Raw genomic sequence first — 72,089 nt, forward strand, 5'->3', positions numbered from 1 at the left:
TTAAAAGTCACAAGCTATCAAGCAAAGTGCGTGATAACCGTTATATCTATCCTATAATAGTCATAACTATTATACCTAACCAATCATGACGATACTGGCAATACTGTCTATATGCGATGCGTTCAGTAATATCATGTGAATTATTCTTATGATTTATTCTTAACTAACACAAGCAAGTTAACTAAGACGACTAAATGACCTTATTGTACTTATCAAAAGCTCCATCCAAAGAAAAAAATAGAAAGAACTTTACAAAGATTCAGTTTCAAGGTTTTCATGAAAGGATCATACATTTGTATGAATATCAGGGTTGTAATACGTATATTCTTGTACATATTGTTAAATGTAATTTATCTTTATCAAAAATGTAAAAGCATGCTTCGCAACTGAACTATGCAAACTATTTCTTCCATTAATCGCATGTTTACTACTTAAGTGAATGACATGTAACTAGTCATAAATCAAAATGAATTAATGACTGGTAATATGGGAAATTGTATAAGATAGTATTCCTTTTATTCAAAAGGATCTGATTGAAATAATCTAGATTGGAATATAAATTTGAACAGAAATACAGTTTTTCTACAACGTCTTGTAATTTATCAATGATTGTTTCAATGTTTTTAATTGCTTAAAGAAAAAAATATGCTTATACAATATATATATCATTGATCACTATGTTTTGATATTACATACATGTATTATAGCATGCTAAATGATCGTTACATCTAAAATGGTTTTGCTTGATCATGTCAACAGTATAAATTAGACATTCCTAGTATTGTTTCCCTTGTGGTGTACACATTTCAATCACAATTAACTGTGCATAGTTTCTCAAATAGATTGTATTTGATAATTATTTTGCACTAGAATCACGAATGAAATCAAAAGTTTTAGTAAAACCTTAAAAGGATTATTAAGAATCTGTAAAGAATTGTTTTTTTAGTCATTATTCAATGTTTGTTGACTCGATGCAGAATATCAACACAGATACATGGATGTTTCACTACTAAGTTTATAAAGATTAAAATCCAGTCCAAAAAAATATTGCTTCCAAATATAGAATATTTACGGCGTATCAATTTTTCATTGAACATTATATTTTGCTCTAAAAATCCGTGTATTTAACTTATTTATTTGTTTGTGCAATTATATGGACAACATAAGTTCTAAATTGACATAAAAATGTATTTCAAAGTGGAAAAAATATATATAAAAAACCCATGTATTGGCGTTCACCAACACCTATGCTGCAGGATAATAATATCAATTCATTTTTCATATGATGCATGTGTATGACTGTGATGTGTTAAATGTATGTGATCAATAGTTTTTGTCTGCTATGTGAGAAACAGATGGTTTTAGTGTATGTGATGCTTTTGTTGTTTTTGTGGTATCTGTGTGGTGTTCGGGCGAGTAGATAGTGTATCTGATAAGTGTTTGAAGAGCAATGTTGGTGATTGGAATGATGTATTTCCTGCTCTGTATATATATATATAATCCTAATCTTTCATACAATATAGATTTCAATCAGAATTCTAAGAATCTAGTGAGTCTCACGTTTCTTGCTAACTGTAGATGAATATACTTTATATCGGAAAACAGCGTTAGATATTGAGTAATCACATTTTCCATATAATTGACATTTTAAAAAAAAACGTATAATCTAGATTATCTTCAAAGTTTATTAAAATGTTACGGTTAAATGAAATTAACAAATTGTTCGAGGTTTCATTCAAAAACAAACAACATGTATAATTGTAGGTGGTCCTTCATTCTATAAAGCAAAATAAATAAATGAATAAAATGAAAAAGTAGTTGGAATTATAATGACCAAGAGCACCATTATGTGTTTATGTAGCGGTTTTCAAACTTTAGATGTACATAAATTCTATTGCATTAGATGTACAACCACAAACACATTCTTCTAGTTTATGAGCATAACTATTTCTATTGTTTTGAAAATCGGTTTAAAATCATAACCAAATTTATTCTTGATTTATTTAGAAATTGGTCTTATTATACGTTTATTCTAAATGACTGTAAAAATTAAAGGCTTAACTTGTTTTGTAATCATGGCATGAGCTTCTTAACAATGAAATATATTTAAAGGATTATGTAAAATAAAATACAATAGGAGAGCAAATCTCTCTAATATATAAATTTAATCACTGTAAGATTCAAATTCAGTTAAAACAGTTATTGCATTGTTAAATGTATAATTATGCACAATGAAGTACAGCGTGTTACAATTAAAAACAATCATATATTGCTTTACACGTATTAAGCATAATATTTACTTGTTCATTGCTATTATATATCATGTTTCCAGTTGCTTTATTGATACTATAAATCTGCCTGTGGTATTAAAGAAAAGTATTAAATCAGCAAAAAAAAAAAAAAAAAAAAAAAAAAGCAACAAAAAAACAAACAACACAAACAAACAACAATGTGAAAATTGATATATTTAAACTCACATCATCTAAATTATGCTAAGCATTCAGATAACATTTATTTGTTTTATAAACATCAATTTATTACAGAAATCAAGATGTTACCAAGCCCTCATAAATTGTAAAATAGAAGTGGTTAAGACGGTGAGATATGCTTTTTTCAACGAGTTTCTGAGATCATGGGCCTTTCCCATTCTTCATATTGACTTATCTAAAAGAGGTAAAAACTACGGTAAATGACATATTAATTGTAGCGTTTAAAGGCATACAAACCATCTCATGGAAAAGGTAGCTCACCACCGAAAGTGGTTTACGAGGTATGTCCTTATATATGGGATACTTTCCTGTATGTTAATTCACAAAGTTTAGTTCTTGCAAATTGTAATCGTCTTTATTAGTATTATGACGTTCTACCAATGTCGTTACAAAATTATTACTACAAATGTTACTAATACTCTTCAAGGGTATTTTAGAGCTTTTAAAATACAAGTCAATTGGTTTACGAAAATGAAACCGTAAAAAAAATAAGTAGATCACAAAAACTAATGAAAAAATGTGATAGCTAAGTAGCCTGTTTGTTCTTCCTGTAAATTAACGTCAGTCAGAGTCAACAGAAATATAGATATAAACCAGTTTTTGCAGAAGAAAACAACGGATGTGCAGAATATTACACGGATCTTAGGTTAATAAAAGTTGATGCCGAAACCCTATTTATATAGTTTGGTATTACATTAATATTTACCATTCTAAGAAAATTGCATGCTCAAGCAAAAGTACATACAGTATGTAAGTGAATTAGATCAATTAAAAATGTGTAATAATGTTGATAATGACTTCACTGCCTCGTTTTACTAACTTTGTTAGCTTGACCGACAGAGATGAGAATCGGCCATTTTGTTAGACAAGCAGACAGAAAACAAGTGATTTTGGCCGACGCAACTTGCTAATGAACATGACAGATGTTGCACAATACACAGACCCAGTTAAATGGAGTCTGCAATTATCAACCATTCGCTTTGTTGTATGTGCTTTCGGAAGATTTACATTTTTCCAGACTTAGAATAGTGAGTACCAAGAACAGTGTGGTGATCGTACAAGTTGCCAGTACATCATCTCAGTGTTGTCCTATTCTAATACTTTTAGTGTGGAAAATTGAATACCATTAACCGGTTTATTTCTCACAAACAAATTGGATTAAATCGAGTCTGCAATCATCTACCAATTACATTGCTCTTGAGGGACTTTCTTTTTTCCAGATTTTTTTTTAACTTGGATCATTCTATAATTACTTGCATATTATTCAACACAACGATTATTCACCTCAGTAAATTTTAACCAGTTTTATATATAACATTATATCAAAATTGTTTTTATATCATAATATTAATTCATTATCCTTCTAGGTATTTTGGTAACTTCGTTTGTGTTCTTTCAGAAGCATTAGCATGGTAAATGATTAAACGTAAACAACTGAAAACGGCAATTTACCTACTGTAGCATTGAATCGTGATAAAATTTCAGATGGCAACATTTAAGCCTTTAATAAAACAGTTTATTTTTAACCTTTTAAGGAAGATTCCTCTTTGAGGTTATAAATCATTTTTCAAAATAAATAACAAAAGAAAATAATGCTTTTAGAACAGATTGATTGATTGATGTGCAAAAAAATGTGGAAACACTAAGGTTAAACTAGTACAATGTACATAATGTCATAATGTGAGCTTAACCAGATTTTGATCGTTTTCTACAATTTCATATTGAATGCAACAGTAAAGGAATTCACTCCATTTCCGAGTTTATTGATAGTTAGTTAGCAGAACATAACATACGTTTCATAGTTCTTGGACATCACTCAATATTGATTATGATCTAAAAAAAAAGATACAGGTCCATATTAATAAATTTTGTAACTAATAATAAGAAATCAAAGGTATTACACTCATCAAGCATGTTGTTAGGATTATTAGGTACATTTAACGTGATTGAAACAAAACTAAATAATGTGATGCTATTATAACTGACAAAAACGTTATAATGAATTAACAATTCTCGGGTGATAAAACGTAAGATAAATGTTTCCTCAGTATGTTTACGTAAATGAGTTAAAGTCTATATTTTCACATCACAAATATACAAAACACATACATAATAGGTTAGTACATTTTAAATGTTGAGTAAGAGTAATTAATTGTCGACACATGCTTGTCTAATTAGGTCATGACGTCACATTTTGTTCATTGTGCATTTATCATATATACTTAAGCACTAGAGGGATTGGTCTACAAAATCATTTTAAAGATTTAAAAACGGCATATCTATCGATATGACAGGATGTATTGAATGGAAAAGCTTCTTTGATGTATCATCATATTATTTATTAACGAGATATGATTCTTTTCTTCTGGTAGATCTGATTCACATTGCAATGAATGTTGATATAAATGATAATTTACAGTTATTACATGTATATGATGATCAGGTCAAAATCCAAGTTAATTGACCTTCTGTAAGGCAGACGTGAAGATGACATTAAACTTTCACTAAAATATTCATACAATTAATGTTTTATGACCAACATAAAAGTTCTCGCTTTGTACATTTTTAAAGTTGTCATTTTGTTCGAGGAAAAGGGGCCTTAAGAAACGAAAAACACAGGGATTTTATTCCTGTTTTCTGGATTTGTATTCCTTTCAAAAGCGTGTGCATGTTTGCGAATTTCGCAGCCAATCGCGTTGTATTTTTGACAGAAATAACGATACACAAGATGTTATTTTACGTAACGTTGTGTATGATTGGTCGGCTAGTTAGTTAACAAGGATATCACCTAGCAGTGTTAGGTAAATGTCACTTTCTATTTACTGTCATGTGCCCGCGTCTCGACGGGAAACAGTAAGTCATTTACCAATGTACAGCAATAAAAATTGTAAAATGTGTTATGTCGCACCCTAAAGAGATCCTTTCGAATAGAGCACCAAGAGGTGCACGATTCGTAGTTGTGATTAAGAGCTCCTCAATGGTCTCCTTTCGAACTTATTCTTATGTTTGACTATGATACAAAAGAGAAAGAACATCAAAACACTCGGGAATCTGATTCGTACTCGGGGGCTACGCCCCCTCGTACACATCTAATAGCCTCGTATTTCGATGCTCTTTCTATTACTTAATTATCAAGTATCGTAATTAACCTTGTTACCCTATTAAGTAATGCATCAATGTTATTGCAGCGATATTGCATAAAGATAATGTTTTAGTTATTTACCTGTAAATTAGTGTTAATTAGTTATAATTAAACAAATAGATCACTAACTAGGCCTCAGAATTTAATTGTTAGGATATAACGTGAGGACGTTCGTTTGGTAACACCAGCTGGTATACCATAAGTATTCATTTCGTACATTTGTAAATCTTCTTCATGGAAATAACGTTGACTCATACTGTCTGTTAACAATGATCAATTATAGTTTTTACAATGAATCATATACATCTGCTACCAATTCATAATCATCCTAAAATGAATTTTAGATTAACATAATTATATATGTCACAAATGTATAATACACAATGTATAGTAAACTGTTATTACGCGACCAATGCTGGCAGTGTTAAACATAAAAAGGTGGTTTCTCCGACGTTGTAACAAATCACTTATCATAGATAGGATAAATTTAAAATGCAAACGCAGATGACTTCAAATGCCCTGACTAATTTTTGCATTTAAAAAAGCAACTGTACTCATAAGTAATATTCAACGATACAAACTACTGGTAATTTTGTACAGACGTTATATTCGTTCAGATATACAAAAATGTACAGTTTTTTTACGAGTTCCATCTAATCTAATATTTTGCACTCATATTGGCTTAAGCGACTAAATTTAAGATAATGTCCTAACACTCATTTATGTATTCTCTGTTGCAAATTAGACATATTCAGTAAAGCTTTCCTACATTTCAACAAATTTCTTCAATAAAAATATTGTACCTAAAGATGAGCATAGAAGATACGGGATATGAAAATGATATCTAGTGATAAAGGTTAACATTCATCATGGTCATCCACCAGCGTATATCTTCAACACATGTACAGGCACTACTTATATAGGTAATATCACGGGGGTAAATCAGTAGGTTTCACACTAATTCAATGAAATATAACTTGTGAAGATACAGATGAATAGAGTGGCAAACTTATAAAGATATATATGAATAGTGTCGCAAGCTTGTCAACCTTTTAAGTACCGGTGTATCACCAATTTTGCTTTCTTTTGTGTCTATATTCATCGCTAAAGGATCAATGTGTGAAGTTAAAAGTTCAACTGCCACGTAATACATCAGTTAGTTGTTAAAAAAACAACATGTATTTGTATCTTACACGTTATTTTTTCTTCTTTTTTTTGTACTATGCTCTAAAGTAATACAGGTGTACACATTAAAGGATATTAATCAATTGCTATGGCATGCCTGTCGACCAAATAATCCAATATGGTGCAATCACAGAAACAATAAATATAATTTAACGAGACAGTCTATCTAAAATAAGTTTATCTTTGTTTGTTTGATGTCCATTAAAAAAAACAATTTTGAATGCGTTGTCGTAATTCAATTGTTATGTATGCTATAATGAAATCGATTTCTTTAACTAGATCATGATAAAAATATATCACAAACGCATGTTATCTGGATAATTAATCACTACGAAGTGTTTCGAGGGGCTTGTCCTGCAGGTTGTAGTTGTAGTAGTCTTCTTTGAATAAAGTGCGTCATTTCTGTTAAAAGTGCATTATGCCCTTTTGATAACTTTCACTTAATTCAAAGTGTTATCATGTATTGGAATGTTTATACATTTTTTGTATTAGTTTCAAAGAAACATAGTTTGCTATTAAGAACACTTGCTTATATCCATGCTTTTATATCCGTGTTTGCTTCGTGTCAGTATTTCATAGACGCTTCCTTTCCATTTATTCTTAATAATTTTGTTAGAGACATGATATTCTTAATCATATAAATTTACTATCGGTAAAACAAACGGGCTATTAATTGAGTTCGATAATGAAGACATTATATCATGTGTCTTGTACGTTACGTCATAACGAGCGTTTGTTCAAATACTAAAAATAAACTACTCTTTTGTATCGGTTGTAACATATCGGCACGTAGTAACAGTAGACGGCGTTCTTTGTTCTTTATGCCTCATTTAATTGATTCATACTTTAACTTGCATATAACTATACGCTTGATCTTTGGTTTTATCTGTTAAGAGTGTAATTTAGCTACTTATCAATGAAAATGTACTCAATTTGAAAAAAGGAGATATACTTTACTGATATAAAAATATTAAAAGCAACTTTGAACATATAACTGAACGGACGAAAATTTGAGAAATCACATAATTGAGCATTTCAGTCGGAGAAAGTATGAACAGAAACATGCACATATTCCTCTAAGTATTCATTTTTATGTTATTTTGATAAAAATAAAATAAAAAAACAACGGCCATATCTAAACAAAACTAAAAATTACGTAACTACTCGTATATTGTATGCTCACTGTATCGCGTCAACTTATACAACTAACCCACGCGAAAATATATACTCTTAAGATATGTATTTCTAAAATATCAGTTGTCAGCAATGTTACAACAAGGAAATATAATTGTTTTGTAACTATATTTGTCACTTGTTATGTGCTAGCTTGAAAGGAACAAATGTTTGCTTTGTTGTTTTGAGATCTATTCATAAGTTATCGTATTACAGTGTAATACCGAGAAGTAACTGTTATCAATGGGATAGGCTTTATAAACAGTCCTTTTGTATCTTTTGTCTTTAATTTTTAAGGCCCATTATGACTCAGAAATGATAGCAATTTTATTTCTCAAAAATTTGAATGTTTTGTATCTCATTACAGATTTTTTTCCAAAGTAATACATATTTGCTATATACACGTACAATCTTTTGCAACAATAGCTTTGTTGGCAATTAGTATTAGGTATAAAAGTCAAAATATTACGTCGTTAATATATTGCTACCTTTACAACACATTATTGCATGTTCAGCGCCAAATTCTTCAGTTGTTTAAAATTCTAACATGCTCTAAATTCATTATTCAAACGCTATAACACACATGTTTGACATTTCTAAAGAATTAAAATATTGATTTAAGAGACATAATGTGCCTTTAACATTACTTCTAGTATAATATTTTCTTTACATTGATAAACACAGATGATTTTAAAAGTTGCTAACTTGATACAATGTATACTATCCTTGAAAATATTTTCACTTTAATATCTAGATGTTATATCACTTGTTTAAACTAATAAACAGTACACTCTATAAACAGAACAATACAAATTTTATTACACGTAAACTGTACAGTTTCTAGTTTTTAACAAAGAATAATAAATCTATATAGTATAATATTGAACGATACATATAGGATGAAAATAAATGAAATTTTATGTATGTATAACACAATAATGATGTAGGCGTAGACCAACAACTTTTATGTGCAATGATTTCAGATCATTCACTTAATCTGCCTTTTTCCAGAACAACTATTTTATTATAACTATTTATTTTAACTGTGAAAAAAAATACTGAAAATTGAAAAGCAAAATTCAAGTTACATATTTTAGGGTTTTGGACCTCAGTGGATTTCTTTATGGGACAATCATAGTTTCACTACATGATTTTTCTAATACAATTTCTATGCATGACACATTTTCCTTTCTTTTATGTTAGATTTGTACGTCATATGGCGATTTCCAGCTTTACTGATGGAGGAAGACTTAATTTTAAAGGTGCCTCCCTGTGAAATATTTCAGGCACGAACGGGCACCCAAGGAGAACCACCGACGTTCCGAAAGCAAGCTGAATAGAAGAATCCAAAGTCCTTGGTGAGATTCGAACCCGTATTCTGATATAACTATCTTGATACCCTGAATAGTATCTGATAAAATGTATCGATATTAGTGAAATTTACTTACTTGATGCTCAATTATGCACTCGTTATATATACAAATATATATGAAAGTCACAATGTTCCATAATGTCAGGGAAATAATGTACTTTCCTCAAATATTGAAACTAGTCCTAAAGGTTCATGAGGATGTTTGCATTGAAAAAGGTTACATGGCCTCAATAAAGCATGCATTAACTAGTACATTTTATATAGACAAACTAAATGAAAATCTGGTAACAAAGTGATCCCTAGGAAGCATTAATCACAACAGAATTACAAGAGAATTGCAGACTCGGTTTGATTGAGTCTGTACATGAGGGATAATGAATACGTGCAACATCCCTCACGCCCCTTAGCACCGGCTTGAGTGGTACTCAATTTTCAACACTAAATAGTGCTGGCATCAATGATCCCGATGGACCAGAAAAATATAACAACACTGAAGTGAAGTATGGGGCAACTTTTTACAGCTGCCACACAGCACTTGACACCTACTGTTGTGAAGTATAAAAATCTGGTAACAAAGTGATCCCTCGGAAGCATTAATCACAACAAAATTACAAGATAATTGCAGACTCGGTTTGATTGAGTCTGTCAATAAAGTGTATATGTAATTGTAACTATTTACGTGATAGAAAAAATAGGCAACTATCCTGCATTCTGACGGGCTTTTCGACCATTGTTATCGGTAAAGATCGAGATGCATGATAAGCGATGGACTAATAATTACCTTTTTATCAGTCCACATGTTATATTTTCGGGTGCATACCGGTGCATTCACTGAAAATCATACAATACACTATCACAAGTCCATTTGAAATAGTGTCCAATCTTGAGTGGTCTTGTTTTGATAATGCATCATGGAAATTCTATAGATTTCTTTTGTTTTTTTATGAATTGATAGTGTACATTGATATGGGTAGGAGAATGAAGGGAAAGGTTAATAAGTTTCACTCCTATTTTATTATCTAAATGAAAAATATTGTGTGACGCTCAGTTGTTATATAACACTGCTAGGGTCGCTCTGGAACACTCTATTCAAATACACTGATAACAAACTTTAGGAACGATTTCTTGGACTGGTAAAATTTGTGGTTGAGATTATTGATTTATAAATGGATGAAAAAAAAAGTTCTTCTCTACAAGCAGGGAAAAAAACAAACGGTCATCTTAGTGTACCTGTTCGGATTTCGGATATTACTGCCTTTTCTTCTCCTGAAACTTTCGCGAACATCAAGTAAACTTGCTTTTTCCATTTTCATATCTAAGTATTAACCATGAAACTCAAATAACAAACGAGATTTCGAATTTAACACTTTTGCAGACGATTTACAAACATTTAACTTACGCTTGCGCAGTATGATTTCCGCTTGGTATTTCAGTGGTAAATGAGACAAACCGCAAGCGTTACATTCAAGTATTTTACATGGATTAAACGTTGCTTGCGCGACATATTTTGTGAAAATTGATTCAATATTAACTAATGTTGGATGGTTTGACAAAAAACGAGGATTTTATTTTCTGTCTGGATGTTTTTCTTTACTGGATTTATATGTAGAATTTTCATATGAATTCAGTTCTCCTTAACTTCAAGTTCTGCTATTTTGCAGGTAGGTCTTACTTTATTCTTTAATGAGATTAAAGTTAAATACAATTGGCTTTGTTTTCTGTTCAAGTGAAAAGTGAACAAAGTAAGGTATTAACTTATATATACATGTATACATATGAAAGGATTTGAAAATGATTACTCAAACACTTGGCTTGGTTTATATTTTAAGCATATCTGTTCAGAAATTTAGATCATCTAGTGTTTTTTTTTTTCGCGTGTGTGTCTTTTTTTTTACGTAAAATCACTAGTTTTTGTTATGGTTCGGTAAGTTTATCTGTGGTATATTTTATTGCAAAATGAGATAATAAAGGTATTTACATAAAAAATTATCCATATTCATTATACTAGTCAAGGTTAGCTGACATAAATGAAAAGTATTGAATGTGTTTGTTATCACATTCTCATTATACTTTAAAGGTGTGGAGCGAGTCATAAGAAATCCCCCCGAGTCTGTGTTAGATTTATTTAAGATATTTAAAATTTGAGTGGGGGCAATATTAGCGCGAAGTTTTTATAGTTACTAACTGTGCACGGTCGGGATCATGCGTTAAATACATTAACTTTAATGGGTAAATTACCGATTTTAAAGTCAGTTTGACATTGAACATGTTGAAACTGTTCATTGATAAATGATTTTCAATGAAAAGGGATATCTGAGCTCTTAAAAGTTTCCACTTTTTAGCACGTGGTTAGACTGTTTGTTAAGAATAATTCATTTAAATTTGTTTTCATACCATTAGAGTTCGCATCTTTTGTAATAGTTACTGCCTACTATATACTTATAAAATGCCACATTTATCATATTATGCAGTTATTCATATAACCAGATGTTCTAGGTTAGCCAAAATAAAACGCAATTTGATACTCTAGTTTAGAAATATAGTGTCACTAAATTAATGCAAAAACTATGAATCATAATTATAGTCTATATTAAGTCGTTCTTTTACTTTGTGTTACTTGTATATACATAGGAAGGTCGTTTAGCAATAAAAGTTGTATAGAAAGTCTTAATATTTTACATGTGAAAAACTGGAAAGTTGACTATGCATATGGATTACATGTATCAGGTACCAGTCCGTGGGATTAAATCTTATCAGCCAGTCAAGCTCGTCCGAAAAATATGATCATGTTTTTTGGCAGTAACCCCTTATTTTTCTCCATGATGCATATTATGGTCCCATTAGCCTCCCGGGCATCAAAATAGTAAACATCAGAAAACTCGACATACATTTCAAGTATCAATCATAGTATCAATGAATTCAAAATTTATAGGTTAATAACCTTTCAGGACATGAATGGTGACATATCCGGGGTCCTGGAAGGGCGAATGGACCCTCATTAAGCATTGAATATTACATACATTTATATTATAAAGATAATATTTTGTAGATATATACGGACTATACTGCTTATTTACACATGGCGTCCTTAAACAAAACGGAAACAGATTAGTTGCTGTAACTTCATTAAACAATGTTTATTTGATTCATAACACAATCCAATTCTATTCTTGATATACATACATGCAAACAGTTTATGACACATTTTCTTGACATAAGCATGGTTACATTGTCACAGTTAATGACAAATTATAACGTTTCGCTCGCATAAATGACTATATGATAAGACAGAGTTATTAACATTGATCCTAGTCAAATAATTGTATTAAATTGTCGCTCCGTATTTCCGTTAATATTTTAAAGCAGTTTGAAATCGTAGATAGCCCGCCATATTGACTCTTTCTCATATATCCATGCGTATACTCTATGTCGATGGAAACTTATTTTATATGTTGTATAACTAGTTTCAAATATGTTATATTGAAGTTTTCGTCTATCGTTATACATTGTCAAATCAAAGCAGCGATCGTCCAGATTCATGCTAATTTTTCATGACAATTTAAAAATAATAAAATATAGTAAATAATTTGCACTTTGCAAACAGCACTTACAGTTCACGTAAATTTCCAAAATAAGGTCGAAATAAACAAAATTAACCTTTACTGCGTTAGTCACGCAGTAGAAATATGGTGCAAAATACTGCAGGCCTTAACTGTATATAACATGTAAGTTATGACTTGAATCTGAACTTGTATTACTTTTGTTAGATTTTAGCACATTTTTATCAAGTTTAATTTTCTTGAAATAATTTGGCTCATCTAGAGGCATGCAGCTTCACAAGTTAACTAATAATTTGTGTTATTAAGATAATAAATCCACTCAAGTTCTTAAATGACACGGATTCCCTCTAACAGTAACATGATAATTAGATAAAAGCAGTCTTCATTTGCAAGGGTACAGTCAAGTTAGTGCTATTTTTTGCAACCCAATATTTTGTACATAAAAGAGCAATAGTCCATACGCCGTGCCTTTGATGGTCTTTATGCTCTTTTATATCTGCAGACGACTCGCTGATACTTCCGGTTTAAAGTTGAATTTAAAAATAAAATATTATATGATATTACGCGTCACGTTGCTCATCGAATTGTGCACAGATATCTGAAAGGAACGCTAACACTTGACCTTGGCATAATGATCATATAAGGGCGCCATATTGACAAACTGATGTGCTAAGACCCAAGGTAAACACATGATACTACTTAAGTATAACTCGAGTTGAAACATTTTAGAAACGTGTTAAAATAAATTACAATACTATAAAACATTGTTACAAAAAAGGTTTTCAATATAAAATGATAATATTTGATAATTGTTATTTCATAGATCCATTTTGATACACTAGCGAGGTTGGACTGGAAATTAATATTATATTTGATACAGGTCTAGACAAATAACTTGTATGCAAACTCCCTTTCAGATCATTCGCTTCAGAATTATTATAATGACCAAAGCTTGAAAAACATTGCAACACTTTCACTCAAATCGGGCTAAGAATAGCACACAAATACGATTTTCAATTTATTTGAGAATATTTCATTATTATCTTTCGCATATCTTTTTGTTTTAAGTGCAACCCCAGTTGATTTAAGTAAGCAATTAAAGCATTATGTTGCACAGGTTGTTGCTTCGTTAAAAATATTCTCATTGATGGCACATTGGCAAATACTTAAACTTTTTCATAATTCATAAAAAAGACAAAACTTGCACATAAAGTGAAATAAACTTGGCGAAAATCAAAGAATTAATATAATAGTTGGCGTACATGATAACATTGTTGTGGCGAAAATGATACGTTACATGGCACATAAGGCACCAAAGGCAACATGCAAATCTTCGACAAGCACACACTATGTGAGCCGCGTCACGACAAAACCAACATAGTGCGTTTGCGACCAGCATGGATCCAGACCAGCCTGCGCATCCGAGCAGTCTGATCAGGATCCATGCTGTTCGCTTACCAACTCTATTACAAGTAGAGAAACTGATAGCGAACAGTATGGATCCTGATCTGACTGCGCGAATAGTCATGGTCTAGACAAATGCTTTTTGCAAACCCTTATCGATCGTTTGCTTTGAACAGACATTTAATTGAAGCTTTTTGCTGAGATGAAATAATATAAATATCATCAAACAAAAAAAATGCAAAACTAAACAAAAGAAAATAAAATATGATGATCAATATATTTTGAGTTTTTATATTCGTATGAATGTTTGGTATCTTTTCTGACAATCACAACCAATTGTTTTGTTTTTTTTAAATTGATTTCACATTTTTGCCTACTAAGAGGTGAAAAAATATCTGTTCGTTTTGTGCTGTTGTTTAAAATGGAATAATATTAATTGCTTAAGAAGTATGTAAATAACTTGGTTATTCTGTCGTCGAAACACGTGCTTACACTCACCATGACAGTCAGTTAATCTTAGTTACTGTTAAACAAACTAGGATAGGTGAACGAGGCATTTTGCCAGTCGTTTATACTCTGTAATTTTAAATGTTTTGTGTTAAAATATTGTTATGAGTATATGAGTATAAAGTTGTTAGCAATGCATTACTTTCATGTTATGGTCTATCAAATTCTTCATATCATGCATATACCAACTGTACATTCGATATTGATAAAATAATATCATAAACGTAACACATCGGTACTGCATTGTATTGTTTAATCATTTGATGCTTATGACAGTCTATATTATGTATATAGATAAGTTGTGTAAATGATTTTAGAGATGTTGTGAGATCATTCATTCTTATCATATGCAACATATTTAACCCATGCGACGAACATCGGGCAGCTCATCCCTTCATCCCTGCCGTCCTATCATGATTTGTGCTGTTCGCTATTTAGTCAGTAAATTTTCTATTTGAAATTCTCTCTAAAAATTAAAAATTTCCTTAATATTGCAAAATGGACAATACAATATCAGAATTTTAGCATAAGGTTATATTGTAGCACATAGGAGACATGTGGGGTCTGATTTATTACTTCGTGAATAAAAGGAAATGTTAAATTGTGGTTTTGCGTTACTTTTTTATCATTTCATTGGTTACATATCTTTTGAACTTTTCTTTTGAATTACTTCATGACCACGAGTTAACGCTTTATGTTTTTGTTGTTGTTTTCTCTACTGTTTTATTATATTGTGACCACAAGATAAAGAAAAAAATCCAGTATGTTCGCTCTTTTATTCATAAAAAGTCTAACTATAAACAAAATATTAAAATAATAAAGCAACACAGATGAAAGCACGCAACAATGCCACCATGTAACAATTTAAACACACATTTTGACTTTCTGTTGTTTTATTGTTGTGGTCTTAATGGATATCATTGGTACCAGGAACGGATCTGCGAGTATTTCAAGAAGTTTCTAGCTTCGAACACAATTTAACTGAAATAAATTCTATGTGATCTAACTGTTAAAGATTGTATATCGCTTATGTCGGTGCTAGGGGGAGGGTTGAGAGATGTTGCACTTTTCCATTTATCCCTGATGAACAGACTCAATAAAAAATAATTATTTATGTGATTTGGTTGTTTTCACTGTTTCGGAGGAATCTCCCATTTTCCACATTTTATGACAATTCAGTTCATTGATATTTTCATGAAATGTGATTAGCTTTTCCAAAGTATCTGACCTGCATGACATTTTTCCAGATTGAAGAAATAGTTTAAAAGAAGCTGTACAAAAGCTAGTTTATAAGCATAAGTAAGAATTGACTTAAATATTTGACATGCACAATTTGTTACCATAAGTTAGTCATGATAATAGTCATAAATAACTTATCTTGATGATTTCGTGATGTATCACAATTTATTTAAGTGGCGTACCCTCTTATAATTCGGATAACCCTTTTTATAATTGTCCTTGTGATTCGTGATAACACTCTTACGAAAGTTTTTTTTCACTAACTGATAAATTATCCCCTACAGTGAATTCTAATTTAAAGTTCTTAAAAGTTACATGGTATGTAAAGATCAGTGGTAAAAAGTTATCTAATCATTTCAGGTCAAAAACAAGTTTTCAAAAAGTGATGTATGGCATACGTGCACTCATAAAAGTACGTGAGGTGCTATTTGTTCATCTTATATTGTTGAACATTATAATCTCAACTTAACTTTGACTTAAAATTCAACTAAACTACAACTTGAAAAAATCAACTAAACTGCGACTTAAAATTATAGCTTAAGTTAGATATAATCAGTAGCGTTGTTCCAAATATATATCAAATTAAGTATGATATATTAAAATTTTGTAATTTTTATTTACACACTTCATAAACAAGCTTTGCGGAAGTTAAATAGTATACGGAAATTTAAGTGGCCCCACTAAAAGTAAACACTGTGTATAAATGAAGATTTCGAGATGAAATCAAATATTTATCCCTCTCAGTGTATTTAAATTTTATTACGTGCAAAAGAATTTAAGTCATTCATCATTTCACGAACCCGATCCTGCTAATGTGGGTATTTAATATACCATAATGCATCCTTGTTAGTAATAGTTTTATGTTACAAAGTCAACAGATATTGTTGATTGAAAAATCTAGCTGCATATTGACAAATTATATCAAAGAAATTTTAGTTTCACCTTCTAACTACTGATATTAATTATCTGTCCTGTTTGAAAACAAAAAGATATTATCTCGGGAGCGAGAATTTTCCTTCTTAGGGTGTACACCTAACAAATAAAATTGTATACAACGGTTCTTGGGTTATGATAAGTTTTGAATTATATGGAACTTACTTTCCTTAAAAATACTCTTGTTCTGTTCCAAATGATAATTATTTTATAAAAAAATCGCCATATTATGTAAAGATATTATGTTTCCACCAGAAAAAAGCGAAATTTCCAATTTGAACGATCTAACTTTGTTGACAAATGCTACGGGTACTCAAATAACGAGCGACGATTGCAAAGTTTCAAGAAAGCCCATAATATGTTTCATAAAAAGAGCAAACACTTTAAAATGAGTAATATAAATGTATGAGGAAACTTCATATATGTATATAGACGTTTTTACTTTGATTTATGCACATAATTATACTGTGTGAAATATGCATATTACGTTTAAGCAGAATTCTCTCGTTATGAATTACGTGTTTACAGACGTTTTTTTTCTTATTATTTATTTAAGACAATGGTAAAGTGCTTAATGATTTATGATGAGCTACTTACGATATATGCCATAGTATCTTTGCTTCCAGAAAATGTTACCTAAGTTTTTGCAAGGTTTCCCTAACTTTTCGATTCAAAGGTCAGCTTTAATTTTTACAGCTCTTTTTTTCTTGTTTGAGTTGGAAGTTTAATTAACATAATATCTCAGCTACCGGCACCTTGTTCATGATTTTTCTTTATTATTTAATTCATTTTTTCTGTATGATTGTCGTAATTATGGATCGCCGCTTTCCTTCACATTATATAATTTTAATTGAAACGAATATGATGTCTTTGCAACCGGTATAGAGCCTGGTCAGCCTGCACATAAGTCTGTAGTACCTCAATTTTTGTGTTTTGATACTATGATCCCTCATTTCATTGGACTGTCCCAAGCACAAGGGGAGGCAAATCCATTACACAAAGTCAGCAAGTAAAAGCTGCGAGCCTCCAGGTTAGCCAAAATATTTAAACAACTTTCGAATTCAGAAAAATGTAAGATTTTATGAAAAGTGTAAAGAATCAAGATTCAAGTTATAATTTGCATGTTTTGTGCAATTAATGAATTATTTCGCAGTAATTGTCACCATGTATTATTTCTACTGTGTTTATAACACAGCAAGTGCTGTTTATGTATATTTTAATCTTTTTGGTAATTTACGTGGTTTGTTAGTGGTGCGTGCAATATATAAATAGCATTCTTTTTTCACTTCACAATATTTCACTTTTAAATAAATTTTAAAAATTTTCATGAACAATAGTATGAATCTGGGAGGTATGCTTCTTTAAGTGTTAATTCTGACACGTTGATAAATGCATTTGGTTTAGATAAATTGAACTTTAATTTGAGTTTCTAGTTATTGATTTCTCTTTCCTTATTCGTTCATATACGTTACTAACATTAACTATGTTTGTATGGAAAGGCATTTTATTTTTATACCCAAGAATCTAACACATGCATTAAAATTATCTTTCCTTCGATTGCCAGAAGGGTTAAAAAATGCACTTAATGCAAGTGCGACTTGATATTTAAGATAAGAAACAAATAAAATACCGGATATGCATCTCAAAATTGCAGGTGTCCCGGTAATCCGAAAACCCATTGAAAGTAATTTATCATATGTCCGTGTGCAGTTTGCACACTCTTGAACTCTTGAGATTTCTATCTTATCTCGATCAATGTAAAAAAAAAATCTTCAGTTTTTTTTAAGTTTTACCAAATTAAACACACCTGGTGCAATGTATTACAAAAAAAATGTAATTTGCGTAAAATTAGTTCATGTTACATGTAAAGGCCTCATTTACGATTTAAAATATAATCAACGCCAATTATAAAATTAATAATTTATTAAAGATACTGATTAACAATCTTAATTTTAACGGAGATTGCCTAAATATACAGTTATTTCAATACCTGAATTACACTTATACCCTTATTGATCACTCGCGGATAAATCCAGATAAAATTATAAAAAAATGTGTTGCATGTCAATTTGAGCTAATTGTTGATCGCTTGCTGTTATCAAGAGGTTACACAAAGTTTTATGGTGGCTCATGTCGTTTGGTAATAAATCGCTTTGTGTCCGGAAAATAAGAAAATCCGAAGAAAAAAAAGATAAGGTACAGTCCAACTTTGGAGTATATTTTCGTTTAAATATTTTCTTATTCTCTAGAGGACGATAAAATTAGGCCAAGATACCACATTTGTCCTTGGCTATTATTGTCCTTGGCTATCATTGCATTTTCACATTCGCATTTCCGCATTGATATGCTTTTTGGCTTTTTCATATTAATTTTTTTGCATGTTCGTGTTATAGCTTAAGGAACAATGGCGTTATATTCAACCAAAAGATTGGTTAATGATATGAATAATATTAACATTTTAATTAAAATTATATGTTATCACAGTTTTCTAAGCCTTCTCCGTTGCTACTGATTTGCGCGTGAGCTTTTACAACCGGAATACAAGAATGAGACAAAAAAAAGTTATCAGAAGTACTCTAGGACATCTTCAGACTTTACAGTAGAGCACCCGGAAATTTGAAAAATCGGGCATAAATGTTTAGCCGGGGCTTCTTACTTGCAACTTTCCATCAAAATAAGGTAATTAAGCTAGACAATGAAAATCACAAATTAACAGATCAATTTGTACGAATGAGCAAATTATTTGGAAATTTTACTCAAAACTACTAGATTTTAAACAAGAAGTGATGAAAAATGGACAATGAACTTGTTTTCTGACACATAATACAATATGTTAGGCATGCTTAACCATCAAAGTTTAATCTAGCACCTCAAACACTTTTTTTAAACATGAAAATAATCATTTTAGACGAGTGTTTCTTCGGTTGATACAAACGTTTCCGACAAAATCCGTAACGTTTTCCAGGAACTCCGTAACATTTTTTTTCATAAGAACTCCATCCTCTGTCTAACAGTTCCTCCTCCATGGTTTTGCAACTTACAATTTCATTGGTTACAAATGTATATTAAAAACGATTTTAAAACAGCTATGCCAAACAAAAATCATTGATATAAATGGTGAACTGCATTTAAATACAGGCATTTTTGTGTAAATATCTCTTTGAAATACCTTACATTATAAACATTTAATGATAGCAGCACTTGCAATCGTATAAGACAATTAGTAGGTAATTATCATCCATGTTTATTTAATTCGGAGGAAAATATGAGAAATCTTTTTTATATAGATTTATGTATTTCAGTAAAGATTCCAGCAAATGTAAAACCATTTTTTTTCTGGCGCCAACGCTTTCGTTTAGCTAATTTCTGCAGAAATTCTGCAGCTAATGCGAACCTCTGATGATGCAAAAACAATCATGTTAAAGTTAAAATATTTCATTCAAAAATTTCTTAAAATCTCTGAAAGTAATCAACATAGAAGGTATTTAGAGTATATTGGCTTCATATTAATTAATGCAAATAAAAGAATGTATGCATTTATTTCGAAAAAAAATCGCATCTTCAAAACATATTATGTTCACTTTATAGACAACGAAACTATCTTCTACGCAATTTAATAATGCAAACCATTTGTACAATTTACATGTATTCTATAAACTGAAATATTTATTTATACAAGGTTGGTGTTGAATAACTTCATTACAAATTTTAAAGTCTATAAACAGGTTCATTCAAACCCGGGCAATTATGATTATCAAGGTGTTTATAATTCTCGTTTTAGCAGTACAATAAATACTTGTGGTCTTTTTTTCAGCCAGTTGTCGTTTTAGTTTGACCTATTCACATTTCAAATATATCTTTTATCGTTTATATAAGGAGGAATAAATATGTTCATCATTCAAAATCTTCTATTGCTGAACGATATAGTTCATAATATAATGATGTTGTCTGTTTTTAGTTCTACTGATACTACTATGGCGGGAGACTTCCACCAGTGACGTCATATCGGCTGCTCTGCACGTGAAACTGTTTGAAAATTACAAACCTGACTTACTTCCGGTGTGCATGACAGGTCCTAGATTTGTAAACGTCAGTCTGAATATAGCCCTCAGACAAATAATCAACCTGGTAAGCCTTTTACACAATAGTTATTAAAGTCAACGAGAAAATAGGAAAAGAAATGATGATACGATCTCTGGGTATCTCAAGTGCACAAAATTACATTTGTCAGCACACGTTCAATTAGAAGTAATTATAAAAAATAGCAAGTTTTACAACTTATCACCGTTAGACTATTATGTGTATTTTCATGCAATTTGAGGCCTATTTACAATTCACTAGTGGGTAGTAAAAGCAATTATTCATATTACCATAATTGGTTTGCAGACGACATGTTTTTAATTCTATACCAGACTTGTATTTTCCTACTATGCTTCACTAGGGTCATGATATGGTGTTATACATTGGGTGCATTCTGATTATGCGTCTTTTGGTGAAAAAAATAGTTCATAACAAACATGAAAATGACTTTACAAAAGATCATGCTTTCATGAATAGAGAATTACAAATAAAACTTTAAGTAAAATAAATAAATAAACGACAAAAACTAAGTATTGCGGTTGAATAAATCATTTGACTTTTATAAAAGAATTGTAACCAAAGAATTGTTACAAATACACTTATTACATTAAGTTATAGAAAAACATGGAGAAAATATTCTTTGACCTATTGAAGCCTTATTACTTTGAAGTGTTTGTTATTTACTATACTCATAATAATCTTGATGTTTGAATTATTCATAAGAATGTTTGCTTGGTAAAACATTGTGTAAGATAGCAAACAAAATACTTGTCTTTTCATATTTATTTTACAGTTTTTCTCAAACATAAATATTTTTATACCAATCCTTTACAGGACGAAAAGGACCAAGTTCTGAAGACAAATGTGTGGGTCCGGATGGTATGTAAACTTATGTTTTCAATGAATAAAAGATATCGATCGTAGTCATTTTCGTCAACACTTCCTAGATAGAATGCTCGTCTATTGCTGTAGATAAGTACATTAAGCAAACACCTGTGCGCTTTGTTCAAACATAATGCAATGTATTTCTTTGGAAGTAGTTAAACGAATTTGATGCCAAAAACTTAAAATGCAAGCAAAATACCTAAGTTCGATTAGTGAATAGTTACGTAGTTACGCAAGGCTTCATGTTAATTGTTTAAGAGTTTATCTAAAAAGTTCAAATCAACTGTACAATGTCTTGTTTACAGATAATAAAATACAATACCGGAAGTGACATATCTTACTTAAAGTTGCCAAAGGCCATTATGTTACTCAAAGTTTCTCCACTATGTACTGAACATAAGTAAGATTGCTCGAGTAGTGGTTTAAAACCGATGTCTCTAAGGTCTAACATATTAAAATGTATACGGCGGAACACTTGAGTGTACCCTACTTATGGTGCTCTTGATATAATGGCATCATTATTAAAAAGTAGCTTAAGTGGGAGACACTGAATTACAAAACCTAGACTCTTCTTTTTTTCTTGTGCGAAATTAAGTTTATTTTGGCAATGGTCAGATACAATGATGACTATATACCTTTCAAGTTGGATATCTTTGACATCATGTCATTATTCAAAATAATGTATGTTTATCATATTAAACCAATGTAGCCTTTTACGACTATGTGAAAATGATATTAGTTAATATTGTGTCTGACATTCGCTGAAAATTGTATGTTTTACGCTGTTATGTTTTTATTTGACATCATTCTGATTTACAGCTTTTTGCCTCTATATCTATTGTGCGGATAAAGTATCAAATTGGTGTTATTTGAGAATTAGAAAAAAATGCTTATTGAATATTTGAATAAAAGAGCTATTGCATCCTCTCCCTTTACAATTTTACTCAACTCTTATTATTTTTTAATAGAAAAACATTTTTAAGATGCCCTTTATTTTTTTAAAAGTATCATAACTTTTAGGTGACAAGGCCTCTTTACGTATCAGTTTCAAACGGACTTAATGAACCTCCATATGCATTTTGGAAAAAAGTTTTTCTCCTTAAAGGGAAATCACCATACAGTAGATATCATATCTTGTGGAATTGTCAATAAAAAGTTTTTCGATATGATTTAAAGCTAAAAATATAAAAATATATGTATTGAATAATGATAGCAGTTTTAATGATGCAGGGTTGGAATGATTGTCAGTTACGGTGGAACGTCACAGATTATAATGGTGTGGACCATCTTCGTGTACCTTACAGTGCTGTATGGATACCTGATATTGCACTTTACGATAGGTAGTTAAATTTCTATCTATGATTTATAATTCTATTATTTAGCAAAAAATATTCCACAGCAAGCTGCTGTCAATGATTGATTTCAACGTACTTACGTCCATTTTGAGAGTCATAAATACATAAAAAACTAACAATATAAACCGACAGATTTTGTCAAATATTTTATGGCTAAAAGAGCAGAATAATTCAATACAGTTATTTATCGGTGCATGACAGTTTATAAAGTTATTATGTTCAGTTGTTATAACCCAGCGATTATTATTCAAGAAAATTTACACTGTGTACAAATACATGTATTGTGTATATAAATATTTATATATTTACAGTTCTAATGAAGAAGTAATGATGCCTGGTTTAACTGATTACCGGGCCCAAATTCTACACGATGGCAGCGTCCAGTATAATTTCCCTACGGTATTTAACAGTGTATGTCGTGTGACGGTCACATATTTCCCGTTTGACACGCAGTCGTGTAAACTTAAATTCGGCTCGTGGTCACACTCTCAAACAGATTTGGACTTTTACCCTGTTTCTCCATCCGGTAGGAATGGTGTGTTTACTTTTGCACTAACTTTCATTTCTAGCTTTTCTGACCATACTTCTGTCGTGGGAAACAAGCGATCTTTCTATAGATACTGTTCTGTTTTGTGAATGGTCCTTGAAATGTCATTTATTCAATATAGATTTGAGAAATGTCACTTTTAAGGGTACTTGGTCAGCAATCTTGAGGTTTAGAATATACAAATGTATTTGACATTATGCAAACAATATATTTCTTCAGTTGGTATCAGAAGTAAAGTAAACATTCATAAGAACACGTATTTTGTGTTTACATATGCTTCATGGATGTACTTAACATATTTGATAATACTTTATTCAGGTTAATGAAGTATTAAGTAAGGTTAAACCTTTAGTCAAATCTCTTCCAAATATGCTTTATATACAAACCCAGACTCATATACTAGTATGTCTTACTACTCCTGACGTTCAGAAAAAACAACAAAACAAAACACTGACTGCTATCATTGTTTCTATAAATATCCATCCATCAGAAACAAGTTTCAGGAAACGATGAATTTATAACATAAGATATTGCAACAAAATCGCTGATCAGTGAGTGACATTTCAAGCATCATTTGCACTATTTGCACTCTGTAGTTTTTGTATTTAATGTTGTTATAATTGAACATGTAGTACATTATATTCGGACTATAAACATGTATTAAAACACTGCGGTTGCGATTATACAATTTGATACTAGAATATTACCACGTACTTATTCAGCTAATATGGTGAAAGAGTTAGACGATTTTATTTTTATATAAATATATCACTTTAAATACAGAACAAAACTGAGATTTGAAGACATCTAAGTTTAAATATTGAAGGTTATGCTAGCTTACATATTCGTTTTGTGAAAGTAATACATCAAATGTTATTACAAAGATAGTTTGAGAAATAGTGCCATAGAACGTATATGTATAATATGTAATTGGAACACTTTTCAACTGATGCAGAAGAATAATGCATTTTAATCATGTAAACATGTCATGATAAATGTACGCTATCCTATAAAATAGATACCACCATGTGTAGTCAATCATTATGAGTTGTTCCTCCTTAGAGCAGATTTACGTCAAAATTGTTCCACCACCATGCAAATAATACTTTACTTTCACCCATTTTCATTTTATCTTTGTATTATAAAGTCTATTGTTTTGTAAAGTGATGAGTTAAACATCTGAAATCTTAATTTGTCTAGTGTTTTTATTCCTGCTAAGTGTTTGAAGCAACCAAAACAATCAAAGTATAATGTAATGGTACGCGATGATTCTGATCAAATGGCCTATATGTTTATAATAAATCACTAACAACAAAACAATAACCGTATATAATATAAAATAGTTCAATATAAATATAACAGTAGTGAGTTTGAAATAGTAACGCTTTATAATTAATGAAAATACACACATAACCATTTTTATATTCCGTAACAATATATCTGGGATATGTTTGCATTAGCACAATATTATAATATATATATTGTATCTATTTATATTTACCACTTTCATTAGACTAACGGATATCTATTTAATAAAACAGAACAAAGAAAATTCAAAGATTAGTTTTCTTATAACATTGTCTTCGTTTCTCTTGACATAAAACAGAGATTCAGCACAATATATCAAAATTAAATATGACGCTATAAACAGAATGGACTTTGTAGGCAATAAAACAGCATTAATAAAGTTTATAAGACTTGAAACCAGTGTGTCACATATCGAAATAATACTGTCATTGTTTTTCAATGGATTAAAAGTGGCCCCATGACATATGACCTCATCATATCATTACTATAATACAATAACACACTGTAATAGCTTCATATAAAGAAAGTATACTTCACTGTTCCTCATAACGATTTGGTATAAAGAAACCAAGAATTATTAAAACATCCCTAAGTCACATGATGATGAAGGTTTCATCATAATAAATTATGTCGAAGATTTTAAATGTTATTCAAATGTTTGTTTTCTTTACTTAATTTGATATACTTTTCCACATTTAAGCAAATCTCATCGATAAAAATAAGTACACAATTTTGTAAACAGACGCACCGCAGCTGAAAACATCTTGGGAACAATATTTTCTTTACAAAATATATTTTATCAATGCACCTGTCTGTCTCTGTATTTAAGGTAATGAGATGAATGGAAAGCATGATGTGGCACGATGTTTCAATTTTAATCATGGTACCCGGCTCACACTGTGCGATTTCTTTGGTGTTGTTTTTAAACTTAGAACAGAAATTAACAACAATATCAATTTGTAATACACTTGTGACAATTATCTTAAATTTTGTTACATATAAATCAAAATATACCATTTCATAGGATTGCAGCCTTTGTTTTATTACTTGGTTTAAGGATAAAGACATTCCTTAATATCCACAATATGTTTAGTAAACAATTCATTCGAAATTCTGCTTATCTTGTAAATATTCCCATTTTTAACTTTCCATTTTGGGGATATCATAATTAGACATCCAACAGTGTAAAGCTTGGACAGATATGCCGGCTGGTCTTGTTTGCTACTGGTGGCAAAGGCTAATTACTGTCTGTTCCAGAAGATCTAGGGTTAATATATAAGCAAAAGTGTAATATTCTTATATTATGTAGGGGATCTGGATGACTTTATCAACAACAATGAATGGGTAGTTAGTGCATTAACATCGACACGAAATGTGAAGAATTACACAGAACTGTACACGGATGTTGAGTATAGCATTATTATGTCAAGAAGGTCCTCGTTCTATGTGATGACAATGATGTTTCCATGTATACTTGTTAGTGCTATTGCAGCGATTGGTAGGTTTAATTATTTCAGCCGCGTCATGACAAAACTAACATAGTGCGTTTGCGACCAGCATGGATTCCAGACCAGCCTGCGCATCCACGCAGTCTGATCAGGATCCATGCTGTTCGCTATCAGTTTCTCTACTTGTAATAGAGTTGGTAAGCGAACAGCATGGATCCTGATCAGACTGCGCGGATGTGCAGGCTGGTCTTGATCCATGCTGGTCGCAAACGCATTACGTTGGTTTTGTCATGACGCGGCTCATTTGTTTATTTCTGAGTTTAACTATTATAAAACATGCTCTCAGCGTATCTTTACATGAGGTGCAAGACGTTTGCATGGTAATGGAATATTCATGAAGCAATTATGTATATCCTAGCGTAGGTTTGAACATACACATACATTGAAATAACACACAATCATTTTACAAATTGAACAGCTAAAAAACTCCAGTTTGCGGTTTTCAACTATATGATTTTTTTTGTTTTTATTGCTATCGATGCTCTCTAATTGTTCACAACTTTAAATTATACAATGCACTATCATGCAGACATATCAGCTAAGTGCATTCTCAAATTAATTCTTCCCACTCGTTTATCATTCAAACTTAAAATATGTATTTTAATTCATACATGTAAATAAATGATTATCATAAATAAATAATATCTGGTCACTCAGATACGAAACGTGTGTTATAAAATTGTCGGAATTTTCTGATATGAATTATGTGACTGTCATATGTGACTTTCCAAGGGACCTTCAGAAAAAGGTCACATATGACAGGGAGTCTCTTAATAGTCACATAGAATATTAAAATCTAAATACCATCTATCTGTCTATATACCATTGTGACTTAACATATATACTGTATAACCGTGTGAAGGAATAATATCTAACCAATTTCAAATAAACATAGGTACTTTAAATAGTTGATGTAAACAAAATTAGAATCCCTGTAAATTGAATATAATCGCATGTATATCATACAAAATTTAATTTTATTTTTTTGTATTAGATTTATATTGAATCATTATGGTACAAAAATAAACTTGAATGTGATGCATTCAAATCCTTAAAATAAATATCATACTTTTAAAAACATATCCATATCCAAAGGTTTTTCTAGTCTAGTATCAACATTTTTCCGTATTATTCATGCAGCCATAGAAAGGTAAATTAAAAAAGATGCCTAAAAAAATCTTCCGTTTGCACTCCATAATTTTTAAAACACAAGTCCTTTTCCAGTTTACTCAGGTCATTTTGTTCATTACACATGTGACCTCAATGTGTTAACGCACATCGATTGCATCATGCTTACCATATTTGGCAGTAGATAGTAGACGCTACGTCACTTGATACCTGTATACATGTAATCCGTGTAATTGATTGAAGAGTACTGACTACTGGATTATAATTGGACTTAATTATGTATTTCAGGATTTTTACTTCCATCTGAAAGTGGTGAGAAAGTGTCGTTAGAGGTTACAGTGCTATTGTCACAAGCTGTGTTTTTACTAGTCATTTCTGATTTTCTTCCCCCGTCCTCAGACAACTTTCCAATTCTTGGTAAGTAGTTTCTTAACTGCGCGTGTATTGTGATATGATTATATTATAGATCAAAGTAACATCGGAATGAGATAGATGCATGAAGTGCATCCAATGTCGGCATCATGCCAAATAATAAAATTAATTTGTACCAGAACAGGACTCCACATAGACAGTCTATTATGAATGTGTGTTAAATGTTAAAAAAATCAAAATACTTGAACAATTTGCTATTACTTTCGGTTTCTACAAACATAATTATAAGTATACAAATAATGTATTGTTTGCTTTTGAATCTATGAATTCACTTATTTTAGGTGGGCATTTACTTGATTCTTGTCAACAACTCCCAGCATTATATTATTATTTGTTTACATGTCTAGTTTCTTAGCGTACGTAAGACCGAAATACCGTATCCGTTCTGTGTATTCATACTATTGTGTTCGAGGTCCTTATCCGAAGACTGACGGAAAGGGCCGGGTAGTTGCGATTGGCGATCCTGGTCTCCACATTTCAGATAATTTTATTGTAACCTATTTACTTAATTATCTGAAAGTCCTCACCTTTTACAACACGTTATTATTCACAATATGATAATCTATTAATTGCATAAATATGTATTTCAGGATTTTTACTTCCATCTGAAAGTGGTGAGAAAGTGTCGTTAGAGGTTACAGTGCTATTGTCACAAGCTGTGTTTTTACTAGTCATTTCTGATTTTCTTCCCCCGTCCTCAGACAACTTTCCAATTCTTGGTAAGTAGTTTCTTCCCTGCGCGTGTATTGTGATATGATTATATTATAGATCAAAGTAACATCGGAATGAGATAGATGCATGAAGTGCATCCAATGTTGGCATCATGCCAAATAATAAAAATAATTTGTACCAGAACAGGACTCCACATAGACAGTCTATTATGAATTTGTGTTAAATGTTAAAAAAATTGCTACTGCAACATATGTTTTGTTCATGCTTAGATTTACAGTTCAGTTTACATTCAATTTTTTTTTTTTTCTTTGAAAAATATAAGTTAGATGTAATCCCAAGTTCATTTAATAGTTTCTTGTTGTTTTCTCTCCATTTCTTTCTTTTTTTTTTCTTTTTTTTTTGAATTTTTAATTGAATAGTATTTCTGCAGTTTAAACCTTCAATTACGGATTTATATTACATGTAATATAAATCCGTGCTTAAATGTATATTTAAAAAAAATCTTTTCTTCAATTGTTTTTAATTTATTTCAAAGGTACTTATTTTGCGGTATCAATGTTGCTAGTCAGTATGTCCTTGGTGATGTCAGTTCTCGTGCTGAACGTGCATCATAGAGGTGACGTCAAGGGTAAAATAGTTCCAAAATGGACGCGGAAATATCTTCTGCGGCACCCAAAAACGTGCTGCATGAGAACAGAGTATGACCTAGATAGTACGTCCTCTGTATCTGACAATAAAAATAGCAACCAGGTAATGTTTTTCAGTAAATGATACACATTTTATGATATAAGTAATCGGCTTTTTCATCAGTGTCATGCTTAATTGTATAAAACAGACTGGAAGGAAGAAGTGTTTGTTTATAGCTGTCGAGAAAAAGAAATTGTGTAAAAGCTATTTTTACCACAGTTCAGTTTACATTGGTTTTTTCTTTGCAAAATATAAGTTGGATGTAATCCCAAGTTCATTTAATAGTTTCTTGTTGTTTTCTCTCCATTTCTTTTTTTTTTTTTTTTTTGAATTTTTAATTGAATAGTATTTCTGCAGTTTAAACCTTCAATCACGGATTTATATTACATGTAATATAAATCCGTGATTCAATGTATATTTAAAAAAAATCTTTTTTCTTCAATTGTTTTTAATTTATTTCAAAGGTACTTATTTTGCGGTATCAATGTTGCTAGTCAGTATGTCCTTGGTGATGTCAGTTCTCGTGCTGAACGTGCATCATAGAGGTGACGTCAAGGGTAAAATAGTTCCAAAATGGACGCGGAAATATCTTCTGCGGCACCCAAAAACGTGCTGCATGAGAACAGAGTATGACCTAGATAGTACGTCCTCTGTATCTGACAATAAAAATAGCAACCAGGTAATGTTTTTTCAGTAAATGATACACATTTTATGATATAAGTAATCGGCTAGTTCATCAGTGTCATGCTTAATTGTATAAAACAGACTGAAGGAAGAAGTGTTTGTTTATAGCTGTCGAGAAAAAGAAATTGTGTAAAAGCTATTTTTACCATTTATCATTCTGAGAGGAATATGTATTACTTTCTTTGCGAGTGGTCTTGTGAACAGGTTTAAGGTCTCTACTAAAATGTTCCTTTGACACAGGTAGCTTTTAATCAATACATTGTATCTTATTATCAGTATATTTATGATATATTGACATTATGTGCATTCATTAACCCAATATTAACCTCATTTGCATACGCCCTTCTATATTTAATATTACGTCATCCGGTCCATAAACCGCATACAGACCGGGACGGTCCATAATTCTTATATGGACTGGATGACGTCATTTTAAATCTTAAAGTTCGGGTTTTTTGCCTGTTTAATTTGATTAACAAAAATTGAATAACAAAAGAAGAGCATGATTTTTTTCTGTATTGCTTGAAAATAATAATAATTAATCCGACTAGGGTTTGAGATATTTCATACACTGAACAAATAAATTATTATTTGAAAGCAAATTAAAGTAAAAATGTCAGCAACAAAAGGGATGAAAGGATTTAGATTCGGTATAATACATGTATAACAAATAAAACATGGCCTTTCGGGCAAAATGCAAGTTTACGGACTGGTTGGTCAGACCTCGGAAGGTATATGTCCCTCAGCTGCGCTTCGGGCCATATACCTTCCGAGGTCGGACCAATCAGTCCGTAAACTTGCATATTGCCCTCAAGGCCATGTATTATTTGTTAATTATTTCATGAGCATTTTGTGAAAAATGGCTGTTTTCATTTAAAAAGCCTCCTGTTACAAGTTCAAATTGCTATGAAACTATCAAAAAGTATTCAATACTGTTCAAACTTGGCACAAGTATTGACTGGACCATGGCCTTTTTAACTGCGTACTCAATCTTAAATATACTGTAACCATGGCAACGAGGGGACATCTCAAAATTGCCGAAAATCACTATTTTGCGTTGATTTTTCCATCAAAACTGATTTCAAAGTGCTGCAACTTCTCAATGGATTAAGTTATAGTCATAGGCTTTTCAACGTTGGTTACACGTTACCAGAAGGTCGACCTGAGGCCATTTTAGCCTCTCACAAGTCCAAAGTTTTCTTGGAGATGAGGGGTCTTCAAACCCCCAAACAGAAGGGGCACATCCAGCCTCTGGCACCCTTTGATGTATCTATTTGATAGGGAATGACGCCGAAAAAGTGATCACTTTTTTAACATCATTTCTTAAACGAAAACAACTGTTTGGGTCTAAATAAGGCATTTTTTTCACTTTTTGAGACCTCAAGGGGGGTGAAAAGGCGTGAAAAAAACGTCTATATGAAGAACAGGGTTAAGCAGACACAGATTATGTTAAGATATTACATACAGCTTTCCTATTAAAATGAGCAAAACATGTAAAATTGATGTATTAAAATATATTTTAATTCGGCTGAATGCCCGTTTTGTTGGTATAATACATGTGTTTGTAAACAACATTGGGTTTATGTTTTTTCAACAATGTGATTATTGTGAAATTATTCCTTTTCAGTTACATACCATAGAAGAGACAAATATTGACACCGTCATAAGAGAAAATGGAATCGGACTTATGAATCATACCTCACGTCCATTAAATACCGAAAATCCACAGAAAAGATCGCAACCGCGGCTGAAATCACTCCCGCAATTATCTTTTGACCAAGAAAGTTATAATACTCAACTTTCTGAACTTCTCCTCCGAGAACAAAACAGAACTTTACAACACATTGAAAAACACTTTGTTCACACGGATGGCAATGAGGATGAACGAGAAGAATGGCAGAAGCTGGCAAGAATATTAGACCGGATCTTTTTACTCCTCTATGTCGTCTGCTTTGTGATCATAACAATTGTGTTTGTTGTTCAGTTAAATTCTAATCCGAATACATGACTTGAATAATGATATTTTACCATTCAAGTAAGTCACAAAATAGTGCAATATTAAATTCAGACAAATGTATTCAAATGGAGATGCGTAAGTGGCATATTGACAGTATTTTACTATTTCATCGCTGCGTGTGTGTAGTGTACTTACCTAGCTTGTCCATTGTCAAATCAATTTACAATCTAGGATCAAGTGACTGTATTGGATATTGTATGGCTAAGAATAAGTTTTGGTTTGCTCTATACTTCTAAAAAACGTTGCCGCTAGCACTCGAAAAATTGACATTTGAATATTGACATGTAAAAATGTACGGGACAACATAGATAAAACTTGTTTTATGTGTTTCTATAAGTAAGAGAATTCAGTGTTACGTGTACATTGCATATGTTTAGTGTAGGTTTATGGAAAATGACGCAGAAGAAAAGAAACAAAACTAAAATTAAAAAAAGACACTTACAAACTGTAATGGCGGTGTTTTCTAGCAGAGTTTATAAAGCTGGATCTGCGATTAACCATAATAGTGACTGATTATATTAATTATGTGAATAGCATATAATGCATTGTATATTTAAAACGGTCGTCTTATAAAAAGTGTTGGAAACCTAGTCTTTCATTGTGTGTCAACAACCTGACAAGGTATCTATTGAACAATACATTGTCAACTTGTTAGAGACATACACTGCTTCAGTTTAACTGGCAGAAAATCCATAATTGTCGTATAATAATGTTAAAACAGTATTTTGCCAAAATAAAGATCAAATGATATTTGTATATGTTCACTTGTTTTATACAACAAGCGCAATGACTGTTATACGCCCGTTTGAAAAACGGGACGTATTATGGGAACGCCCCTGGCGGGCGGGCGGCGTCCAATTTTGTCCGGTGCATATCTCCTACATATATGGAGGGATTTTAATGAAACTTCATAGAAATGTTCACCACTATGAGGAGCAGTGTCGTGCACATGAACCAGGTCTCTAGGTCAAAGGTCAAGGTCACACTTAGAGCTCATTGAAAAATGCTTGTCCGGAGCAAAACTTCCACATGTATAGAGGGATTTCAATATTACTTGGCACAAATGTTCACCATTGTGAGGCGGAGTGTCGCGCGCAAGATTCAGGTCCTTGCGGCCAAGGTCAAGGTCACACATAGAGGTCAAAGTTCAGATAAAAATATGAAGATGTGTATATGGACCATTTAGTCATCATTTATTGAGGGATTGTAACACAAATGGTCATTATCAAGACTATGGCTGTGATACATATAATTTAGGTCAATATATACAAGGTCAAGGTCACTAAAGATGATGAAATATCCAGATTTTGTCCGGAGCATATCTCCTACACGCATGGAGGGATTTTAATGAAATTTCATAGAAATGTTCACCATTATGAGAAGCCATGTCACGCACATGAACTAGGTCTCTAGGTCAAAGGTCAAGGTCACACTTAGAGCTCATTGAAAAACGCTTGTCCGGAGCAAAACTTCCACATGCATAGAGGGATTTCAATATAACTTGGCACAAATGTTCACCATTGTGAGGCTGAGTGTCGCACGCAAAATTCAGATCCCTGCGACCAAAGTCAAGGTTACACATAGAGGTCAAAGTTCAGATAAAAATTTGAAGATGTGTATAGGGACCATTTAGTCATCATTTATTGATGGATTGTAGCACAAATGGTAACTATCATGACTACAGGTGTGACACATTTAATTTAGGTTAATATTTGCAAGGTCAAGGTCACTGGAGATGATTAAATATCCAGATGTTGTCCGGAGCATATTTTCTACATGCATGGAGGAATTTTAATGTTACTTTATAGAATTGTTCACCACCATGAGACGTAGTGCCCTGCACATGAACCAAGTCTCTAGGTCAAAGGTGAAGGTCACAGTTAGAGCTCATAGAAAAACGCTTGTCTGGAGCAAAACTTCTACATGCATAGAGGGATTTCAATATAATTTGGCACAAATGTTCATCATTGTGAGGCTGAGTGCCGTGCATAAAATTCAGGTCCCTGCGACCAAGGTCAAGGTCACACATCCTGTGCATATCTTCCCTACTGATTTGTTTTAATGTTCATTTTACAACACAGTGCCAAGGATAAAAACTTGCTTGCTAGATAACACTTATCCATAATGCCCCCATCTCCATCTAAAGCTTTCGTAAACAGGCGTATTTTGTGACTATGGCACCCTTGTTTAAAACTATATTATGCTCATCTTTGGTTTATTGAAATCAAGGAAATTCTTACTGAATATGTCTAGATCTATTTTGCACAAACAATGCATTTAAAGCCGCATTACGTTTTACAGGTCAAGTTTAAGTGGTCTTTTTAAAATACAAGAAGCATAATGAGTGTTTAATAATATAATATGCTCATCTTGTGTAAAATACACTTATTGCAGAAAATTAATGAAATTCTTACTAAATATGTCTATTTTGAATAGGAGACAAAAGAGCCGCGTCACGAAAAAACCAACGTAATGCGTTTGCGACCAACATGGAGACAGACCAGCCTGCGCATCCGCACAGTCTGATCTGGATCCATGCTGTTCGCTTACAAACCCTATTACAAGTAGAGAAACTGATAGCGAACAGCATGAATGCTGATCAGACTGCGCGGATGCGCAGGCTGTTCTGGATCCATGCTGGTTGCAAACGCATTACGTTGGTTTCGTCGTGACGCGGTTCAAACAGTGCATAGGAAGCTGCATTACCTATAACAGGTCAAGTAAAGGTGGTCTTTTCAAAAGACTGGCAGTTGTTTTGATGCCCTGCGGTATCATTTTTTGTTGTTGCTTTTACAATATTTGATTTTATATCATCAAACTCATAAGAGAAGTACTTACAACCAACAGCTGTAACACGTAGTATTGGACGCCACCGTCGACATCTTATGACCATCACAACGCTTGACTAGCCATTACCATGGGAATACAATTACAAAGGTGTCAGGATCCGTGTTAACGAAATTAACAGGATCAGTATCAAATGCTCCTGATTTTTGTTTCCATTGATATATAGAACTTGAATTGATCATATAAGGCTGAATCAATATATTGCATTTCTAAATAAAAACTAGCTGATTTGCAACGAAACAAACTTATTAACTAATTTGGAAAAGAATGAAGTCAAATCACAATATTAAAGATTAAAAGATCAATTTAAGGATCAAGATCATTATATGACAAACGTGCATACATTGTAAAGAAATTACGAAAGAACACGAAAATTCCGCCATCTTATGCAATTTCAAGTCCATTGTAAATCTAAAATCAATTTTTTAATATATATATATATATTATATATATATATATATATATATATATATATATATATATATATATATATATATATATATATATATTATATTATATAATAAACTTTAGAAAAGATGAATTTTGATTCTGATCTTGATACTGAATCTTAAATCTTTGTAAATACAGAGTTAAGAGCTATAAGAATGTAAGTCCTTGCTCGGACGCTCTCTTAGGGTTATTCAGAAAGTTATTATACTACAAGGATAACCCGAGACAACAATTACTATCGTATTTCGCGTTATTTCAATCTTTTAAAAATGGTTTTGATAAATACAAATACATTTCTCAAATCGGTATAAATACAAAACGGCAGCATTTCACATCTCATGTTGATACATATTAAATGAAATATATGATTAGAGTTAAATGAAGAAAACAACGCATTAATAACTACCAGGGATGTATTTTACCAGGGATGTAATTTACTTCTAATCCAGTTACCTCTCTGACGTGGGTTCGATCCCCGGGAGATGCATTGGTAGTTTAGCGCGGAGGAAGGTAGTCTAGTACTGGTGTAACTCTCCAGGAACGATGGTTAGGAAAATACCCGCCTATATGACTGGAATACTGTTGGGAAAAGGCGTAAAATGAAACAAACAAACAAATTTTACCAGGGATGTATTTTTAGGCGGTTATGTCGCTCCCTTATGTAACAGACAACATTCACATATCATGTTGACACACATGTTTTATAAATATATGATTAGAGTTAAATGAAGATAGCAGCGCATCAATAACTACCAGGGATGTATTGAGGCGGATTATGTCACTCCCTTATGTTTGCACTTTGAGATTTAACATCTTTTACAGAACCACAAGGCTGTTAAAGGGTATAAAGCCATATAACTGTTGCCTGTTGTTTTAACAAAATGATTGTTTTAATTTTGAAAATAATACTCCGAAAATACCTGTATGAAATAAGTATATGAGCCGCGTCACGACAAAACCAACATAATGAGTTTGCAACCAGCATGGATCCAGACCAGCCTGCGCATCCGCGCAGTCTGATCAGGATCCATGATGTTCGCTATCAGTTTCTCTACTTGTTATAGGGTTGGTAAGCATGGATCCTGATCAGACTGCGCGTCCGCGCAGGCTGGTCTGGATCCATGCTGGTCGCAAACCCATTATGTTGGATTTGTCGTGACGCGGCTCATATTTGCTCGTGAGAAGCGGAAGGCACATACACGAAATCATTGGTAAATGGTTAAAAGTCTACTTAAAATAACAGTATAATTTTTTTGTTCAATATATTTTTCAGGAACATTTTATTCTGTTTTCGTACACTTTTCATGTATGATAAATAACAGAGACTTTCTATGTACACCTCTTTTGAGAATCCATTTTTAGATTATGAAAACCGTTTATAAATGCTATAGAAATATAACAAGAAATATAGCTTTATACCTTTCATTGTCAAGCTTAATGGTTTAACAAAAATTGAAGTCGCATTTTAAAAAGACTCACGAGGAGAAAATCCATACTCTTTATATATCTTTATTACCAAGCATATATTTTTGATGCAACATCTGTGTAATCAACAATCGTTAAATGCATATAAATAGCATACATACTCTTGTTCACGCTACACATGCTCACCAAAAAATCACATCAAGTCGTCATCCTCCAGCTTAGTTCAATATGGAGAGCATCGGATTTGTAATCCAGAGATTACTGATGGCACCCTCGGACAAGGCGGATATTCTCAGTGACAGTTTATCTCGGACATAATATTGGTCATTTGTCACCGCTGATTTAAAAATAAAGTCATGTGTAGTCGGTCGTTTGCAATTACTGATTAATTATGCAGAGAAGCTGGTTAGGTTGACCAACTGACAGCCGAATTAGGACCATTTTAACTTAAAATCAGCGCAAACTACCAAACAAATAGGCATTTCTGAAATGTACATGTTAAATGCAATAAAATATTAAATTGAACTGTTTTTGGTTGACAAGAAACATGTACGAAATCATGTTGTGCCTGAAATAATTCACGAAGATGCACCTAAGGTCTTCCTTAACCAGTTAAGCTGTAAAGTCACCTAATGACATGTACTGATGCAACATTAAACCCGACCAAAACAGTAACTTGGATGATAGTCTTCCTTCTATTTAGATAAGTCAGATATAGCTTCGTATGAATTCAGAAGCGAAGTGTAGTTGCACTTACGAAATCATTTATTTCTACTTAAATTATATTTCATCTTTTTACATCTAAAATCATAGCCCATATCAGAGTTAGCCCACGCACATATGATCATGATATATATCTAAATAGACCGGTAAACGTACATATCATTGGTGCATTAAACCGCATCAGAGCTTATCTATTTACGCTGTTAATGCTTTTTTAAACAGTTTCGACATGTGTCCTTGAAATATATTTCATCAAAGAAAAATGGACAGTAGACTGTTTTCATATCACGTATATAATGTTTACTATTCGAGCTATTTATTTTGATAAAACACACTTAATTTTTTTTTTAATTGTCACAATTTATTCTTCATCGTAAACATTTATCTGTTTCGCCAATTTGTGAGGTTTACACCCAATTACAACAAATTTACATAAACCTTTTATTTTAATATCATGGGAAGTTCATGTTTTCCTCCAGACCACCAATAAACGTTGTATCATAGTTTGGAGACCTTTCTGTTGAAAATGTGTCAGGGTTAAATCGTATACATATACATGCACAGTGCGTTAACTGGAGTGCAGGTATTAGTTACCCGCACTCCAGAGCATGCCCATTGATTGGCTCATTTTTGCTGGGGTTTACATATTGTGACGGCAGAGAAAGGGAAAGCGACAGAAATGTCATATCCAGATGTTCGTTCATTGGTTCATTTTTGCCGGGGTTTCATATTGTGATACAGGGAACGTGCTTTTATGTTTGACTATGATACAAAAGAGAAAGAACACCAAAACACTCGGCAATCTGATTTATACTAGGGGGCTACGCCCCCTCGTATAAATCAGATAGCCTCGTGTTTCGGTGCTCTTTCTATTACTAAAAACAAGTTATATGACCTTATAACAATGTGTGATTTAAATTCTTACTTAAGCAAAACAAATAACATAATAAACATATAGAAAAAAAAAATAATTGAAACATTTGCATTTTCTATTTCCCCCTCTATATATGTACTTTGAAGTTTAACACTTAATCATAGGTTTTATGTAGCTCTACCTCTATTCTATTGTTTCAAAACTTTGAAACATTTGCAGTAATTATAGTCTTGGTAAATATTGTTGTTTTACCGAACGTTTATAAGTTAATGTTTAATAATGTTTAGTTAATTCGAAAATAATGAAAGAAAAACATTCCAGGTCATAAACCAAAATTCCATTAAGGTGTGACATTGCAATAGCCATATTAGAACGCACTTGTGCAATGTTCACGCAGTTACAAGACATTATGTAAATACCTTATTTATATGCATCACTTTTTTGTATTTTCAACAGCTTATTGGTGGTAAATTTATTACCTTGTTAAGAGAATTTTTTTTATAGCAATTGTATTGGAACTAATTATTAACAAATATTTAATTGTCAAAATTGTCACAATCAAAAGCTTAATTCTTTGTTAAATTATCTTATATATCGTTAATAAACAAAGATACAAGGACATTAAGATTCTTCAATGCAAAAAAGAGGAATCACTCAACATTACATTATATAGATGTTTAGATGCAATGTAGATTTACCTCCCTTCATTCATCATAAAAATAAATAACACTTTTTGAAAAGCTTGAGAAAAAAAAGAATGCTCTTGATAATAGCTGCTTCTTAAAACCATTAAGCACACACGAACACGCACGCACAAACACACACAAAATTCTGTCAAGAGTATACCTTAAAAATCTGCTTAAAAGGGCTGCCTAATTGATACTTTGTAACCTACAGTAAATTAGAAGCAAGGATATGTGAACGGAACACATATGATAGTGTAACCTAGCAGATTCATAACTTAGACAATCATACCTTATGTTGGTACTGCAACACCAAAAATAGAAATAAACGGAAGCTCTAAGAACGCCCTAAAGAGCAAAATTGAATACTGAATTGATTGTGTTGACCCGTTCAAGTCACAAAACTGATTTTCGATTAGATCATACTCAGAAAATGTCTTTTGTAATGTGTAAAACCAGTTATGTGTTATATATATTTTCTGAACAATAAGTAACTAAAACAGACAGTGAGCCAGCTTTAATTAATGAATCATAAAGAGATACAGATAATATTTATGAAAATTAATAATAAAATAATTTTCAAAAATTGTTAAAGATTTTAAATGTATTTTATGTATCAAATCAAATAAATCATTCAAGTTCCGCAACTTATTTCTACATTTCGTAATTAATTTTGTGTAGTTACTCCCCTTAGATTAAATACTTGAAAACCAACAAATGCTTAAAATTGCGGATTCAACCTTGATACTTATAACTTGCAAACACTTAATTTTACATTGCATTAATTGTTTCAATAGAATTATCGAGTATCTTATATATCTTATATATAATGTAATATCTAGTATACATTAAGTATCTTTATTTATCTGGTCGTATGAATTTGTTTTCTATATTTTGACTCGTATATGTCTTGGAAATGATCAAAATGTGGGCTTTGACAACTATTTTGAATTATTTCTTTACATGTACCTGTTTTCTTTATCAAATCAGGTAATGCACTCCAGTCCCGTATTGTACTGTAGTCAAATGCAAATACCACAAAATTTTCATCGAGGTGTTAAGATTTTTAAGTAAAAATATGATTGCCGCGGTAGCGTGTCTGATGTTATACAATTGTTATGCTAGCTCGTGACAATTGTTATATTGTGCAAAGCTGTTTATACAAAAAGTCTTCTGTCTACTGCAAAATGCGTGATTGTTTTTCCCTATGCTGCAAATTATGGTATTTCAAGACTGTAAAATTCAAAGTGACAAGGAGATCTAAAGAAGATTTTAAATGGATGACAAAATATCACTGTACTGTGACAGCTTGATGCGTATTATTTGCAGATGCTTTAACAAATAAATAAGCGAAAGTAACTGATACTTATCTTTTTGAAATGGGATGATGTTTGGAAATTTAAACAAAGAAGTTACTACATTGCAACTAACTTATTCTGAGGGGTAATATGCCAATTCAGGGTTGGCAATCGGCTCTATCACCCCGGCAGCAATGTGTTATTTATTTTAAAATAGAAAGACCTACAACTACAATATCTATAAAGTACGCGGTCAAGGAGAATACACATTATTTCTCATTTTTGTTATTTGCTTTTGCTCAAAACAAAAACAGTTCAAGAATGATTTTAGTCGAAGGGAATTAACAAGTACAATATTAAAAATGGTGGGATTTAGATGTAATTTCCTTTACACTAAAAACATACTGTAAAAAAAGTATTTTATAACTAAATAAAATGCTGAATATGAAGTTATGCGCCCCATGGTGATATAAGAAATATTCCCGGGGAATATATCCAAGGAGGGTGATTTTCAATCAAAACACAAAATAGGCCTATGGGAGGTTTACATTGATAGATATATTGAGGTATAATAAAATATTATCTTACATGTTTCGAGCATAAATCAGATTTACAAAATTACTATTAATGTAGCTATTTTTTGGAGAATATAAGTGGTTGCACATTTGATATTAAGTATGAGTAATGAGGATTATAATTTATCTTAAAAGAAGCATTTTTCAAATATAAGTACAATATTAATTTGCTGAATAATTCAACTTGCTATTGACTTATGTACTAATTTAAGTCTTTCATCAACAGTGCCTATTAATTCACCTTACACAATATATCTTTAAGACAAATGTAAACCTACATGAATTGATAATATTGTGACTGTGATTGCTTTCCTTTTGTCATGTGAGCATTTTTTTTGCATTCATACAATTGATGCCCAACTTCATTTGCTGGAAACAACTCATTCTCACTCGTACGGGCGGAAAAATATCCATCAATAAAACATAGCTATGAGAAGTTCTTCGCTCGGAAACTCAATAAATATAGAATATACTCGTCTGAAAGGCTGCATACTTTGACGTACAACTTTTCTGTCTAGTCTACTAAACAATAAAATGCGAATTAACAGTAAATTGTCTAAAACGAAATCAAACTACTTTCTTTTTTTCTTGAGACAAATTATCAAAACAAGGAAATTGCAATATTTTTTTTTGATATATTCAAGAAAGTCAGATTTATTTGTCTGCACTTATTTTGCACTCATAGATCGTATCAAAAAAACGTTTTGGTGGCGACTATGAAAATAAATTAGAACTATCTAAGCGCACGAGAGTTGTTCAAAAAGTAATAGGACTGCAGCTCTACTGTTCACATTTTCAATTTATGTACACAATTTTATCTTTTTTAAAAGACAAATATCAAAAAATGTTCTGTATATAAATTAAAAGAATAAATACAATATGTTAATAAATAACAATTCTGTGAAATTTTCAAATGTCAATGGGTCCGAAACCCGGCGTAAGCTAACAATACATTTAATGACGTTCGTAGAATGCTCGTGCATCCTATGGAGGAAAATGTTTCGAAATGTTACCATGCAACTCTTGTCAACTGATGAATAAAGCATCATGTATTTTACATTAAATTATATTTGCCATGTGTTTTCATTTGTGTCAGTTATAATTAACACCTAATACAAATATAAAAAAGCGTTTTGTCATGAATATTGTACTCTCATTTAAATTTAAGAGCAAATAAGAATTTTGCTAAGAACAGTTTATATTAAATGATATTTACTCATTTTATAATGTCCTCGTGCATCTGCAGATGTAAATGCACGAAAAATTGTGCAATAACCTTTATACTAATTATACAATTCAAAACTAAGGTTCTCAAACAACATTCTTATTGCCATATTTTGAAAACATTACTCTACGTATATTTATGAGGGCATATGTTGGTTTCATTTACATCCATAAAAATATATTTCGTACTAAAAGCGGTTGAGGTTTGTGATGACATATTGTAAAGTTTTGAAAATTGGTTACCTCTCGTGTTTAAGGAAAAATAACCATAAATAGAAATTTAAACAATTAATTATTCGAGTCGACGGCAACAATCAAATTATAACCTATGTATGGAAACATCTTGTATTTATTATCAGCCTATCGTACGGCCATGACGCTTTTCAAATCTCGTAGGAAAAAGCAATTGTCATGTACTAAAGAATATGTGTTTCTAGACCAAGTACACGAAGTGAATGAACAGTCAATGTAATAGGTAAAATCTTCAGTGAGCAGTTCTTACTTGAACATTTTCAGGTACAGGTTTTTACATAATAGTCATTTATACAAAAAGCAAAACGTTATAGGATTGAAGTTAGAATTAAATCCTTTTTGTGAAATCGTCAACAAATGGTTTTCGGAGAATTATAACATTGCTGCAAATCAGTTTATTTTCAACAAATATTAAATCGTTTCCTGATATTTTTATGCACCTGAAAGAAGACAGTTCAACTTTCCTTGATATAACTGAAAACAAATGATTTAAATTTATAAAAATTAGCTGCTAAGATCCGTTGATATCTCATGCTTATTTGATTTTCGTACTTACAGTAACATAAAGACCCAGTCACATTAAAGCTTCTGGCCATTAAAGACCAGTTAACGATCACCGGTGACCTCTGGTCGCAGACAATCTTTAAAACGTCTTACGACGGTCATCGGTGATCTTCGACAGTCGCAGGTTTTCTTATTAAGGTCCCACGACCAATTTCAGTCGCAGAGAGGTTTTTGAGCTTGCACAAAACCCTCCCCGCGATCAAACATGTCGCTAGTGATCTTATAAGGTCTAATGCTGTTGCACGATCGTCGTTCGAAAGTCTATAATAATCTTCAACTGGTCGCTGCCGATGTCTTTGTCACAATTGATGGCGATTTACCACCAAAGGCCAAGCGTGCTAGGGTCTCTGAAAATATCTCGCACAACAAGAGCAAGTACTTGTAGAATCCACTATTTTATCACCAATCCCTGAAAGACTTCAAGAACAAGGGGAAAAGATACAGGCTACTTGAAGATAAGGCCAAAGAGCTGGATATGTCTGGTTCGTATATCACAATTAATGTACATAATACTTCAATGATTTCTGATTACTAGTATCTGACGCTGCAAAAGCAAAAACTTTTACTTTTTCATCCAACAAAAAATAAGCAGACTCATGCTTATTTTCGTTATAAGTTTTATAAATCATACCAAAAATATATCCGAACCTTCGTGCCTATATTACAATAATAATAATAATTTATAGCATTTGAAAACAAAAATGCAAGAACATAAAACAACTGCTATTTTAAGTTTATTTAATGTCTTGACTCATTCTACAGTCTCCTTGGTGCGTCTGTCATAACCATTCTGGGTTGTTTACTCCCCCCAAGGGGGTGGAATCCCATATGTATTTCAAAAATGAGCATCGGTAAAAATTATATGTGAATTTCCGCTGCACCAGTGTTATGCTTCACATCTGGTGCAGCGGTAATTCACATATAATTTTATCGATGCTTATTTTTAAGATACATATGGGGTTCCACCCCCGTGTAAGAACTCCAACCAAGTTACCATAAGAACTCCATCCTTCGTGTAACAGTTCCTTCGAATGAATTATGTAATAGTTTTCAACTTTGACACTCTATTTGAATTACAATTTAAACTTACCTTAATGAAGCAAAAATATTCGATAACGGGTGATATTTCATGTCATTTTTTTATTTTGCTATTTGTATATTGCGACTAAAAGCATTTTTATGCTGAATTGCTAAATAAATGAAGTTGTTATTGTTGTTGCTGCTGGTTGTTGTTAATTTTAATTACTCTTAAGTACCTAATCGACGTTTGTATAATTGACGGTGCGGGGTGAGCGTGAGGTCATTTAGTGTGCTATACATCAGCCTAACTTACAAGCATATTTAGAGGAGGTAACTTGTCTATGTCAACCAATAGCAAGTTTCATATACCAAAATGTATGTCCTGGCCTGTAACTACTGGAATGAATATGAATCATTTGGCTCAACATGGAAATGAAGCTGAGATATCCATGATGGCGTCAAAGGTGGCCGCAAAATCAAATCCCTAAATATTCTAGAATATGCATGTTGGCTAAATTTCTCTTCAGTTTTGTAAATCAAAGTCTTTTTTAGAAGCATTCCTTATTTAGGTTTATTGCAAATTGGTCACATGTAATTCTTATCGTCAACTGGATGTTCGTTTAAAAAAGCACTAATGATGATTTTTGTTATATCAGGGTTTTTCTATTTGAAATAGATAAATACAGAATCCCTAAAGAAAGCCCAACACGGCAAAATTGAAAATGTTGCAGGCTCGGTTTGATTGAGCCTGTTCATGGACGGAACTGGAAAGTGAAAGTTACCGTCCACGCCCCCTAGCACCGGCTTAAGCAGAATTCAACATTTAACATGAACTGGTAAAATTTAGAATTTTGAAACATCCGCAGATGTGTTCATATGGCGGTTATCATGGAACCTTCAATGTGACACGTTAGTGCCATTCCATGAAAAGCGGCATATGGTCCCCAAGTAAAAAAATGCGTGTGCCCTAAACGAGAAAACAATGGGCGGAACTAAATAAAATGGAATTTTGGAAGGGGAACTGAGGTTATGAAGCCTGCATATCACAGATAAGACGTCAAAAGACAAATTTAAAAAGCAGGCAACATATCCTAAGGGTGATTTAACATTATTCAAGTAGGAATATTGGAACCACCCATCTAGAAAATGCCAAAAAGTTGAAACTAAAAATAACACAAGCACAACAATAATGTCGTGCTGAACGATCTTCAAGGATCGAAAATATAACATCATTGATTAAATGTACGGGGAGACTTTTTACAGCCGCCACACGGCACAAATAACACGGATGTGATCATAAGATAGATAAATACAGAATCCCTAAAGAAAGCCCAACACGGCTAAATTGAAAATGTTGCAGGCTCGGTTTGATTGAGCCTGTTCATGGACGGTACTGGAAAGTGCAAGTTACCGTCCACGCCCCCTAGCACCGGCTTAAGCAGACCCTGGTTAGATACAGCTTCACGTTATTGAACTTTACCATATCTGTATATAAATGTTTTGAAATTATCTAATGACATATACAAAATGAAGTCGGTCTTATTATCCCAATACACACCAAAAAGAAACACCCCAATACTACAATTTATTGTGTTTATTGGTTTAAAGGTACGTGAATTCTTGAATGACATAATCTAAGGGGAGAAAGTACGCAGGCAAGAATAAGAACTGCTTAAGCCGGTGGTAGGGGTGTGAGGGATGTTGTACTTTTCATTATCCCTCATGTACAAGCTCAATCAAACCAAGTCTGCAATGTTCATGTTATTTTGTTGTGATTAATGCTTCCGAGGGATCATCCTTCTTCAAGATTTCTATTCTTCACAACAGCAGGTGTCAAGTGTCGTGCGGCAGCTGTAAAAAGTTGCCCCGTTCTTCAAATTAGTGTTGTTATATTTTCTGGTCCTTCGGGATCATTGATTCCAACACTTTGTGAGGGAGCATACTTCATCTAGTTTTTCTTTCTTTCGAAATTGTACGTTACTTACATAACAATTTTAATATGTGGGACTTCATAACAGAATATTATATTTTAAATAACAGGCCATTGAATCAACAGCACAATATGTCTGATTTCCATTTGAAACTATTTGACACTAGTTTGCAAACTATTTGTCTGACAAAGTAAATACGTCATGTAATAGCTCTGATAAACATCATCTGATTATTTCAAAGATATTGAAATATTTCTCATTTTCATAGCCAGACTCAACACGGTAATCATTCAATTTTAGTATTTTGATAACTGAAAACCGTGTAAATATTAATAGACACAACATACAATGTCCATCATTTATAAGCTAAAAATAAAGAAAACAACGCAAATTACGTTTGATTATAATATTTTAATCATAATGTAAAAATATTTAAATTCCAAAAATTCTTCTATCTCTGTTCATCTATTGGCCTTCATCTGTGGAAATATCTGAAACAAAAAATAAATTAATAAATCGTAAGAAGTCTGTGATTGTTGTTCACACATAAGCAAAATAAGTCATAAGGTTTCCAGTAAGAAATATTTCATCAAATAGCAAATAATTATATACATATACTCTCATAAAGAATAAAGTTTGCTTTCCTTGTCGATCTTGTTTGTCATATTTTGTTTTAAGGTAGTATTTAGTAGTTACCTTGAATGAAGTCCACTTCTGCAATAGACAGACAGTATTCCAAATGACGATTCATCGTCATCGTCGTCAATGATTTCTTCAAGTTCATCAGGTTTAACCTCATCTTGTTTACTGTCGTTCTTCTCATTTGTCTCAAAATTATCAAAGAAGATTTTTCCGGATGTATCATCATGTTTGGCTGGCTTCAATTTGTGACTGTCCAAATCTTTTACGGCAGGATACTCGGTGTTCAAATGCGATGATGTGATCGCCACATTATCAAAGAAGACGTTTTCGAATGAATCAATGTGTTTGACTGGCTTTAATTTATAACTGTCCAAATCTGTTACGGCAGGATGTTTTGCGTTAAAATACGATGATGTTGTAATTATGTCCATTTCCAGTGTTAAAAATTCATATTTCAATGAAGTCGTAGCTGTCAGGGTTAGCAACGTGCTTATGTGGTAATAACTTTTAGGTTTGCGTTCATCTGTAAAGTTTGCTAGAGAGTTAGGTAAACGTGACATTTCAGCTTCTCTGCCAAAATAGAGTATAGGTGTAAAATATAAACCAAATACAGACAGTGTTCTTGGGCATGAAACTCTATTGTAACGCAAAGCTAGGCTGAATATTCTTTTAAAGTCAGAAGCCTTGGATTTTCCGATGTCTAGTGTTCTCGATTTATTTTTATTGTCTGTTTGTAGCTGCTGATTATTAATAAAGTCATCAGGCATATCGGACTTTTGTGTAGTTGCAATACACTTGTTTACAGGAAGATTCTCACATTTACTAATGTGATCGCCAACTTTATATTTTGGATTGCTCATGAGAAGGGACACTTCTGCAGGTTTGAACTTAACTTCATAGAACGCCATGTACTTTTGCTTTCTGTTCAAACCAATAAATGGAGAAGGTTCAAGTAAATGTGGTAGCAAACAGCCATTGATCAACTTCTTTCTTTTCAAAGAAAAGAAATAGGCATTGCTCGTATGTCTCTTTTGGAATAAAATAGAGAAAAACAGAATCCCTAAAGAAAGCCCAACACGACAAAATTGAAAATGTTGCAGGCTCGGTTTGATCGAGCCTGTTCATGGACGGTAATGGAAAGTGCAAGTTTACTTGTCGATCTTGTTTATCATATTTTACCGCCCCCTAGCACCAGCTTAAGCAGAACTCAACATTTAACACGAGAATGGTGACATTTTGAATTTTGAAACATCCGCAGTTGTGTTCATACGGCGGTTACCATGGAACCTTCAATGTGACACAGTAGTACCATTCCATGAAAAGCGGCGTATGGTCCCCAAGTAAAATAATGCTTGTGCCCTAAACGATAAAACAATGGGCGGAACTAAATAAAATGGAACTTGGCATTGGCTTTATGTCGTCTGCTTTTGTTTGTGTTACCAGTTTCTTGACTGTTGGCTCACCAAAGAAGTGATGCATTGTTAAGGAAGAGACTTCGCTGCAATGGATGGTTTTTGAATCGCGCAAAATAACGTTATTAAGCATCAGAGAATTTAAATTTTCACATTTTTTATGTTTCACCTGTTGAACATCATCACCATCATCATCAGCAACAGCTGCATTAGCATCATCATCATCAAATAATATAGATAAATACAGAATCCCTAAAGAAAGCACAACACGGCAAAATTGAAAATGTTGCAGGCTCGGTTTGATTGAGCCTGTTCATGGACGGTACTGGAAAGTGCAAGTTACCGTCCACGCCCCCCTAGCACCGGCTTAAGCAGAATTCAACATTTAAACATGAAATAGTAAAATTTTGAATTTAGAAACATCCGGCGGTTATCATGGAACCTTCAATGTGACACTTCCGTGCCATTCCATCAAAAGCGACGTATGGTCCCCAAGTAATAAAAAGCGTGTGCCCTAAACGAGAAAACAATGGGCGGAACTAAATAAAATGGAATTTTGAAAGGGGATCAGAGGTTATGAAGCCTGCGTATCACAGATAAGACGTCAAAAGACAAATTTAAAAAGCAGGCAACATATCCTAAGGGTGATTCAACATTATTCAAGTAGGAATATTGGAACCACCCAACTAGAAAATGCCGAAAAGTTGAAATAAAAATACCACAAGCACAACAATAATGTCGTGTTGAACGATCTTCAAGGATCGAAAATATAACATCATTGATTAAATGTACGGGGAGACTTTTTACAGCCGCCACACGGCACAAATAACACGGATGTGATCATAAAATAGATAAATACAGAATCCCTAAAGAAAGCCTTTCTTCATGAACTGGACTGTCTTGAGCTGGTGTGTCCACTGACATTTGTTTAGTGCTTGTTATTTTGTCTGGATTTACAGCATTTCCAGGTAACTGTTAGATTTTGGGTATTTGACTTTTGGGTTCTCTAGATGACGAAGGAAAGCGTCAACGCTATTACAAAAAACTTTATAGGAAGTGCTAACCTTGGGGGCTTGTCTTCTTGCAAACTTTTCTTCCTTAAACTGATTTTTTAAATTCTCAATGATGTAATCCCTCCGACTTTCTATCGCAGATTTATCTGGCATCTCTGATCGACTCCATTCAATATTCGCCTCGTCATCTTCTTTTCTCTTGATCCTTCTCCGTTCAAGAACGCTAGTAAATCTTTTGGGTGACTCTGATTCTATCTTTATTTCTGTATCCATGTTTGAAGTATCTATTAAAATATAAAGAAACAATACCTATATTATCTATGTTGAAATACAATACATACTGTAGAAGATTATATGAATGCAAATTACATTAATTGGCATCTTTATCACCCTTGAAATTCTTGAATTATAATAATAAAAGCATAGATCAGTTAGTTAATTAATAAATTCATTCATTCATCTATTTATTCAACTGAATAGTGATAAATAAATATCAAATTATATATAAAAAATAATAATTTAAAGTTAGCTGTCAAGTAAAATACGTATAAAATGTATTTAATAAGCAGACTGTGTGAAATTATGACATTTCTTCAAAATAGTGTGTAAGAAAATAATTATCGCGGTATTTTAGCTAGATAAATGACAGAATAAGTCTATCTAGATTTTCTAATCTTAAAAAAAATCTTTTTTAGAAATATCGCAAAATAATAACAATAGATCTACTCCCGATCAAGCAATTTTGACCATCATTGGGGGGCTCTCTGTCAGGAAATATAAAAAATAAAGTACTAGTGATACGCCTTAGTAATAACAAAGATGACTATGCAGCTTTATCTGTTATTTCTACCAGCATAAATTGTCATCTAACTTATCAAATGATGAAATGAAATGAAACACCATCAATTAGGACTGGTATTAAATAATAATTACCTTTATCCATTAATAAAGATGATATATCTCTCTTTTCTCGCTGTATGATTAAGCTTGCTTGTCTCTCTTTAATGTCGCTTCTTGTGCCTATAGCGACAACGTTAATTTTTGACGTCATAATCTGTGACGTCGCTAACGTCAGGCAGCTTAGTAGATTGAGAAAAATAAAATAAATCAACCATGTTTTATAAAGAATCCCCTTATTTAACGTCTTCATGCTTTTAATTGAAGTGTGCATTTCTGTAAGTTGATTATCATATGAGCTACATTCACCGAATAGTAATAGATGCTGTCACTGTCAGCTGAGGTTAAATATTTGCTATAAGATTTCCGTCTTTGAACGGACAATGAAACCGGAAATTTGGACATATAGTATGTGCAGTATTTGTAAGGCATGTTATTGACAAGAGGACCATGATGTCCCTGGATCCTTCACCTGAGAAATATTGTTAAAGCGATCACAAATCTTTAATACATTAGTAATTGTCTTTTTTGGCTCATGCTACATAATTTATGAAATATTTTGAAAATGTTCGCTAAGAGATGCTACATGCCGAATATGTAAGTTTGAAAAACAAGAAAACTTAAAGGTATTTTACACAAGAAGACTAAAAATAGTTGACATAAACTGGGCCAATTTTGATGCATTGGCATTATTTATACCACTTTTGTAGAGGACAATAGAGCAGTCGAGGAGTATCAAAGAAAAATCACCGCACCACGCGATAACTGTATTAAATAGATGTTCACTCAAAAACACAAATATTTGCTTAATGGTTACCATGCAGTGATATACAAGTAAACCTCCTCAAAAGAACTATCCCATAAGAATTATTCTACTCTAGTTCGCGTAAACAACGCAAAATCAAATGAATATTTTAAATGAAAATGGTACCAATTCAAAGATGCTTCACATTACTCCCCTATTAAGCAGACAGTGCAGTCGAGTGAATAATTAGTTAATAAATTAATGCATCACGGCATAAAAAGGGAATGATTGCAGTACATATGACGCCAAAAAATCAAAATAATCAAGGCCTTCCCACTATATCTACGTATTTTCAAAACCTTTCGTATGCAGAACGTCTTTTATCTCTTTCGATATGGATACTATGTTATTCAAGCTCGTCTCATGAAAATGTGTCTGTTTCGGATAATACTTTTTATTTCAGAATGATACACAAAAGAATAACTTATAGATTGCTTTATAAAAGTGATGCGTAATTATGTTGCTAATGTTATATTATGCACATATGGATCTCTTCAGCACATATGGAGCTCAAATGCAATTTTGAGCAGCGATTCCCTTCGTTTGCAGCCAAATCTCAATAAATGTTTAAATCAGGATTTGTCTGAATGTTAAGCATCGGTCTGTAGTAAAATTTTGTAAAATCTGAGTTTTTTTTAATCCGTTTTGTGACATTTTCTTCATTCACATTGCATGTTTTTGAGACACCAGAACCCACGACGGAAAGAATATCTCGATGAAGACTGCATAGAAATCCAAAACAAAAATGGGTAATATAGAGGAGAGTCAGGAGGGTCGAATCACATTTCGATTTTCTTAAAAAAAAATGATTGAATTTTATATAAATGTTTAAAAAGATGAACACTTACCCGGCGATTGACCTATTTTTTACAGACACATCTGGTGTTATGCTTTACATCTGGTGCAGCAGAAATTCACATATAATTTTTACCGATGCTCATTTTTTGAGATACATATGGGGTTCCACCCCCGTGCCCCCGCTACTGTGATAAATGTAAATGTTTCACTGTAAAATCCTTATTTAAACCTCCAATCCATCATAGTGGGGCGGGAAATTGAGAAAATAGTGCAAATTGTGATACAAGCATGAAACTTTCAGGAAATCATCTTTAGACCATGTAGATTTCAAAAGTGAAGTGGGCCCAAAAATATCTCTGCTCATTCAAGATGGCCGCCATTTTCAAAATGGCCGCCATATAAATTTGAGTACTTTCTAGCTCATTCATTCCAATTTTTTTTACAGACCTTTAACTAACACCAAAAGCATGCATATAATTTCTCCATTTCAAAAATTTAAATCTCAAAAAATTTCTCTTTCATACTTCTTCCAAATCAAAGATGGCGTCCAATATGGCCGTCGTTTTTGTGCAAAACTGTTATATCATTTTTATAGTATAATTTGTTGCACAAATTATGCTTATTATGATAAAAAAAGTGTTTAAACATATCAGAGATAATCAAATTATATGTTAAGCTCAATAAAAGTAAACATTTTAAAAGTTTTTGTCTAAAAATATCTTTAAAAAAGATCAAGAAAAAATTCCATTTTTTTCAGATCAAGAAAAAATTCCATTTTTTTCATATTTTTCAAATTTGATTTTCTAAAGTAATGTACAAAGTTAAAAAAGTTATTTTATATCTTAAACTGTATTTGACATTCCATTAATATCATGTGCTTATTGTAAAGAATGTAAGAAAAGCATTAAATCTGTAGGTTTTATATTTTGTGAAAGTGGGTGGGGTAATTTTATATGATAATTGTGAAAGAAAAAATAACAGAAAATCTACATAGCTAAGTTTATTCTATTTCTTTGCCTTTTTACTTTTCTATGAATTCTTATGCAAATGTTCCAACTTAAAAAGTACTTTTTATTGAATGAAAGTATGTTTGTCTTCCTTCGAGTCATTTGGTGGGTGAGCAAGAAATGCACATACAAACATGTGTATACATTCAGTTATTAAATTTGGTTGCATGATAATTCTTGTTTCAATATATTTGATATCATATATTAATTGTTAATCGTAAAGACATATAAGAAGACAATAAATCAACTAAACGTGCTTAAAATAGCAAACATGTTCTTGAATGTAAGGTATAAAGGTAGTCCAGAAACGCATATTTTTGACTCCTCCACAATTTTATATTTATAATATAAACATGGCTTAAAAGCCAACAAAATGTATGTGATGTGAAACATATATATCAATGATATGGCCTGGCCTGCATGCAACTTTTTGAAAAGTTAAGATACAAACTAAGTGTACTAGTATTTCCTAAAGTAATCATATCTTATTTTTTTCTTTCAATAAGAGGGTAATGATGACCCTGGATCACTCACCTAAGATCATTGTTGGAAAAAAGGTAACAAGATCATTTTGGGAGTGTCAATTATGTCATAACACACATGATTTGTGTCATAATTGAATCCGGTTGCTTTTAAAGAAACATGCTCAATATCTGCTTTCAAATTTTTATTTCACACGAGAGAACTTTAATAACCATATCTATATACGAGTCCATATAAACTTAGTGACCTTTTGTGTTTGGTAAATTTGGACCATGTTGTCCATGATAAATCATTATTATAACAATATGATGATGCATGATTAATGTATATGCGTCGGATAGTGTAGGCTAAGAGAAAACAGATTTATTACAGTAGTCTTTGAAAATTAAGTGATACCATTGCAAAACCATTTTAGACTGCAGTAGCATCATACAAATTTATGCATGTTATATCAGTCTACATCCCAAATATCTTATTTCAAGTCAATGAAGTTTAACACTAGATGTTTTTAATATGTTTTCCTAAACATGTCTGTGAACCCAGGTGGCTCTATGAGTATGATTCATTAAATGTGTTAATAAAGACCCAAGGTGGTGCTACATGCCAGCTTAGTACCTGTGCTCTATGCATTTTGATTTTTGAGAAGATTTTGTTTATTGCATGTACACTTAATTATACAAAAGTGTTTTATGTAACTTTTAAAGAGGTCTTCTTTACTTGGCAAGGTTATATTTTGACTATCTAAGCTCTAGGCATTACAGTTTGTTTGTTTGTTGATTTTTTTTAATAACATCAACAATAAAACAACTTCAATGCGTTTCCCTACACAAGTCTTTAAAAACTGTATTCCTCGTGAGGGCCTTTAAATCATGCTCCTGCAGTCCAAAATGGCTTTCCCTGTCACTTAGTTTACATTGACTTTTATCTTAAAATTCTTCTCCGAAACTATGTGCACAGAGAAGAGAAAATATCGTATATCATAACATTGTGATGCTATATAAAGATTATAAACTATTGGCATAGGGTCAAAATCACTTAGTGTACATGGACTCTTATTGGAATATAGTTATATGAGTCTTCTTGTAGTTCTGAGAGCCTAGTTATTGGACATGATTCTTTAAATCATGACTGGTGAAAAAAAGATACTCCTTATATGATTTTAGCATTCTTCAGTATAAAAGAATTATAGACCTTTTCCAGCAGTGGGTCTTAGGCGCGTGATCTAGGGTTAACAATGCTCTCTTGTTTTATGGGAAAAATAAAGTAGGAATACATTTAGTTTATATTCCAAAGTATAAGCTATGTTTGTTACGTGGGTCAAGCGGTTTTATTGATACCTATTTTAGATACCTAGTCATTAGATAATATGATGTATCAGTCGCCTAAATTTTTGTTTCTTTTGAACATATCATGTCTACATAAGTTATTAGAAATGGACGGTACTTATTCAAGTATACTTGGTTACAATGATGTGCAAGTAAATATAACTTTGAATCATTCTGTTACAAGCTTTTAGCAAGACTAAATTGTGCAGGAAATAATTGTATTCATAAATAGACAACTTTTCACTAAGGTCCAGGCATGATTTTATCTAACATATGGTTCGTTGATGAATATTCAGTCTTCTTTCTGTACAATTATCAAGTTATATTATGACTATTGAAACAACTTATATCATGCAAACACATTTAATAACTGAATGTATACATATGATTGTATCTGCATTTATTGATATTTTAGTACACCCTCTAGACCTGAAGGAAAACAAAAATACCTTAATACAATAAAATACTTTAACAGTGAATATTTGCATAAGAATTCTTAAAAAACGTTATTTTGTACTACAATTGTCTGATAAATTTACCCCACCCACTTTTAATAAGTATAAAACCTTCACAGTTTTGTTTGTTTTTGTTACAATTATACAATAAAACATAGTGTTGATTGAATATCAAATACACTTTAAGAAACTATGTAACTTTTGGAATTTTGTACATAGACCTAGAAAACCATGTTAGAGAAAAATGAAAAAAATGGCACTTTTTCTTTGATTTTTTTTAAAGATTTTTTTTTGTACAAAAAACTAAAAACATGACTAACAATGTGGTTAACCTAAAATTTGATTTTTTTCTAATATATTTCACAATTTTATATGGAAATACGCATACCGTGTGCAAAAAATTATACTACAAAAGAGATATATCAGTTTTCATTAAAATTGGCAGCCATATTGGACGCCATCTTGGATTCTGAAGAAATATGCAAGAGAAATTGCTTAAAGATTTAAATTTTTGAAAAGGGGAAACTATATGCATGCTTTGGTGTAAGTTTCAGGTCTGTACAAAATATTGGAATGAATGATCTATTATGTACATCAAATTTATATGGCGGCCATCTTGAAAAAAGCGGCCATCTTGAATAAGCAGAGATATTTTGGGCCCACTTCACTTTTGAAATCTTTATGGTCTAAATATGATTTTCTGAAAGTTTCATGCTTGTATCACAATTTGCACTATTTTGACAGCAGAGACCTTATTTCCCGCCCTACTATCAGTCTTTTTCAGGTTTTTGTTAATCGTTAAACTGTCGTGCAACAATCATACGACAATCTTTACAAATTGCCACTGGTCACTGATAGTATTGAGTAGTCTTTAGTTATCGTGCGATGGTCATACGAATAGTTGTAGGTGATCGCATGACAGGTCACGTATAGTCGTTAGTAATCCCAGACAATCTTGAGACCATCGTACGTTTGCTGATGACCTGTCTTGCGATTGTCAATGACTTGTCTTAAATCTTGTCTTCAATCGCGGAAGTAAATTTATCTGTGCAAAGAGGGTTTGGTCGCAGATAATCACCAATGATCGTCGGTTGTTACACGTCGCCGGAGGTCGCAAGTAATCGTAAACTCTAGTGTGATTGGGGTTTTACAGGTGCTTGGAGGTGGTCGTATGTCTTCTCCGAAATTGTGAGTATCTACATAATGCTATATGCCGTAAAATTAACAATTTGATCTTCTGATATACATGTACTCGAGAATAGAAGGTAGTGTCTTTATATTTAGTATTTGAAGACTTTTCCTTCCCTTGAGTATTTGTCAAGAATCCCTGCCATTTAGTAAGAAATAGACCGCTAGATAAAGAAAGTGACGAAAGTTCTTTACATGTTCTTATATACTCTTCTTTTTGGTAATAATGTTCATCCATCAAACGCATTTCAGATTTGAAAAGAACATGAAATGAACATTAAACAAATACCATCTGTATGGTATTATTAATTAATTTATATGGACAAATTAACTTCAGACCAAACCAGAACAAAAGAGTGGCAACATTAAACTGTTGGTAAATGACTTTTTTCATCGTTTAGAAATAAAAACAATTTATTGCACATTGACATCATATATTGTTAAGTTGACTCTATATAAAGAAGATTCTACATAATGTAGTGTTATTTTGACTCTATATAAGGATGGTGTCACATAATATACTCAAAAATGCACATCGTATATTGGTAGATTGACATAATATAAGGAAACATTGACAACATATATTGTTGACTCTATATAAGTATTATTCCACATAATATATTCATAACTTCACATCTTATAAAGATATATTGACATCATATAAAGACGCATTGACATCACATATCGTTCAGTCGACTATATATTAAGATGGTTCCACATAATATATTCATGTATGGAATGATATTGAGGTAAGAATTACACAATGCCTGCTTACTCATACAATTTACTCATTGGCACTGCTATTGTGCTTATTGCTTGTACTTTCATCACGCTTGTTGACAACTACACACTTTCTGCTTACAGTTACAATTTACTTATTGACACTGCTATTGTGCTTACTGATACAGTCGTTATGCATGCTTGCACTTTCATCACGCTTGTTGACAATGATACCACACTTGTTGGAAGTTTCAACTTGTTTGCTGTTAGGTCCCTGATGCCTTTTTTCATATTTTCATTTGAGTGAATGACAGTGCAATCTGGCGTAAAGGTTAATGCCAGTGGTTATCTTGGTTAAATTGTAATGCATACACGCAGTGATCAACCGGTATAGGAAATGACACTAGGCAAAATATAACTAAGCATAATGTCATTTCAAAATTATGTCACATTTTGATAACAGGGGGCGCTATGTTCTAGTCGTGTTTTTCTCGTAATTTGAATACTTATTTGCCGGAAAGATTATCGTGGATATCCACATATTCCACAAATTAAGGTGGGGGGGGGGGGGGGGGGGGGGAGTCCCGTGATCCGGGATCGTATTAAATGTAGAGACTATATTTTGTATAATGATTATTGTCGTAATGAAAGGCGATTTAAAACGTTAAGTTTTTATTTTTTTATTGTATGTAATGAACGGTACATTAATTTAACTTAGGATATAAATATATTTAGAGCTATTTATTAACAAACTTAAAATGCGGAAATCTCAATACTTATAATTATATGCCTAATTAATTGGAAAATTTAAAGACTATATTCTTGAATTGGTCAATTCCCGGGATCCCTATATGTTTTAATACGATCCCAGCTTTTCTGAAAACTATATTCTTGAACTGGCCAATTCCCGGGATCTTTATATATTTTAATACGATCGCGGCTTTTCTGAAAACTATTTTCTTGAACTGGCCAATTCCCGGGATCCGTATGCGTTTTAATACGATCCCAGCTTTTCTGAAAACTATATTCTTGAACTGGCCAATTCCCGGGATCTTTATATATTTTAATACGATCCCGGCTTTTCTGAAAACTATATTCTTGAACTGGCCAATTCCGAGGATCCCTATGTGTTTTAATACGATCCCAGCTTTTCTGAAAACTATATTCTTGAACTGGCCAATTCCCGGGATCTTTATATATTTTAATACGATCGCGGCTTTTCTGAAAACTATATTCTTGAACTGGTCAATTCCCGGGATCCCTATATGTTTAAATACGATCCCGGCTTTTCTGAAAACTATATTCTTGAACTGGTCAATTCCCGGGATCCCTATATGTTTTAATACGATCCCGGCTTATCTGAAAAATATATTCTTGAACTGGTCAATTCCCGGGATCCCTATATGTTTTAATACGATCCCGGCTTTTCTGAAAACTATATTCATGAACTGGTCAATTCCCGGGATCCCTATATGTTTTAATACGATCCCGGCTTATCTGAAAAATATATTCTTGAACTGGTCAATTCTCGGGATCCCTATATGTTTTAATACAATCCCGGCTTTTCTGAAAACTATATTATTGAACTGGTCAATTCCCGGGATCCCTATATGTTTTAATACGATCCCGGCTTTTCTGAAAACTATATTCTTTAACTGGCCAATTAACTAGCATTTGTAGGAAACCAGTTCTTTTTGTATGGGATGTCTGACAATCAAGTCTTCTATTTTAAATATATACAGAGAAACTTTCAATGTAAGAGTGTATTTTTTTATATTACTAGTTTTATTTCTCATACACAGAAAGGAAGAAAAGAGTGTTTTAACCTTGACCCTGCTGAGACTCAAGTGATTACCCCTTGGTTACTGGTATATAGTTGAACTGGTCAATTTCCGAGATCCCTATATGTTTTAATACGATCCCGGCTTATCAGAAAAATATCTTTTTAGACTGATCAATTTCCGGGATCCCTATATTTTTTTCTGGCTGAATTGATTGACAACTTGTGTTTACCTTTGCTTATTGCATATTAGCACTCTTGATGCCCAGTACACAACGACTTCCATTGCCATTACATGTACTCACATGCACTAACAATATTAAATAAGACTTTGTGTGTGTGACATTCTGGTCATTTAATTAACGCTTTTGTCTGTGAAAAAATACGTTATCTTTAAAGATTTTTTTATAACTACTACAAATCAAACTTATTTAGAACTCTGTACAAAAAAATTCAAATGATAATAATAATAATAATAATAACAAGCAATTATCATAGTATTGCAAGCAATCCATCCAAAGCAAGTCCCCTACCGGTTAGAACCCCAGCAACATTCTGATGGGCCATTGGCCATTCAATTATACCATTGAATGAATGAATGACATAAATGAACTTCAATCTTTTGAGTTCTAAGTTTGTATATAACATAGTAATGTGTTAGTTTCCCTGCCAAGTAATTATACAACAGATAATCAAAAGGTCCAATTTTCTCAGGATGGATAAGTATAACAAATGTTTCAACTTTTCTCTATTTTAAGTAAATTTGTTGGGAAAAAATCGTGTCATATTATTATGATGTGGGAGTTTGAAGTAAATCCTAAAAGGAGTGAAGAAGTTGGGAGTAAAAAATACCAATTTCTCGAAAAAGTTCAAAAGGGACATCATTCTGAAAATAGTTTTGCTAGAGTATTGAGCCTTGTCACATATGTTGAGCGATAATAAGAAACATACATATGAAGCTTAAAGCAGATACATTAAGAAATAAAGAAGTTATTTAAAAAACACATTTTTTTCATGAAAATTCTAAGTTCAAGGGAGGTAATTCTGATAATTTTTCCAGAAATCTTGAAATTGTAATTGTTGCCATAGCAACCAGAATTTTCAAAATAGGAAGTAAAGAAAAAAATGTGCATAATTTCCAGACTGCCATCTACCAATATTTAAAGTTTCATAAACATATTATCACTGGATCCAGTTTATGTGTTAAATTTGCCATATTTTCAGATTATTTGTTGCCATAGCAACCAGAATTTTCAACATAGGAAGAAAAGAAAAAGACGTGCATAATCTCCATACTGCCATCTATCCATATATCAATTTTAATAAAAATACTTTCAGTACTTTTGGCGTTATCACTGGATCCAGTTTATGTGTAAAAATTGCAATATTTTCAGTCTATTTGTTGTCATAGCAACAAGAATATTCAACATAGGAAGAAAAGTAAAAGACGTGCATAATCTCCATACTGCCATCTACCCATATATCAAGTTTCATAAAAATATTTTCAGTACTTTTTGCGTTATCGCGGGATCCAGTTTTGTGGACGGACGGACGGACGGACAGACAGACGGACGGACGGAGGGTAAACCTAAAGTCCCCTCCGGTAAACCGGTAGGGCACTAATAATGATAATACACCGAGAGTAGGTGGTCAATTCCCGGGATTACTATATGTTTAATACGATCCCGGATCCCGGCTTTTCTATAGGCGACCCTACCTAATTAATGGCGTAATTGAAACAAAGGGACACAACTGATGGGAAACGGTTTAGGCAACAGCTAATTTAAGTCCGGCATATTTCGCAAAAACTACGAACGTGCGCCCCCTGGTATCAAAATGTGATGTGCAAATTTGCAATTCACATTATGCTTACTTTCAACTTGCTTAGTGGCTGATTGCATCTTTCATTTTGTGTGGTCACATCGTGTGTAATGTTCTAGGAGCATTATAACTGTGCAATGTTGAAATATCAAAGCTTATATACAGTCCCGGCATGTTGAAATATTTCATTACGCTACATTGCACTGTCAATCAGCCATATAAACATCAGGGACTAAACACCAAACAAGTTGTAACTTCCGGCAAGCATGGTATCATTGTCAACAAGTGTGATGAAAGTGCAAGCATGCATAATGACTGTACCAATAAGCACAGTAGCAGTGTCAATGAGTAAATTGTAACAGTAAGCAGGAAGTGTGTAATTGTCAACAAGCGTGATGAAAGTGCAAGCAGGCATTGTGTAATTTTTACCTCAATATCATTCCATATTCACGAGTGCACATTGTACATGTACTGTGAAAGGTTGACTCATTATATTGCTATTTGGACATAACAACGTTCAGGTTTATAATCATTTCCATAATAATGAGCATTTCATGTTTTCCACGTGGAATTAGAAGGAGAATACAAATTAGAATAAGGATGCAAATTCTATACACCACGATTTTATAGTGGCTGTTCTTTTTCCTTCAATTTAAACACTTTGGCGACAAAGAATTCTTCGGGGAAATTATGTTAGTTTACGATTTACAAAACTTCCTCATATCTAGGAAAATTGTACAGCAATTAACCTAATTGTGGCTACTTCGCAACACCTACATATTTGACTTGAATTCCGTCTTGCAGTAAATTTATGTTCCTACATTGTTGAACTATACTTGAGAAAACACACATCAATTATTTTTTATAAAATGTTTCCGACCAGTAATCTTTAGGAATCTACAACCATGTGTGACATTTTGTTTCACAATTAATTAGACAAACAAAGTAGTTGTCTTATTATTTATTTCACTATGTTGTTAAAAGCTTTTAATAAGCTCACCTGATATCTACATGAATGTAGTATAATCAACAGCAAAATTATTTCATTTTCATTATAAATCCAATCAATACGAAAGATGTTTACATAATAAGTATAGAAATTTCACACAAACATTGTCTTGCTTTTTATGGGTTATGAAATAGAAGTTTCTTTAGTTCTTTACGTCACTTCAATAAACCTTGTCAAACATGAATCAATAAACGCTTGAATTTTTCTTGCCTTAATTAATAATTTCAATGTTTTTGATCTATCATTCATGTAAGAATCTTTCCTATGTCTAGTCGATTAGAATCATATGTCAATAAATATGTTTTTTTCAGATCAATTTGTTGAATGAAGGACATTCGTAGCATTTATGATAATATTGATAAATTGATTCATAAACATATGATTTACCATAGTTAAATTGCCATTTCATGACAACATTTTAGAAAACAAAGATTGGCAGTTCATCCTTTTATTTATTTTTCATTCAGTGGATTATAATTTTCTATCTGAAGTTTACCTCACGTGATATGGTATATTTTAAGTGACAATTTTTTAAAATTTGAAATGTCGCAAATGCCGAAAAATCATAATGAAAATAAGGCCAGAACAATATCATGAAAATTATACCCTGAAAGAGACTTTAATTTATTAGGCAAGTGCTATTTTCCACGAAAATTACCAGCCCTTGGGTGATATACATATGTTTTTTGATGATAATCTCAGTATGTCAGGAAATAAATTATCCTGTATTGTTATTGCCTTGGTCGTAGAGGACAGCAGACAGTGACTATTATTTACAGTTTTTTCTTGACATTTCTTGACATTTATTTCTCGAGAATCTTTATATTCCATCAAAAACCGATTTCAACGTTAACATACACATATTTGCAATGCTAATAAGAATTGAATATATACATTTGACATTTATAGTATGCAAAAGTTGTTTGGCTACAAAATGCACGTTAGAAAAGAAGCATAAACCCAAATGAATAAGTTTGCCTTTTGCATTATAGATAAAGTCAGCTTCAAAATATCATTTTGCTTTTTCTACCGTATTATTATTATTTATTTATTTTTGATTTTTTCTTTCTATATTGGCAATGTGATGATTTTATTGTCATGAAAAAAAAAACAACAACAAAAAAAAAAAAAAAAAAACATTACGGAGAAATAATATCACCATATAGATTTATGCATGTTTCAAGTTCAGTAACCATTATGTACAAACAATGATGAATAACAAAATACAATAAAGTCAAGGATCATAACTCTTTATTTTTATTTCTATAAAATAAGGCGGTATTTTTAATAATTTCTTATGAATGATAATAATGAATGATTTGAGAAAATATTTATTATTGACAGCTTATGGAAGGATGAAAAGAAAAATGTGCTGGTACTACTTTAAGATCTACGAAATAAAAAGTGTAACAGTTTGAGAAGCTTCATGTTGGATTTTGTCAAGTTCACTAATTTCCATTACAATTTATGTAACCTACATAGGTGTATTCTAAATTAAGTCTGATGATAAACAGGCACAATCATTCCAAAGATTTATTATCATGTTGAAATTTAATTTACGCATTATATGTAAACGTTTCTAATCCCTCACTTTGATATACAAATATAGATATGACAAGAACTATGATAAAAAAATGAGTAAGGTGTTTTGTGAAATACAACTAAACATATTTTCTGGTTTTGCATAAAAATATGTGGATGGAATAATTTATGTTAAACGTGTGAATATCATGGTTTCTATTTTTTAATTGGACTAGCCATTTATCATCCCATGGAGAAATCTTGTTTATACCACATTAAAGAGTTTCATTTGCAGAAAGTTGTTTGACGGCTTTTTATGTGATTTATGAACATACACATATAACCAAAAAGTGATATTATCATGCCGTAAATAACATCAAAAAACAGGAAAGTTAAAAACTACAAATAGGCATATTGGTGTAATTTTGTATAAGTAGATATATCTCAAAGAACAAATCCTTCAAACCCCGAGTACTTTATTACATAATATACAAGTTCATTATTTTCTTTGATATTCATTACCTTCATATTGATAGTGAAATCATCTCATTTATTTTCTATATCTAATTACACGTATAAAACCATAAAATTACACTACATTGTCATCTTATTAACCCAGTTTCTCCAAAATAACAGTTCCATGGAGAGGTGACAGTATAGGATTGTAAAGTGACAAAAAATAATTCAAACCTGAAGCAATTCCCTTAACAGAAAATGTTATATAAAAGTCTGATTTTGAAGTACAAATGTCTTACATCTAAACATTGCAAATTCTGTTTTTCATTTTCAACACGACAATTAATGTATGTATTTCTATTATCTGCAAGACATCCGTACTTGAACAGAGCTAAATCCACCAGGAAAATTTGCTTGTTTAGAATAACATCTCTGCTTAAATGAGAGATGCGCTCTTTGTATTTACTTATTTGACAGGCATGCAAAAAGAAAGTTAGATAAAGTAACTCCCGGTGCGTATAACTTTCGTTCGTTTTCTCTAAAGACTTAAATGTATGAAGATACAGTGATTTACATTCATCTTACTATTCTTTAATTATACTAGGGAATATGTTATATTCCACGACATTTTATTCCCTTGACAATACTTATTTATTAAGAATATCTTTAAATAGTAGAATATAGACCGCAAGTATGAGAAACAAAATATGATGGATGCTGAAAGTAGTTAAACATACCTCATCACTCTGCGTTTGAAATGTATGTTTGGAATATTGTCATCCATTTGGACACTCATCAAAACCTTATATTATTTAATCTACCCTTTTGGCAAAATGAATGGCTTGATACCCATGATTCTGACGATGTCCTTTTGTTATTTCTACGAGAATAGTCAATAAGAACAAAAGTGCATACCGATATATATATATATATATATATATATATATATATATATATATATATATATATATATATATATATATATATATATATATATATATATATATATATATATATATATATATATATATATACAGCTTGTCGTGCCATTTCTCTTGACACCTTTTACTTGGTCACACATACACAAAGATGACATGTATCCATGCTGACTTTGCATTTATAAATTCCAGTCCATTCTTATTATTTTCCCGTGTGTGGCATTTACACGACTGCTTGGAAAGCAAAATATGCCCAAATGTATTAAAGAGCAGTTTTGCAAGGTGATTGAGGTGCATTCAGGTTCTATTCTGTGTACGATCATTTTATTACAACTGAATTATGTTTACTGACATTTCATCATAATGACTTAAATCAAGACTACCATATTTCCTAGAAATATTCACACAAAATTTTAATATGACTTTAGATAATAGGATAATAAGAAACCATTTGAACAAACGAGTGCAATAAATTGAAATTCGTTCGCATTCCTTTTTCACAATAATCTTTAATATGTTTTGTAAAGTTTTTTTCATTGTCGTTATATACTTAAAACCAATCTTCTCAGTGTGACAAGTAATTGAATAGTGATATATAAGGGTAAAAATTGCATGTACTCTATCATGCTTCTCATTAATTAAATGTAGGAATTGCTGTCATGTTTGACAATGGAATTTCATGTTTGTTAAAAGTTTTATGATTAAAATCATCTTCAATACATTGAATTGCAAAATACTTTAATATGGGAATTATTGTAATAAGTCATAAAATCAATTTTGAAAGGCGGTTATATTTCTTCCTCTTCAACACAATATCGGTTTTAGAACTAACATCAACATTACTCTAAAGTCAAGTGGGTTGTAAAACATTTGTTTGAAAAATAAGAAGAATTTTTTCTTAACAGCTAAATGCTCATTCCTTATGTCATCAATTGAAAAGAAAATTATAAGCAGCAAAAAGGAGCATTGAGTTCATTTCTTGTTTCTTATTCAAAGAAGTATAGACTGATTTATAATTTGTCATCTGCATTATGTCGCAAGTGATATAATATATCTCAAGTGTTGTATCAAAGAACCCGGAAGATAAAAGGAGAAAAAATAACAATCTTCAAAAAAATATCGATTAAACCTGAAACAAATATCATATTGTAAGTTCAGAAAGTGTGTCTGGAATCTTACTTGATAGATTTCTTTGTTATCTAAGCGAAAGTACTTTACTTTATATGAAAAATATATAACGTCAACTAATGAATATGTACATGTCAAGCAAACGTGAAAATATCTTGAAAATTGTCTTTAAAATATAAGATGCACAGAAATATGTAAAAATATACTTGGTTATTAAAGAATCAACTTTGAAATTGTTTATTCCCCGGATACTTGGGCAAAATTTTCATCATTTAAATAAAGTAAATACATGTTTTTTCTCGATGTTTTTGTGAGTTTTATTTGCGTTATGTTTTTTTTCTTTATATTATCTATTTACAAATATCTGGAAAAATGTCATCCCTTGGAAGCATTTAAAACAGCAAATTACATGAAAATTGCAGACCCAGTTTGATTGAGTCTGTACATGAGGGATAATGAAAACGTGCAACTTCCCTCACGCCCTCTTACAAAAATAAATAAATATAACACCACAATGTTATCTTAATAAAAGCTTTCGATTTAAAAACAGTATTTTTATAACGTTATAATGCTACATGCATTGATATTGAAATCTTGAATTGTAAACCACTTTTGTAACAAATCCAACTCAACATATTCACAGTGAAGGAGGTATAATGTATAAGGAATTAATGAACACAGATATGATGACAGAAAACATATTTAAATCTGAAACTATGTTTTTGAGCTCATTGACTGTCAATGCCAACATGACAGGGTTTAAAAATATTCTTTCAGTTAATTTCTTTTGTAAAACAGAAGGAATCACAATACGTTGTCAGTTTAAGTAGAAATTTTCACTGGCTAAATTGGGAAAAGTGTACGGGAAGACCAACGAAAAGCTCATTCGCTCCAAATATCGGCACATCCATACACCTCTTCGTCGTTTCATAACAATGATTCTTAGATAAGCATCTGCTAATAGTCTTCAGTTATATATTAAACATAATAAATATATATTTTCTAACATTTGACAATGCATACAAATCGTGTTGATTAAATCTGCTTGTCAGATGTTTTTACCAAATTTAATAGAAATGTCTTATGCTGAGCTGCAACATTTTCAACCTTTCCGTTTTGGACGTCCTTTATAAGGGATTCTTTTTCTTTATTTTTTAAAGTTTTTCCCCCAATACAATTATCTTATAAACTATAAACTATAGTCAGCGATATAAGACTAACGTTATCAAGACCTTGTTTTTTTTCTTTTTTAATACAAGTAAATTAAAAAATTATCTGCCTCTGCAGCATTTAAATTGTTTTATTCAGTTTGTTTAAGAACACGAAACCCTTAAAACCCCAGTCACACTAGAGCATACGATTACTTGTGACTACCGGCGACGTGTAAAACCGACGATCATCGGCGATTGTCTGCGACCAAGCCCTCTTTGAACAGATTAATTTACTTCTGCGATTATCGTTCGACCAATTATCATTGAAAATCGCACGACAGGTCATCAGCAAACGTGCGATGGTCTCAAGATTGCCTGGGATTACTTACGACTACCCGTGACCTGTTATGCGATCACCTACAACTTGTCGTACGACCATCACACGATTACTAAAGACTACTCAAGATTATCAGTGACTAGTGTCAATTTGTAGAGACTGTCGTAAGATTGTCGCACTTTTGAGCGACGATCGTGCGACAGCCTAAGACCTTATAAGATCACTAGCAACCTGTTTGATTGCAGAGAGATTTTTGTGCAAGCTCAAAAACCTCTCTACGACTGAAATTGGTCGTTGGACCTAAATAAGATAACCTGCGACTATTGAAGATCACTGATGACTATCGTAAGATGTTTCAAAGGTTGTCCGCGACCAGCTGTCACTGGTGATCGTCAACTGGCCTTTTGTGGCTGGAGCTTAACCTGTTATATACTTTAAATAGACTTGCCCATCTTTTAAACTGGACCGAACCATTCTTCAAAATAAGTTTTCACTGAAAAGCGAAAAGTACCGACCATGATCAGACGGCACGAAGATGTTTTGTTTCATTAAACTACATCAATAAGGAACAATAGGAACAAAAGCCTATTGTCTGTCTTAGAAACATATAATCGGAGGAGGGGGAGGGGGGTCTAACTCTTTAAAAAGTTTTCTTCGTGTTTAGTTATAATATCAAGTCACGTGTTTCGAGCATAAAACACATTTACAAGAATACTATTAATACAACTTTTTTTGGACAGCATGTTTGGTTGCACATTTGATATAATGTTTGAGAAAGAGGATGTTAATTTATTTTGAAATAAGCATTTATCCAATTTTAGTACAAAATGAAAATGTTGAATAATTCAACTTTTAATTGACTTGTGTAATAACTTAAATCCTTGTTATGTAATTCACCTTAAACAATATATTTTGAAGACACATGTTAACTTATATGAATTGATAATATTGTGTCAATCAATCATTTAAATATTGCTTCCTTTGCGATTGTTCGTTTCAAAACATGGAAGAACAAGACTATTACTACTTTCATTTGGTCATGTAAGCATTTCTTCTCATTTATACAATTGGCGTATATACAGCTTCATATAACCCTAATTTCCACTCGTATATCATTCCGTGAATGTACGAAAAAAAGTCGTCTGTAAAAATATAGCTATGGAGATAAGTTCTTCGCAATTAACATAAATGCTCAGCAAATATAGAATATACCCGTCTGAAAGGCTCCTTACTTTAAACTACAACTTTTGTACAATAAAATACGAATTAACAGTAAATTGTCTAATTTATAAAAACGAAATTAAACTATTTTCTACTTCTTGAGACAAATTATGGAAAACAAGGAAAATGCAATGTTTCTCTTACTATATTCTGGAAAATCATATTTATTTGTCTGCTCTTTTATTCTACTAGATCCTATGAAATAATCTTTATTGATGTTACTGTGAAAATATTAATATCTAAGTGTAAAATATGAATCTTGTGAAGAAAAATGAGCATAGCAGCATGCTATTTGTTTGATTTTTGTTGTTGTTTAATTTTATATAAATATATATTTCTTCTTGCGTTTTCACGTGTTGCAGTTATAAATAACACATAATACAACACCCTCCCCCAAAAAAGAAAACAACAAAAAAAAACCCCACAAAAAAACACACATACGTTTTGTCAAAAGGAATGTACTTAGAGCAATTTACAGTTAATGATATCTACTGTTCGTTTGTCATCATTTTACAATGCCTCTTGCTTCTGAAGATGCAAGTGCTAGACAAATTGTCCAATAATCTTGTACAACTTATGTATACAATTCAACAAACTAGGTTCTTCAAACAACATTCTTATTAAGCTGTTTTGGAAACATTACTCTACGTATATATAGAGGGCATATGTTTGTTTAACGCAAATATCTACACCCATGAAAATATATATTTTGTACTAAGGCAGTTTACGATTTTAACGACATGTTGTCAGGTTACTTCTGGTTTTTAAGTAATAGAAATATAAGGTGAAGCCTTCAGAGAGCAGTGATTCCTTAAACAAAATCAGGTCAAGGTGTTTACATACAGCTTTCAAACTTGTACACCATATCCGTTTTCAGCAAATGGCCTTTTATAATATTATCATGTTGACTTTTATTATAAGTTAAAGTTTTTAAATTCTTTCAGTCCTATTTTAACATTCAGATGCATATCATCATCAAACATTTATTTCTACAAAAACAGAAAATTAATAAGGTTAAAATCAGAATTATAACCTTTTTGTATAATCCTGAACAAATGTTTTCCGAGAATCATAACATTATTGCGAATCAGTACGTCACACGTACCTTTATACTCTTCGTTTTGGTAGTAATGTTCAGCCATTTGAACATTAATTAAATACAATATGTATAGTATCATAATTCTCTTGGTCATTGATACGAACTAATTCTCTTCAGATCTAAACAGAAAAAAGAGTGGTGGACATAAAATCTTTGGTAAATGACATTTTTCTTCGTTTAGAAATACAGATATTAAATAAGGTTTATTTAATGTTTTCCACGAGGTGTTAGAATAAGGATACAAATTATAAAAAGGATACAAATTCTGTATTTATCTTGCAATTTTAAAATTTTTGCGACAAAGAAATCTTCGGGAAAATTATGTTATTTTACGATTTACAAAACTTCCTGATATTTAGGAAAATTGTACAGCAATTAACCTAATTGTGGCTACTTCGCAACACCTTTATATTTAACTTGAATTTCGCCTTGCAGTTATTTACGTTTTACATGTTGAACTGCATTTGCGAAAACACATATCAATTGAATTTTTATGATAATAAACCTTTCCGACCAGTAAGCTTCAGGAATCAACAACTATGTGTGACATTTTGTTTCACAATTAATGTAGTAATCCTATTATTTTTTTCCCTCTGTTGTAAAAAGCTGTTAAAATGCGCTCGTGATGTACATGAATATAGTATTACTAATCAATTCATTATAAAACGGCAGAATGGTTTCATTTTAAATTAAAATCTAAGCAACAAGAAAGATGTTTACATAATAAGAATAGAAATTTCACACAAACAACCAGTTTCTTCACTTTTTTGCGTTGTAAAAAAGAAGATCTTTGCGGTGTGATCTTTAAGTTACTTGTCAAGAATTAACCAATAAACGCTTTTTGTATGGATGATATTCCATGTGAAAACATCTGTTTTGGCTATTTAAAGCAAAGATATACGGCAAAATAACATTACGCTAGTTATATAAAGAGGATATTTATTATGTTTGATTAATGTTTAACAAATAATTTCAAGTATGCAACTACTATGAAAGTGTTTTTCTAACATTAAGATACTACTATGAATTTCCAAAATATAATACAAAATTACATCGAGGTGTTGACTACTATTTATAGTATTTGATTTCATATTAGTTTTCATTGAAACAGTTATCTTAATTTTTACTGTTTAAACAGTAATAGACGGCTCATTTCTTACAATGTATTTGTTTAACAAAACTAAAAACTATTCGATTGATCAGATTCTAAGATGTGCTTAAATATATCATAGAATCAATTTGTAGATTGTAAGCGACATATTTAACTATTCAATTGATGAATTGGTTCATAAACGTGATTATACTTAACTAAATGCCATTACAATATTTTGTCAACTGATAGACAACATATTAAAAAACAAAGGGTTGTCGTTTCACCCTTTTATTTTTTATTCAATGGATAAAGATCAATTTATAATTTACCATCTGCATCAAGTGATATGTCTTTATAAATTGAAAGGTCGCAAAGGTCGTAAAATGTAATGAGATGATTTCATAAAAATCTCGTAAAAATATTATTATTAACCCTGAAAAAGACATAATATAAGAGATATAACAATATTAGTCAAGTATAATTTACCGCCCTTGGGTGATATACGTACGTTTTCTTATTATAATCTCTGTATGTCAAGAAATTAATTGTCCTTTATTGCTGTTTTCTTGGTCTGGCATAGAGGTCAGCAGACAGTGTCTTTTATTTACATTTTGTCTTGACTTTTATTTCTCTGGAATATTTCTATTTCAAAAGGAACTGGTGTCAATGACAATATACACATATTTGCAATGCTAATATGAATTGAATATATACATTTGACATTTATAGCATTCGAAAGTTGTGTGCTTACAAGACACACGTTAGAAGAGAAGTATATATACACAAATAAGTATATATATATATATATATATATACAAACACAAATAAGTATGCCTAAAGTCAGCTTTAAATATTCCTTTTGCTTATTACCCTTAATGTTTGTTTGTATGAAGGAGTCGTTGTATTTCTTTTATTATTTACTTAATTTAATTAATTTTTTTCTATCTTGTCAAAATAATGATTTTATTTTCATGATAAAGCATTACGGAGGAAATATATCGCTATAAAGATATTTCAAGATTCTAATATATTAATATATTTAATATATGATAAATATTTCAAATTATTCTGTATTTGTAATCATTTTAGAAGTACTAAATGATTGGAGAACATATTTATTATTGACAGCATACGGACAAAGGATTGAAAAAATGTGCTGGTACTAATTTAAGATCTACGAAAAGTGTAACAGTTATAGAAGCTTCAATGTTGGATTTTGTCAACCTGACTTATTTGATTACGATTGATGTCAACTACATTGGTTTTGTATTCTAAAGTAGATCTGATGGTAACAGGTAGAAACATTACAAAGATGTATTATCAGGTTAAAATTAAATTTACGCATAATATGTAAACGTTTCTAATTCCCCACTTTGTTATAGTTATTATTAATATGCCAAGAACCATCATTAGAAATTCAATGATACAACAGAAGATAATATCTGTTTTTTCCATAGAATGAGGTGAATAAAATACATCATATTTTACCTGTAAATATCATGATTTCTGATTTTTAAAGTGGACCAGCCATGAGTCATACCATGAATAAATTTTGTTTTTATCAAATTAAAGAATTTCATCTGCAGAAAGTTGGAAGATTGACAGAACCCTTATTTG

The 72,089-nt window shown here is 31.8% G+C and overlaps 3 protein-coding genes across 4 annotated transcripts; 2 read left to right on the forward strand and 1 right to left on the reverse strand.

Annotated features, from left to right (window-relative positions):
- The first annotated feature begins 10,369 nt into the window (after positions 1-10,369).
- LOC132718213 (neuronal acetylcholine receptor subunit alpha-10-like) lies at positions 10,370-29,717 on the forward strand. 2 transcript variants are annotated; one of them, XM_060701858.1, is made up of 8 exons: positions 10,370-11,022; positions 20,963-21,132; positions 21,919-21,963; positions 23,200-23,309; positions 23,636-23,859; positions 26,489-26,677; positions 28,104-28,232; positions 29,455-29,717. In XM_060701858.1, the coding sequence occupies exons 1-8, from the start codon at positions 10,980-10,982 to the stop codon at positions 29,688-29,690; spliced, it is 1,146 nt and encodes a 381-aa protein (XP_060557841.1). In that variant the 5' UTR covers positions 10,370-10,979; the 3' UTR covers positions 29,691-29,717. The 2 variants fall into 2 exon arrangements, with proteins under 2 accessions (XP_060557841.1, XP_060557840.1); XM_060701857.1 differs by lacking the exon at positions 29,455-29,717 and having other exon boundaries at positions 10,431-11,022; positions 23,636-23,850; positions 28,104-28,262.
- A 347-nt stretch (positions 29,718-30,064) lies between these two features.
- Positions 30,065-33,057, forward strand: LOC132718214 (neuronal acetylcholine receptor subunit alpha-9-like). Its single transcript, XM_060701859.1, has 2 exons — positions 30,065-30,285; positions 31,918-33,057. The coding sequence occupies exons 1-2, from the start codon at positions 30,091-30,093 to the stop codon at positions 32,296-32,298; spliced, it is 576 nt and encodes a 191-aa protein (XP_060557842.1). The 5' UTR covers positions 30,065-30,090; the 3' UTR covers positions 32,299-33,057.
- Positions 33,058-48,000: 14,943 nt separating this feature from the next.
- LOC132718212 (uncharacterized) lies at positions 48,001-50,251 on the reverse strand. The gene is made up of 2 exons (XM_060701855.1): positions 50,174-50,251; positions 48,001-49,524 (listed from the first exon to the last, which is right to left on the reverse strand). The coding sequence occupies exons 1-2, from the start codon at positions 50,181-50,183 to the stop codon at positions 49,181-49,183; spliced, it is 354 nt and encodes a 117-aa protein (XP_060557838.1). The 5' UTR covers positions 50,184-50,251; the 3' UTR covers positions 48,001-49,180.
- Positions 50,252-72,089: the final 21,838 nt, after the last annotated feature.

The sequence above is a fragment of the Ruditapes philippinarum genome, unplaced genomic scaffold (genome assembly GCF_026571515.1).
Source record: "Ruditapes philippinarum isolate M1 unplaced genomic scaffold, ASM2657151v2 ctg2060_1_1_1_1, whole genome shotgun sequence".
Classification (NCBI taxonomy): domain Eukaryota; kingdom Metazoa; phylum Mollusca; class Bivalvia; order Venerida; family Veneridae; genus Ruditapes; species Ruditapes philippinarum.

Excerpts from the sequence above, each read along its gene's own strand:
- LOC132718214 (XM_060701859.1), top strand. The coding sequence starts at position 30,091 with ATGTTGCTAGTCAGTATGTCCTTGGTGATGTCAGTTCTCGTGCTGAAC. Across the intron at positions 30,286-31,917 it reads ACAATAAAAATAGCAACCAG|TTACATACCATAGAAGAGAC; the intron begins GTAATGTTTTTT and ends ATTCCTTTTCAG.
- LOC132718213 (XM_060701858.1), top strand. The coding sequence starts at position 10,980 with ATGAATTCAGTTCTCCTTAACTTCAAGTTCTGCTATTTTGCAG. Across the intron at positions 21,964-23,199 it reads CAAATGTGTGGGTCCGGATG|GGTTGGAATGATTGTCAGTT; the intron begins GTATGTAAACTT and ends TTAATGATGCAG. Across the intron at positions 23,310-23,635 it reads GATATTGCACTTTACGATAG|TTCTAATGAAGAAGTAATGA; the intron begins GTAGTTAAATTT and ends ATATATTTACAG.